We start from the raw sequence: 71,405 nt of genomic DNA, 5'->3' as shown, positions 1-71,405 counted from the left end.
GGGGGGAGTTGGACTCTATGGTTTTATTCAATGTTTAGCATACAGGGACCTGTTGAGCATGCAGAGTGGAGCAAGCGCGATGGGACCTCTGCGTGTGCAACAGGGGGCACACACCTGCAAAAGTAAATCCCAAAACGTCAATGGCAGCTGAGACCGCCCCCTCCCAAAGAAAACTCAAACTTTTGGCTTGGAATGTGAATGGGCTTGGCGCCAGCATCAAGAGACGACTGGTTCTCCAACATCTAAATAGACATTCCCCAGATATAGTTCTGACCGAAACGCATTTAGCTGGAAACGAATGCAAATTCTTTCAAAGATCAAACTACCGCACCGCGGTACACGCTGGCTTCTCCATGGGAGCGAGGGGAGTCCTCATCCTAATTCACAAAAGACTTCCGCTGGCGATCACCCATACCATACAAGACATAGGAGGCCGATTTGTATATATTCAAGCAACTCTTTGGAACCAAACGCTAGCACTCATGGCAGTATACTCCCGCCAGCCCTCCTCAATGACCTGCTAAATGAAATTTCCTCCATCATGGCAGCAAGACAGGCAGATACCTGGGTGCTGGGGGGAGACTTTAACGAGGTCATGGATAATACCCTGGACCGCACACACCTGAGAGCCAGGAACCCCTCCACCACGACCAAATTGGCTTCCTTTGCGTCAGCACTAGGCCTATGTGACGCATGGAGGGCCCTACATGCTGAGTCTCGACAATACTCTTTCCACTCAGGAGCCCATGCTTCGATGTCACGAATAGACTACTTCTTCCTGCCAAACCAAATCAGTCATAAAATAAGCAATGCTTCCTTCCTTCCACGGGGAATCTCCGACCACTCCCCATTGTTGCTAGAACTGGAAACGGAGAGACTGCGACCGCCTCCCTCGTGGAAGCTGAACTCCTATTACCTGGGCTTCCCGGAATTCCAAGAATTGCTTGAGACAACCACTGTCAACTACTTTGAACTTAATGCAGCTTCAGTTGATAATCCCAGTACATTATGGGAGGCGTACAAGCCGGTCCTACGTGGAGCAATCATATCTTGGACATCCCACAAGAAGAAGGAGCATTGAGAGAAACTTAACAAAATCGAAAGTGAAGTCATGTCCAAGGAGCTGGCGCACATCACCAGAGACACTCCGGAGACGAATAGAGACTTGGTGTTGGCACAGAAGAAGTTGCACAATCTTAGCCTAGACTGCGCCCAAAAAGCACATGCTGCCATGAAGGCGCGTGTTTATGAAACAGGAGACAAAGCGGGCAGAATGCTTGCGTGGCTAGAAAAGCGCGATGAAGGACAACAGAAGGTGAAGTGCATGTGAACTCTGAACACTAACCTTGTCCATACCGATGCTGAGATTGCGGACCGCTTTGCTGAATTCTATGAGGACCTATATAAACCCCCCGCCGACGCCATAAATAGCGCCTTACTAGCTGATATAGCCCTTCCAACTCTCACTACAGAGCAGGTCAGTACTTTAGACAGCAAAATAACTACTGACGAAATATCGACCGCCATTGCGCAACAGGCAAAACTCCGGGCCCGAATGGCTTCCCACTTGACATTTGGAAAAAGCTAAATCATCTAGATATCCCAGCCCACTTACTCGCCGTGTTTGAGCACTCCCTAAATCAAGGCGAGCTTCCACCAGATCTCCGCAAAGCCACCATTATAGTGATTCCCAAAAAAGATAAACCCCCAGAGGAATGTACCTCCTATCGCCCCATATCCCTCATCAATAGTGAAGCCAAAATACTAGCCAAAATACTAGCCAATAGATTGCAAGAAGTCATCACGTCATTAATCCACCCGGACCAATGTGGCTTTATGCCCCAAATGTCGACCAGAATGGATATTCGTAGACTGCACCTGGCGCTGGAGCGAGCACCAACCGTGCAGCAATCACTAGCTCACTGGCCGTAGACTTCGAAAAAGCTTTTGATTCAGTTCACTGGGAGGCATTATGGGCCATAATGCGTAGGATGCATTTCATGGAACCATTCATAAAATGGGTACAACTCCTATACAGTTGCAGAGGTTAAAGTAAATGGGTGGTCATCGCGCACTTTCAATTTAGGGAAGGGAACCAGACAGGGGTGCCCGCTGTCGGCGATGGTGGTTGCGCTAATTATAGAACCACTGGCAGTCCTCTTGCGAAACTCTACCACATGGTCTGGCTTCAGATGGGGGCCAAACTGGGAAGACAGAGTATCCCTATATGCAGACAACCTCCTGGTATATCTGGGCGACCCAGCGGCATCCTGCTCTGTGGTCACACAAATTCTAATAGAATATGGAACCTTTAGCGGACTAAAAGTAAACTGGTTCAAATCTGCTCCTGTTCCCGGTAAAGGGTGTGGACTGCATACCGGCGACAGGATCCCCATACATGGTTGAAAACACGCAGTTTCGATACCTGGGCATCCTAATCACCAATAGACTAGATAACTATGTTAAACTAAATCGCCACCCACTAGTTAAAAGATATGAGCAGGATGCAGCCCACTGGCATACACTACCAATGACATTGCTAGGCAGGGCGGCACTCTTCAAGATGTTGGCCTTACCCCGATTTCTATATGTCCTCCAAAACGCCCCTCTCCACATCCCCTCCGCAGAGTTTCACAGAATAGATGGCACAACACGCACACTCCTATGGGGTGGGAAACGCCCAAGAATTGTCCTCAAAACCCTACAACGCTCGGTTTGGGAGGGAGGAATAGGACTTCCGAACATACAGATCTACTATTGGGCGACCCAGATGGCAACAGTCAACGACATATTGCACGGAGACCCGCTAACCCCTCATATAAGAGCTGAACTAACTGTGAGGCATGGAATGTCTCCGATTGAAAGCCTTTATTGTAAACAGACCTGCTCATCAGAATGCACGATAGCATCGCACATAGCCCGTATATGGAGAGAAGTACACAAACACCTAGGCTGGGACAATAAAATGACCCCAGTCCAGCCTATCTGGAACAATGCTCACCTCCCAAACTTATGCAATCTTCCGAAGTGGCCAAACTGGGCTACAGCTGGGATACAGCTAATTCAGCAGATAATAGTGAACGATCGACTGATTCAGTTTCTCGAGCTTGTTGCAGTACACAACCTCCCTGAGTCTGAGCATTATCACTACGGACAGTTACAGCACGCACTCACTATGCACAGAGCCCAGCTGATACATATGCCGGAATGCACACCCATAGAAAGGAATGTAGTTATTGACAGTGTAACTAAAAAAGTCACATCCACCATGTACAACGCTATTTCCTCATTTGCCACGAAGGAACTTCTGTCTCTGAAGACAAAATGGGAAAGCGATGTTGGCCCTATAGAACCTGAAGACTGGATTACGACTCTAATGTACCCTAGAGAATGTGCAATCTCTGCTTGGATCAGACTGGTTCAACTCAAGATACTTCATAGGATTTATTACCCCCGAATAGCCCTGTATAATTGGAACAGAGCGACCGACCCCAGATGCCTATGCTGCAAACAGGAGGAGGGAACCTTCTATCACATTCTCTGGCAGTGCACACGTATTCAACGCTTCTGGCATAAATGCAGCACGAGGCTCTCCAAGGTCTTATGTCGCTCATTCCCGACAGACCCTAAACTCTTCCTCTTGGGCATTGACAGCACAGTGGAACTGTCACGCTTTGAAAAACTTCTTGTCTCGACTGTCACGGGAATTGCCAAAAGGAATATTGCGCAGTTGTGGGGCTCTGAAAACACCCCGAAATATGATCACTGGGTAACTGATGTAGATACTGTCATCCTAATGGAACGCCGAGTCTATCAAGCTAGAGGCTGCCCAGGCAAAGCAGACAAGATCTGGGGAAAATGGGAACAGACATTATAACACTGTTGTACTATGATTATTGTATACCATCATGTATTCCTGTTTAACTGTGTGTGCCAATACCAACCCTTGGGGCGTCCCGAGTAATACCAGGACTTGCAAATGCTCGCTGTAACCACTGCCAATGTGCCTTGTGGCGTGTGTGTCCCTCTGGTTGCTTACATTCCAACTTGCTCAATTATGTCCTTACGCGCTGCTCTTCCACCTGTATGCAAACCTTTACGGTTGTAGTTAGTAAACTGTTGTATTATTGCACAAAATGTAATAAAATGTGTTATCAAAAAATACAATGCCGAAGGATGTTATCAGTTTTATGGAGGAGGTGTTCAGGAGAGCAGGATACCCAGTGGAGTTGTTGACAGACAATCGTGTCCAGTTTAAATCAAGAGAAATTAGTGATTATCTTATGGAACATGGAATACAACATAAACGGACTGCCATTTATCATCCCCAAACCAATGGGGTGACAGAACATTTTAATAAAGTGTTTAAAGACTGCATCAGATGGGCCTGGGTGAATGTTGAAGATCGGGGGGGTTGTGATGAGCAGAATGGTGGCACACAGATTTTATCCCCACACAACGGCAGGAGTGTCTCCTTTTTTTAATAAAACTTTATTTGTTCTTAGTACAGAGACCTTTACAAATAAAATAGAAAACAAGCTAAAATGAATGGAACACAGATAAAACATAATAAGAACCTCAGGCAAAATACCTGTCTCCTATAATGGATTTTCCAAACAAAATTTGCATCAAGAATAGGAACAATAAAAGCTACACAACCTCACCTAGAAATCATATATGTGCATATTAACAGACTCTATCAAGTTCCTTTACAATTACATTTACATTCACCAGATCGAACCAACGCAATGCCAAAACCAACTACACTGAACAACCTACCAACATCACGAAGAAAGACGAACCCGACCAGATACAACAAGCACACAACTGAAGCTATAACACCATACATCACCAAAGCAAGAAGAACCCCCAACCCACAACCACGTCCCCTGGAAGACGAACCAGATGAAAACAAAAACCCTAGATTAAACCTAGAAGAACTACTCGAGAACGCAAGATCCATGTCAAAACATTCTGCAGAGATCTTCGACCTACTCGACGACAACGGCATCGACATCCTCTTCATCACAGAAACTTGGCTGGGCGACAACTACAAAATCACACTCCAAAGCTGCCTTCCAGCAAACTTTAAATGCCTTCAAATTAACAGGAAAAATAAAAAAGGAGGAGGCATCGCAATAGCCTTTAAAGAACAGCTGAAAATAAGAACAGACAAACCTCTCAACATCCCCAACTGCGAGTCCATGGTCATACACCTAACGGCTAGCCCAAAAACCAACATCACATTCATCCTGGTGTACAGACCCCCAACTTATGATGCATCCTTCGTCGACAACTTCATAGAAGCCATAACCAACATAGCAATCAACCACGAACACCTAATCATACTGGGGGACTTCAACATCTGGTTCGAAGACAGTCATGCCAACTCCCAAAACTCACTGATTGAACAACTCGCCACCATGAAACTACGACAACTAGTAAAAGGGGCAACTCATTCGGCAGGACACACCCTGGACGCAATATTCGCAGAGGAAAAACTCATCACCACGGCACCGCCAATACAAATACTGTGGAGCGACCATCTCATCATCCCATTCGTAATCACTCTGCCTACTCAAGTCTACATCCAACCTCGCAAACTCACAGCCACCACAAAAAGAAACTGGAAAGACGTCAAAAAAGGCAACCTATTCGAACAACTGGAGTTAACCAAGCCCTTAACAACAGAACTAGACCTAGCTGACCTAGACGGGAAAGCTGAGATATTACACAAATGGATTGCAGATACAATTGACAAGATGGCCCCAGAAAAACCATTCACACCATCAAAAAAGAGAGCAATGGCAAAATGGTTTACCCCACTACTAAGCACCATGAAAAAAGAAAACAAAAAGATGGAAATGGAATGGAGGAAAGATTACAACCCAGACAACAAAACAATGTTCCAGAAGCAAATTCGCGCATACAAGAAGGAAATTCAAAAGGCAAAGAGAAGGCATTTTGATGACAGAATTACAAATGCCACCAACACACAAAAAGAAATGTTCCGTATCATTAAAGAAATGAGAAACCCACCAGGCTGTGACAACACCCCAACCCCCTCGGAGAAACTATGCAACAATCTTGCAGACCACTTCAAAAAGAAAATCAACGACATCCGACAAACCATCCAACAGAGACCAACTAGCAGCGACATACAACCAAACGAACCCAAATCAGAACCGCAGCACAAACTCAATAACTACCCCGAAATATCAGCAGAGGCATTCGCAATGCTGGTAAAACACAGCAAGAAAGCGGGTTCACCGATGGATCCCTCTCCCCCGGACATCTACAAATCAATCCTCGCACAAGGAACACCAGCAGAATACTTCAGAAACCTTCTAAATCTATCACTGGCAACAGGAACAGTACCAAGGATCTTCAAATCGGCTTTCATCAAACCACTTCTGAAAAACACAAGCGGGGACGTAGACGACCTCTCCAACTACAGACCAATCTCCAACATCCCCTACCCAGCCAAACTCCTCGAAACCTACGTATACAAACTAACCCAAGAATAGGCTGAAGAACACCACCTGCTAGACCAAGCTCAAGTCGGCTTCAGACCCACAAGAGGTACAGAAACAGCACTACTATCCATCTGGGATGACCTAAAAACAAACGCAGACTCCGACACAACATCTGCCCTTATCCTGCTCGACCTCTCTGCAGCCTTTGACACAGTTAGCCATGACACCCTAACCAAAAGACTAGCAGACATAGGCATAACAGACACAGCGCTACGCTGGACTAAATCATTCCTAGCAGACAGAACTGAAACCGTCTGGATCAAACCATTCAAATCTACCCCACGAGTCAACGACTGTGGAGTACCACAAGGATCCTCACTATCACCACTGTACTTCAACATCTATCAAACCCCAGTAATCAGAATCTTCAAGAAACACAACATCAAATGCTACAACTACGCAGACGACACTCAAATCATCTACAAGATCGAAGACACCCAAGCCGATCATTCAAACTTAACCGACTGTCTAAAAGAAGTCTTCAACTGGATGAATGCCAACAACCTGAAAATCAACCCAGGTAAAACCGAAATCATGATCATATCCAAAAACCAACAAAAGGAAACCGCCATCCCGTGGCCAACGGAAATGGGATCTGCACCATCACCATCTAAGGTAGTAAAAAATCTGGGAGTCCTGATGGACAACACCCTAACCTTAGAACCGCAAATAAACGCAACAGTCAAGAAATGCTTCTTCCTCCTCCACACGGCAAGAAAAATACTACCTTTCCTCTCCTTCACACACAAAACACTCACCATCGTCGGCCTCATCATGTCAAGCATCGACTATGCAAACAGCCTCTACCTCGGTATACCGGAATACCTACTGAAGAAGCTACAAAGGATCCAAAACACAGCAGCCAGACTACTCCTCAAACTATCCAGAAGAGACCACATCACCCCGGCCCTAAAAACACTACACTGGCTCCCAGTAAAACAGCGCATCATCTTCAAAACAATGTGCATAACGCACAGGGCAATCAGCGGACAAGGAGCAGAATTCCTACAAAAGAAAATAACAATCTACAAGCCAACGAGACCGCTCAGGTCAACCAATGAAATCCGACTGGAACAAAAACCTTACATCAAGAAGAAACTCGGAGGAACCGCTTTCTACCACCTAGCCGCGAAAACCTGGAACAGCATCCCAAAAATAATAAGGAACACCAAAGATCACCTCAAATTCAGAAAATTACTAAAAACCTGGCTCTTCAAAACCAGAGACTAAAACCGAAACAACAATAAGACAAATGACTCAACAAAAAGGACCTTGACACAGGGGTCCACCTGCGAGACCCAGGGAGACGGAGGCAACGACTCCAGCCAACCCTCACCATCCCCCATCACCCGTACAGCCACAACTAGGTACCACGAGCTGTGGAACGGACAAGACACAACTAATCACCACACAAACGGAAGTATGGACACTAGCAGCTGCGCTAGTCATGTGGGGGGGTGAGGAGCATGCAAAGTTATTAAGGGAGCGGGCGGAGGGGACAGCTAAATCCTCAAACGGCCTCGAATGGAGAAAAAAAAAAAAAAAACGAGCACATACCTCCTGAGGCACAGGGTGTACAAGCATCCCGTCGTGTAAGATTACACGAGCCCAACCGGCTCAATCCAGGATAGAGATGCCAACTAACCAATACCACTAACAACTTCCTTCTCTGCATACACCTCTCAAACTCCAAACCAAACACAACCACAAACCTCCAGCACAGCAAACCGCACGAACTTCACTACACTGCAACAACAAAACAAAAACACACATAGACTCGCACATCAGCACACGACGACTACCGGCCGCATACACCCCAGGCCCAGCCGACGGAACCACCGGGCTGAGGCTGCCAACAGCACATCACTGCAATCTTGCACTTTTCCAGCCTCCACCCACTAACCCACCCCTCCCTCCCTCTTTCAGAGCCGCCAGAGCGCCAGGGGACCACTCCGGTGGTGATAGTGCGCGGTACAAATGACCTTTAACATTAACATTAACATTAACCAATCTTGTTGTTTTGAGTATGGAAGTCTCAGTGGCTCCCCACATGCATTTTAACCAAATCCAATGTCTGGCTATGATGGAAGTTGCTTGTAGAAATGATTTCATTACTTTACAACGATCATTTTCAAAATAAATACAAAAGATAAAGAGATGTTTTAACGTTTTTTGAGTTAAGTTGCAAAATCTACATATCTCTGTGCAACAATCTGATTTGTCTTTATGCCAATATTTCATTCTGACCCTTGTATGAAGCAGATCTAAGCGAAACAGCATATATGTTCTGCGTACTTGTGAACAGGGACACAATGATATATACGCAAGGCGTGGAGATTGCTTATGGCAGAATTTGGAGTATTCTGAATATGAGGAATATCTCTGTATCTGTGAGCAACCATCCGCCCAATCGAGTTCGAAAAAATGTTTCTTGACTTTTTCTTGAAACAGGTCTAGATCCTCAACAGACATATTAATTTTTTCCAAAAGAGAAAGCATGCGCCCTTTGTACTGAACCATAGACGGGGGACTGTTGCTAACTAGCATATGATTTAACCTGGTGTACAACGAATTTTTAGGAGGGAACATCATTTTGGCAAAGTTGGAAAGAAGTCGCCTATTGTATTTAGCTGAGAGAGAGTTCAGGCCTAATTCATGCCTAAGAATTGCATTTGGCATCGACGCTGGAAGACCCAGAGTATATTTCCACATAGTCCCTTGAAGTTGATCTAATAAAGGGCCTAAATCATATAAAAAAAAGTTCCACTCCATACAGTAGAATCGCCTCAACTTTTTTCTGATAGAATTCCAGTACAGGGATTAGCGAAAACTTAAAAATTTTGTAATGCAGGATTTTCATTTGACTCTTTAAAGGAAGTAGTTTTACCATAAGAAGTTCTTTCATTCTTCTATAGGATATATTATTCGTCAAAATTAGTCCTAAATAAGGTAGGTTTATGGAAACTGCTATGGACGAAGCCTCAATTGTCCACTGAAAATGCCGAACTTTTTTCTTATTGCAAAATACAATGATGTTGGATTTTTGAGGATTTACAGTTAAATTGTTGGTGTTGCAGTATTGGGAAAAGCTTTCCAACTTCATTTGAAGGCCTGCTTGAGTTCGATCAAATAGCAGGATATCATCTGCGTAAGCTAGCCACGAGATGGTAAGAGACCCTATGCGCACTGCGAAAGATTTGTCAGAGTTCCTTATCTCATCTATGTCGGCTAAGTATAGGTTGAAAAGGATGGCAGCAAGATTACAGCCTTGCTTAACTCCAGTCTAACTAGGAATAGCCTCAGTGAGTGATCCTGCACAGTTGATTCGTGCTTTGAAGTTTGTATTAAAATAAAGCATTTCTATTAGAGTGATCAAATACTGAGGGAAGTTTGCTTCACACATTTTCTGCCATAGTTTACCTCTTATAATGCAGTCAAAGGCTGCCTTTAGATCTAATGATGCGACAAAGATTGGACTATTGGGAGGAATCTTAGCATAAGAAATAATATGTGCCAGAATAAAGGCATTAAGGGGGATACCCGTGCCTTTTCTAAAACCTACTTGTGAAGGGCTTAAACAGTCATTATCACAAGAGAATATTTCCAGCTCTTGCAAGATGAGAGAAGCAAAAATGTTTGCTGCTACGTCAATAATAGCTACAGGTCTATAGTTGTTAGGATCCTCAATAGACCCCTTTTTGTGTAATGGAATAATAATTGACGTAAGCCAAGAGTTCAGAATCATTCTTGAGTGAAAGATTTCTTTGAACATGGTGTTAAAAATTGAAGACCAAAACAGCGGGTCGTCTTTGATCAAACATGGGGGCAAGCCAAGCCGTCTGGGCCTGCACATTTAGATCCCTTCAATTAATGGATTGCATGGAGTATATCTGTAATATGCCAAGGACAACAGTTTGGAAGTAGGTGACACTCGGGGGGATGTTCAAATGATCTAAATTCTGCTGGAAGAGCAAACTTAGAGCAAGAAAAAGAAGTCCACGTTGAGCTGTCAATTCCTGATTCAAATTCACAAATTTCTTCCCGATCTAATGATCTAATAATGCTCCAAATATCTTTTATCTTACAATTACATAATAAATTAACAATTCTTTGATTTTGCTTTACTTTATTCAAGGTACGTAACTGGCTCAAAGCACATTTATAGTTAAATATGTTTTTTTTTTCATCGTTATATACTCTGAGTTGACAATGTTCAACCTGGACTTCTTCGCTTCTCGGAGGGCAACATTTTGTTTTCTTTTGAGAGAGGCAATTTCGTGAGAATTTTTTGCTAACTCATTTTTCATTGTATTTTGAGCGCAACCCATCTGATTCATTTGTAATAGATGTTATGCAATCATATGTAGATTCCATTTTAAGATTACATCCTTACCATGACAGTTTTTCCCATTGCTCTTCCAGAGATCTCTGTTTACTAGGGCAGTACATTTTCTCCATGTAGACGAAGCCCAGTTCATTGAGATTCTAGGTCTGTTACTCTGTATTAATGCTAGATGGGACTAAGGGAATTGAGATTTTGAATAATTAACTATCGAAGTTGAAATCATTAAGTGATCACCCAACGTGGTATCTAAGATCATCCCTGCTAAACACCTTGAAGAAAACATATGGTCAATCCATGATTGCGAATTCCCACGTGTCCTTGTAAAGTTCATATGATTGCATGCAGGTTGTAACAGATGAACATCCCAACATTTTAGAAAATCCCTCCATATGTTTCACTTTTGAAGAGCAATCTGAGAATGCGTTGAGCTGTGGGCCACACTGCTACTATTAGACCAAAAAGCTGCATTAAAATCCCCTCCTATAAGGATTTCAGCACACAGTGATTTAGAGTAAGCCTCATTAAGCATATCATTAAATATTTCGCAAGCTCTTTCAATTGGGTATTGATAAGAATTCCAATACAGCGAAATTATAAATACATTTTCACTGTATAAGGATTCAAATGTGATGTCCACCAATAGTAAGAGGTCCGATTCGTATACATTCTTAATTGTGAACTTCATTTTGGTATCAATCAAAATAGCCAACCCACCTGAGGGTCTACCTACCAAACCTCTTGTTGCAGGATGTACACAAGAGACAAAACCATGTAATTCAATGTTAGCTACGGCCATCGTTTCTTGAACCAACAATATATGTGGAAGGGAATCTAGATTTGACTTATTTCTCCGCTTCATTAAATTAGTGAAGCCACAACAATTCCACAAGGCGACCTTAAGGTCATGAATTTATGAAGGGGCTGGCGGGAAGGTAGTCTTAGCAGCTGTTTTGATTAATGGTTCAAGCCATTTGAGACCATTTAGTGCATTTGCAAGCGCTGATAGTTGTTGCATCATGTTTTTAGTAGGATCGTTGTGGCCAGTTGAATTTTCTGTGTTATTGCTTACCGAATTAACAGGAGGAGGTTGGAATTCTAAGAAGTCCATTGCCTCATTGATCTTTGTGAGGACAAGCATCTCAAGTCCGAGTATCTCTAGATCACTTTGGTGTTCCCATATCAATTTCGCAATTATTGGTGAAAACATTTTAGACAACATACGATTATTGTTCTCATTCGGAAGCCTAATCGACTCAATATCATTTGTCACCAGGCTTCGAAGGGATAGAATCTTAAAGAGAGCATTCATTAAGAAAGAGCGATTAATTCGAACAGCACCATTAATCTTAGTATCGCTCTTCCATCCAATGATGTTTTTCATGTCATTTGGAATAGAGTGAAAATTAGGGGGGACATGCTGGACGGCCTCCACAGGAGAAGGATCTAGCTCCTTTCCATCATTAATTTCGACCGTATTCGATTCTGTCAGGCTCAAAGAAGTTTCTTGTGGTAAATTTCGTATTTTAAGCTCTTCTTGGACACTATTTGAGAGCAATAAATTCGATGAAGGTCCCATGACCTCCTCTAAGGATATTTGCGGGAGGATCCAATATATCTCTGGCCTAGCGCACACCTCTTAGTTATTTCAAGATGTTGATGATAAATTAGTTGGGTGCCAGGGAGAAAAACAACCTTGACACTGGGTTATGTTAACCTATGTAAAACCAACAGATGTCCACACTCTTGTGGAACTCTCCCGTCCCCTGCACACCCAATCAATTGTGAAAACAATCAATAATTTAACAATTGTAACAATTTGTTTTTGAAAAATGTTTGTGAAAAACAATTTAAGACAATGATTATGTTAAAAAATAACCATCAATTTAATGTTGCTATCAAATACAAGATACACATTTGCATATTGATTCATTAGATGTTTATCATCTATACTGATGCAATTTCAACTTTACTTATTAAGCGTGGACATACACATTTATCTGTCACAATCAATTTAGGTGCAATATTCTTCGTTGGCACACAGTATGTTTAACACATTTTCTATTGATCGTAGAGAGCATTAACATATATTACTCGACGCGTTTCGGGGTTGGTTTTGTCCCCTTCTTCAAGAGTGGTTTGCCCTCTTTCTATTCCTCCTTTTGTTCTTCACCTATAATATATAATTCAATATTCAGTACAACATTCAGTTTTCATCTTAATTGGTCTTTGTCATGTTCTTTTTGTTGACCATATCTATAATAATAATCACCTGGATGTTTGTTTGTTTGTTTGTTTGTTTGTTTATTTATTTATATAGCGCTCTTGACCCGGGGGTATATATGCGCTTTGAACATCAGGTTACAGGTAAAAGACAATAGTACAGTATTGATAGGGCATAGATAATAGTATTCAAACAATATACATAAAATTGGACAATCGGAGTGCATACATATGTGGTAGGACAGTTATTTGTTGGTTAACCAGGAAATGACCTTAGTTCTGAAGGGTTGGAAAGTAGGTGTAGATTTAATATCCAGTGGGATGGAATTCCAGATTTGTGTTGCCAAAGTTGGGAAGCTGGATCCTCCAGCTCTTTTGAGGGAGTATTTGGGAACTGTTAGTTGTAATGAGTTGGACGATCTGGTGGTTCTAGTGTTCTGTCTTAGTGTAAATTTGTTCGAGAGGTAGGGTGGGGCAAGATGATTGAGGGCTTTGTAAGTAAGGCATAAGGTTTTCAAGTCAATTTTCTGTTGGATGGACAACCATTTGCAGGCAGTTCTGGTGGCGGAGATGTGTTCCCTTCTAGGAATATTGAGGGCGGCACGGAGTGCGTTATTTTGTAAAACTTGCAATTTATTGATTACTGTTTTGTTGGCACCTACATAGAGGCTATTACAGTAATCCAGTTTAGATTGAATGAGTGCTCTGGCTAGGATGAGACAGTTGCTAGGGGAGATCAGTGGTCTGCAGGCCCTGATTAGTTTACCGGTGTAGGCAGTGGCTGAGGCGGTCATGTTGATTTGTTTAGCTAGGTTGATGTTCGTGTCTAGGTAGAAACCGAGGGTTTTTACGCTCTTGGCAGTGGGTATGGTGTTACCGTCAATAGTGAAGCTAGTGTAGCCGGGACAGAGTTTACTGATAGTGTTCGGTGAGCCGACAAGAAGCAATTCAGTCTTGTCATCATTCAGGCATAGGCCATGTGTGGCCATCCATGCCTGAATGATGAAAAGACTTCATTGATCCATTTGGCGTCCTTGTTGTAGTTGCCTGATAGGGTGAGGAGTATCTGGGTGTCATCTGCGTAGTTAGTATAGGTGACACCCAGATTGTCTAGCTTGTCGAATAAGGGCTTGGTGAAAATATTGTAAAGGGTAGGTGAGACACAGGATCCTTGTGGGACACCGCAGGTGATGGGGATGGGGTCAGCCGCTGCTAGGGGGGAGAAGACCCGCATGGTTCTGTTGTCCAGGAAAGATTGGATCCATGTGACTGCAGAGTGGGAGAAGTGTGCTGCCAGAGACAAATGGTTGCACAGGATTTTATGGTCGACCAGGTCAAAGGCAGCGGAGAGGTCAAGGAGTAGAAGGATGGCAGCCTTGTTTTTGTCTTTGAGTTCGTCTATCTGGCATTTGAGATCAACAAGGGCCGTTTCTGTCCCGTGTTGTGGTCGAAAGCCAGATTGGCGAGTTCCTAGTAGGTGATTGGCCTCAAGGTAGTCCTGGATTTGTAAATAAGCCACTCTATCCAAGATTTTTAGTAGGAATGGGACGGTGGTAATGGGTCTGTAGTTCGTGGGGATGTCAGGGTTGAGAGTAGTTTTTTTTAGTAGCGGTAGGACCCAGGACTGTTTCAGATTGCTGGGGACCATGTTGTTGGCGAAGGACAGGTTTATTAATTTGGTGACAAATGGGGAGAGATCCCTAGCTGCATCTTTTATGATCTGTGCAGGGCAGCTGTCCCCCTTGCAATTCGATGGTTTAAGGGATGCTATAATTTTCTGAACCTCCAATATGGATACCTTTTGATGGTGAAGCCTGAACTAGTGGCAGTAGGTGGAGGGGGCGTGGGGAAGGAGGTGGGATCGAGAGTGAGTTGTTGTCGTTTGTTGTTGATTTTAGTTTGGAGCCCTGAGATTTTGTTAGCTAGGGCATTCTGGATCCCTGTGCCCCAGGGTTTATCCTTAGTGCAAGAGTCAGTGGGGGTAATGGGGTTTTCTAATTCCTTTAGTATGTTAAAGAGCTCCTTAGTACTGGAGCTTGCTTGGGAGATCCTAGTGTTGAGAGATTCTTTCTTGGCCCGTATAATCTCATTTTTGTAGAGGGTGGAGATGTTGGTGAGATTGGTTCTGTTATTTATAGAAGGCACTGATTTCCAGAGTGCTTCAAGTTTGTTTTTTTGTTGACGCAGGGTTTTCAGCTCCGGGGTGAACCATGTGTTCAGGTGCGCTTTGGGTATTCCTTTGCGCAGTTTCAGTGGGGCAATGATGTCAATGGCTTTGGCCATGGACTCATTGTAGGCGTTGACCAGTTGGTTCAAGTCCGTTGTGGCGGGTAGTGCGTTTAAAGTAGGGATCACCAGAGGTATTAGGGCTTCCGCTGTGATATTGCTCTTTTTCCTAGTAGGGCAGGCAGGTGCATTATAGGCCTTTTATGTGCTGAGTTGCTGGTAAGAATGTCAAACGGGAGGAGGTGGTGGTCAGTCCAGATAAGTTGTGTGGGATCTTTCGTAGTAATGTTGCAGTTAAGGGTAGTTATCCAGTCAAGGATTCTGCCTTTCGAGTGGGTGGGTTTGGAGCAAAGTTGTTGGAGGCCATGCTCCTCTAATGCCATGGCCAGGGCAGTGGCTGGGGTGTCTAGGGGGTCGTTAAACCCAAGGTTAAAGTCTCCGAGTATAATCAATTGTGCTGATGGTTTGGAGCTTTCAGCAACTAGTGAAGTGATGTCTTCCTCAAATGAGCCAGGAGGGCCCGGGGGTCGGTAAATTAAGTGCAGCGTAATAGTACTTTTAGGGGAGGTTTGAAATTTGACTGTAATGTGTTCACAGGATTTGAGTGGGGGAGCAGAGGATAGTCTGATGTCAAGCGTGGACTTAAAGATGATAGCTACGCCGCCACCTCGAGCGTTCGGTCTATCTGCTCTAAGGATGGTGTAGTTATCAGGTATGGCAAGGGTAAGAGATGGACCTGCAGCATCGTGCAGCCATGTTTCGGTTACCGCAAGGAAGTCCAGGTTGTTTGTTAGAATAATGTCAGCGACTTCTGAGGCATGGGCGACTAATGATCTGACATTTAGGAGAGCTCCTTTAAGACTGGGATGGATAGTGTTGATGGGTGTTACAGTGTGAGGGTTGATCTTATTGAGTGATTTGGTAGGGCCTTTGCTAGGTCTGTGGTGGGTTCTGGCGCCAAGTCTAGAATTCCGATCGGAGGGGATGAGGGTAGTGTTACGGGAGTTGGTTGGGTTAGCTAATGTAGAGGTGTTGTAGTCAATGGTAGGGCAAGATGCTCTCGTGTTGATGGGGTTCTGCTTATAGACAGCTAGGTGTGTGTTAGCTGCGACATGCGGAACGTGTGCATGTCTATGGGTGGGAAGGGCGGACTTGGTATCCGGGGGGAAGGCTGGTGTGGTGGGCAGGAATGGTGTAGGGCAGGTGATCGGGTGGTGTCTTGGGCAGGCGGGTCTGACTAAACCATTATTATAGGCTAGGTAACTGTTGCCAGTGCAGGGTATGTTACTTTGCATGACACAGAAAGGGAACATGATCGCAGTCAGGCAGAGTAGCATGCTGGGACTAAGGTAATGTACAGGGGAGTGGCGTGAAGGGGGCATAGGCGTTATAGGTAGGGCACAACACAATGCGAATGAGGTCTAGGCGACCATAGGGCACAACACAATGCAAGTGGGGTCTGGGCGACCATAGGGCACAACACAATGCAAGTGGGGTCTAGGCGACCATAGGGCACAACACAATGCGAATGAGGTCTGGGCGACCATAGGGCACAACACAATGCAAGTGGGGTCTAGGCGACCATAGGGCACAACACAATGCAAGTGGGGTCTGGGCGACCATAGGGCACAACACAATGCAAGTGGGGTCTGGGCGACCATAGGGCACAACACAATGCAAGTGGGGTCTGGGCGACCATAGGGCACAACACAATGCAAGTGGGGTCTGGGCGACCATAGGGCACAACACAATGCAAGTGGGGTCTGGGCGACCATAGGGCACAACACAATGCAAGTGGGGTCTGGGCGACCATAGGGCACAACACAGTTGCAGTGGTACGTTAGCGACCATAGGCGGCGGCGTTGGAAGCATGAGCGTATGTAGCAAACAGTTAAAGAAACCGAGTTCAAATGTTTATGGGTGCGGAGTAGCAGAGGGCATACCAGAAAGCACAATAGTATAGACTGAGGGTATTCCCACTACTCACAAAAGATTAAAGGTCCATGGCCCCTGGCTCCTGATGCTCCCAACAGGCTCTCAACAGGCCTTTGTATGGCCTTCGTAGGGCCGCCGGCGCATCCGCCTGCCGGCGGATGTAATGGGCGGGATAAGCGAGGCTTAGCCTCGATGTGGCGCCGCGATGCGCCCGGCATGCGGGGGTCAGGCAGGAAGTTGGACAAGGCCAGGCAGGCCTTCGTTGCAGCTTACCAGCTGTTATGGCGTTGCAGCGATGGGGAAAGGGCTCCTGCCCTCTTCCCTTGGATGGGGCGATGTAGTGAGGCCCAACAGGCTCTCAACAGGCCTTTGTATGGCCTTCGTAGGGCCGCCGGCGCATCCGCCTGCCGGCGGATGTAATGGGCGGGATAAGCGAGGCTTAGCCTCGATGTGGCGCCGCGATGCGCCCGGCATGCGGGGGTCAGGCAGGAAGTTGGACAAGGCCAGGCAGGCCTTCGTTGCAGCTTACCAGCTGTTATGGCGTTGCAGCGATGGGGAAAGGGCTCCTGCCCTCTTCCCTTGGATGGGGCGATGTAGTGAGGCCCAACAGGCTCTCAACAGGCCTTTGTATGGCCTTCGTAGGGCCGCCGGCGCATCCGCCTCAATGTCAAATCTCCTATCTTGATACTGATGGCGGTCTTTTCAAAGAATAACCAAAAATTTGTGTTTAGAGCATCGTTGGTATGCAACCTGTAGAAATAATAGAAAAACGGTAGAGAAAAACTAAATTAAAATCGGAGAATGAGTCCTGAATTCTAGTTTAAAAAGTTCTTATCATGCAACATGTGCATCAAAATTTACCTGCCGTATCTTCATCTGTGGTACCACACAGTAAGTTGGTTAGTGTCACTGTTGGACCGCCAAGGAATTCCCATGGGGGAGAAGTAATTTGGTTGGATGATTTTCCAAGATGTACCTGTAAAACACATGTACATGTGTTGTAATCGATGGTCAAAGTATAGCCATCTAGAGCCTAAATTAAACCATGGATGATAGTTAGAAAATGGTCTATGAATGCTTCTATGGAAGCAGTGGGTCTATGTTGTCTAGCACGGTCACATCCCATGTTAAACGGGTCAGTCAATAGAATAGCTAATATTCACCTGGTGTCTATCTGCTAACATATATAGACATAGTATGTATGCTCGAGGCATCTGTCTTACCTTTCTCTACGAATGGACGTTCCAGGATTAGGTGCGGCTTTTTGCATAGCTCCTCGCAAGTAACACTCAAAAATGGATGCTGTTTATATAATGATGTTATCACGTACGAGCGTGGTGACGTCATTGTGTTTACACCGTCAGCGTGTGACGTGAAAATCGTCAGGCCTACTCATGTAAACACGGTCTGTTGATGCGCGTACTAGTTAAATGTAAGTATTCGTGAGTTGATAAATCAATTCCTCACTAACTAAGCCCAATGTGTGATTATCATATTGATTTCTAGAGGTAGGTGTTGAAAAACACACCTGGATCTGCCTACAATTAGCAGAGCTAGGCGTTTGGCGTCGTGTATGTGCGAGTCCCATGGGGGGAGTGATATTGACCATCCATGTACTTATTACTCCAAACAGAACATGCTCACATTCTCCATTATGTTATCCTTGAACCTTATTAGATAATTCTCATGGGTGAAAACATCTCTATATGAGTTATCATCACAGAAGCTTTGTGTACCCCAAGTGTGTGAGTTGGGTTCAAATCTTTTGACTTGTGTGCAAGCTTATTCATTGGATATCACCCTGGCCCCTTATCTATAAGAATGCAGCTAGACAATAGTCTTTGTTCATCCCGTTGGGAGTTAGGCTGTTCAATTTTTCTATCCAGAAGATCTCCCTCTGGTTCATGCGCCTGGCATGATTAGCCCCTCTTTGACCTTTCTTTACAATCTCCAAGATCACCACTTTTAGTTGGGCAATATTGTGTTTCTTTTGGGCAAAGTGTCTGGCTACTGCGGAGTGTGTGTTATTGGTTCTTATGTTGTTTTTGTGCTCATTCCAGCGCTCCTTGGCTTTCCTTTGTGTCTGTCCGACATAGTGGATGCCACATGGGCAACTTAAACCGTAAATAACAGATTTTGTGTCACATGTTGCGAAATCCTTTAGGGGGATTTTCTGTCCGTTGGATGGGTGTCTCACATAACTCCCCTTCATTATGTTGTTACAATTACCACAACTCAGGTAGGCATCAGTGCCTGTTTTCTTCTTTGTGAGTGTGCGCTGCCTCTCAGCTTCGGGTCTTTCGGCTTTCACTAGATTGTCCCTAAAGTTCTGGCCTCTCTTGTAGGCAATAATTGGTGGTTCTGGAAATAGTCTCTTTAATTGGGGATCCAAGTTAATTATCCTCCAAATCTTTTTAATCATCCTTGTTATGTGGTGGCTCTGTGCTGAGTATCTCAGTGCATAGAGAAATGGGATTTCTTTTGATTTATTCTTAGGTGTACGAAGATCCTTTCTTTCCAAGTTATGTGTTTTCTCCTCTGCTTTCTTGATGATGGTTTCGGGGTAACCTCTTTCTTTGTACCTTTCTGCCATGCATAGATTCTCATCCTTAAGGGTGTCTGGGGTTGAAATAATCCTTTTCAATCGAAGAAATTGACTGTAAGGCAAATTGTTCTTCAAATGTTCTGGATGATGACTCATAAAATGTAGTGTATTATTGACATTGGTGGGTTTGTGGTAGATATTTGTGATGATTCCTCCTTGTCCGTTCTGTAATTCCACATCCAAAAAGTGTAATTTCTGGCTTCCCACTTCCATTGTGAATTTAATTCGTTCATGGCCTTCATTGATGTATAGTAAGAATTCTTTCAATTCAGCGCGTTCTCCTCTCCAGATGACAAAAACATCATCGATATATCTCTTCCAGGTGACGATTTTGTCACTATATTTCATTGGTTTTAATATCCATTTCTTCTCCAGATGGTACATGAATAGGTTGGCATAGACGGGGGGCCATGGCTGACCCCATTGAGGTCCCTGATGCTTGCAGATAGAATTGAGTTTTATATCTGAAGTAATTGTTGACTAATATGATCTTGCTTAACTCCAGTATAAAGGTCTTGTTGGCTTCGCATTCATTTTGTAGTAGAGACCATTCAAGCGCTTCCAAACCGTCTTGATGCGGAATGCATGTATACAGGCTTTGTACATCAAATGAAACTAATAAATCGTCAACATTAATGTTTGTTAAGGTGTCCAGATGATTAAGGAAGTCTGTGGTGTCTTTTAGGTACGTAGATGTTGTTTGTACTATAGGTTGCAGAGCTTTGTCCACATAGATTGCTAAAGGGTTAAAGATGCTATCCGTCCCTGCTACTATTGGTCTGAGGGGTGGGTTCATCAGATTTTTGTGTATTTTAGGCAACCCGTACAAAATCGGGGTGATAGGGTGTTCATTAGTCAGGAATTGCTTGGTGTTGTTGGATATCCATCCTAGATCTTCAGCTTTATCAAGTATTGTTTCGATGATGTCAGAAATTTGTCGAACAGGGTCTTGTTCAATTTTTATGTATGTGTTGTCTGATAAAAGTTCCAAGATCTTTTCCTCATAATAAGTAGTGTCCATAACCACAATGGCTCCTCCTTTGTCCGCTGGTTTAAGAGTTAGAGTTCTATCGTCAGCTAGATTTTTTATGATTTCATTCTGCCTTCTCCTGGTGTTGTAGTTTCTGGACCTGGTGAAATTAACCCTATTCAGGTCCTTCATCATCTGTTCTTCAAACATTTTGATGGTTATGTTATTGACCTGAGGGTCAAAGTGACTCTTCGGTTTAATTTCTAAATACTCATGTGGTTCTTGAGCAATGTCTGCTCCCATTTGTGAGTCGAAAAAGACCTTTAATCGCATTTTTCGTGCTAGTCTGTGTAGGTTAATTTTTTCTTCCAGAAGATTGGAGTTCTGAGTCGGTATGAATAGTAAGCCTAAATTCAGTGTATCAATTTGGTCTTTGGTTAGTTGTTTGGATGAGAAATTAACAACTAGTTGTTTGGTTTGTTTCGTGGTCTTAGGTTTCTTATTGCCTATTTCTAAAAAATCAGATGGAATTGGAAGTGTTTTAGATGTTGTTGCTTCTTGTGATGTATGTATCGTTGGTCCTGTCCCTCTGTTCTCTGAATTGATGACTTCGTCTCCACTTGTAGGTATTTCGCTACTTGAACCATTTGCTTCTTGATCTGGTGTTGGAGCTTTCCTATTCTGATGTGGTCTTCTTTTCGGTGCTGCCTTATTTTGTGCGTAATATTCCTGCCAGGAGTAAACTATATCCTGTAGGTAGTCCAGGGTATCTCTCCTGAACTTTCGAACTTTGCGTTGTTCTATGTCCTTTTTGTAGTCTTCTAGTGTTTTGTTCACTTCCTCTATGATGGTTGTTAGCTCCTCCTTATTTTTGAATTTGGAAAGCTGTTCTGTCAGGTCCTCTATTTCTTTGTCAAGTGTGTTGACTGACTTCAATAATTCTTCAATAGTCAATAGTATAAGATCTAACGAACATTTGTTTAAGATCTGCTCCCATTTCTTAACAAAATCTGGGTCCTCTTTGCACTATCATCCATGGTTTAATTTAGGCTCTAGATGGCTATACTTTGACCATCGATTACAACACATGTACATGTGTTTTACAGGTACATCTTGGAAAATCATCCAACCAAATTACTTCTCCCCATGGGAATTCCTTGGCGGTTCAACAGTGACACTAACAAATTTACTGTGTGGTACCACAGATGAAGATACGGCAGGTACATTTTGATGCACATGTTGCATGATAAGAACTTTTTTAACTAGAATTCAGGGCTCATTCTCCGATTTTAATTTAGTTTTTCTCTACCGTTTTTCTATTATTTCTACAGGTTGCATACCAACCATGCTCTAAATACAACTTTTTGGTTATTCTTTGAAAAGACCCCCATCAGTATCAAGATAGGAGATTTGACATTGAACATCCAGGTGATTATTATTATAGATATGGTCAACAAAAAGAACATGACAGAGACCAATTAAGATGAAAACTGAATGTTGTACTGATTATTGAATTATATATTATAGGTGAAGAACAAAAGGAGGAATAGAAAGAGGGCAAACAACTCTTGAAGAAGGGGACAAAACCAACCCCGAAACGCGTTGAGTAATATATGTTAACGCTTAATAAGTAAAGTTGAAATCGCATCAGTATAGATGATAAACATCTAATGAATCAATATGCAAATGTGTAGCTTGTATTCGATAGCAACATTAAATTGATGGTTATTTTGTAACATAATCATTGTCTTAAATTGTTTTTCACAAACATTTTTCAAAAACAAATTGTTACATTGTTAAATTATTGATTGTTTTCACAATTGATTGGGTGTGCAGGGGACGGGAGAGTTCCACAAGAGTGTGGACATCTGTTGGTTTTACATATTTTCGGGAGGATCGACACTAGTTGTACTGGCATAGTGTGATTGTTTCCATGTGCTGGCAGCTGTGTCTGCTTGTTGTTGTGATCAACCCCCTCAGCAATACAATTGGAGCGTTGTTCCAAAAGAGGGGCAAGCTTTTTAGCCATATCAGGCGCTGCTTTAGGCATCTGAGGTTTCTCCTCGGAAGTCTGCGGAGAAGCCAATAACTCCACACTTCCTTGTTTTTCTTTAATTTTTTTATTTCTCAAGAAACCATCAGTTTTTTTCAGTGTAATGTCTGTGAAGAAGGCTGTTAGATGTAGTTGAGCCCTCAAAGGAACACTTCTAGTTGAGTCTACTTGCATTGAAGAATTTACTTTCTTATTGGTGTTAGCCAAAACCTGGTTCATCAGATGAGGATCAGATTTTATTTTTTCCATGTGTTTAATCGTTTTTTCCTGGTCGATTGCAGAGCTGATCTGTAAAGCTTTTTTGCTTTCTTCATTCAGCTCGCTCAGATTCAGGATTTGTTCAGAGGGGGTCACATTTTGAGAATTTTTGCCAGTTTTTACTTTAAGCGTACTGGCAGAAATGGTTTCAGAGGAAGTCTCTTTTGCTGCTTTCTCTAATCGAGAAGGGCCCATTTTATTTTTATGCCTTCTTTTTATGGCTTTCAAATGTTTTTTTTTCGCTTTTCTTGATGTAAAATAGAAGTTCTCTTTAGGGATCACTTCATCTTGTTGTGGTACTTGACATTTATTTTTTTCAATAAGGTTTATCAATATTGTTAGACTGTCTGGCGTCTCCATTGTCGTATTCGCAATGGGAACAGCTGTTTCTGCAGTCGCAAGCATTTCCAAGATTTTATCTTTTGAGTTCATCTGCACAAGAATTTGTTCGACCTGTAACAGTCTGTCATGTTGGATTTTAGTGACCTCCGAATAATCTATTGTCTCATGCAGAGGATTACTTGTATTTTCTATTGGTGTTTCTTCTTTACGCTTTAATTATTTGAGCAAAGGTCACTGGTATTCCTTTTAACAGAAGGGGATGATCCATTGTTTGGGAACCCACATGTATTTTTTCTACGTGCGAAATGGTGTTTAACAACTCTTTTTTTACAATTGCAGCTGCTCTTACATGACAATCTAGGTGATATTTGTGACACACTTCCTGTGCTAAAATATAACCTTCAATTTTCGCTAATTGTGAGTTGTTCGTAGTCAAGTCCTTTTTTATCTCCTGTAATAGAAGATGCGAATATTCGTGGCCTCGATCCAAAAGGTTAAGTATTCTTGTAAATATCGGCAGGTCTTTGATGTTGTGGTCTAGGAGTTCTTCCTCGAGGTTTTCTTGGGACAGCAGCACGTCAGGAAGATTAGAGAAATTGAATATTGGGATGGATGCATTCAAATTCATTTGAGTATGAATTGGATTTTTTTTTTCCAACTTCTTTTTATTATTTTCATCAAAATGCACGTAAAAAACACAACCAAGCAAGAACAAAGAACATGGATAACCCCCCCCTCACAACCCCTTCCACAGCACCATTAGCCCATTTCCCCCGGTCCTTTCCCTTCCCACCCTTTAACCGTGAATGTCCAATAGCTTGAGTCTTTGAGGGCACCATTGTTCCCTGAATTCCCCTTTCAAATAAGCCAGTGTCTCTCCCCACTCCGTTGAGAAGTTCTCCAACTTGTTATTGGCTGCATACATAGCCCATTCCATCGAGACAATGTCCCACATTTTCCTCAGCCAATCTTGTTCTGTCGGGATCAAGGGAGACTTCCATCTCTGTGCGATGAGAGCCATCGCCGCCAAAGTAAAGATCACTTTCGCCTTGGTGCTGCCTTGCCTCTCCCCCACCCCTCCCCGTCCACTCTTCCCCGAGAGTATCTCCCGGGGATCCTGGCTGACGCACTCCCCCACAGCCTGGGTTTGAGCCCGTGTAAGATCACTCCAGAAGGGCCGGATTAAGGAGCAGTCCCACCAAATGTGAGCCGTAGTGCCTTCTTCCCCACAACCTCTCCAGCACTTCCCCGAGATAGACGGATATATCTCATGTAAACGGGCCAGTGTGTAATGCCAGCTATATAAATACTTATACCAAGTCTCCTGCAATTGGGCTGCTTTTGCCACCTTCGGGATCTGTCTCCACAATCTCTCCCAGCCCTCATGACCCAAACTGATTCCCAATAGCCATTCCCAGTTTTCCATGTATGGCCAGGAGGGTTCTGAGGCGGTGAGCTCTAATTGCTTATAGAGGTCGGATATTAGCCCTCTTGATCCCTCATGCGTTAGCAGGAAGCGTTCAAATTGGGTCAAGTCCCGGGTCACAGACTTTCTCACCTCTACCGACATTATCCAGTGCCGAATTTGGAAGTAACGGAGCCTCTCCCTCTCGCCCACCCCGAACTCCCGCTTACGGATTTTTTGCTTTTAATTCAGGTGCAAATTTCGCAGTAGGCGAGCTAGTAGAAGGAAACTGAGGTTTTTGTGCAAGTTGATGTTCTTTTTGCTCAAAATCAAATGCAGGACATGTCAATTCCTTTGTACTGTATTTATGAAAATGCACATGTTCTCTGCACATCCCATATGTTGAGACAGGAGTTGAAGGATCAAGAGATAGACGTACTCTCTTGTCAAGATCGGCCATGATTATGGGGGCGAGCATAGAGATGTCTGCTCCTGGAGAAGCTTTATTTTTATGTATTTCTGCTGTCATTTTTTGTTCCCGATTTGGGTTTTCATCAGCCGCAAATGGGTCATTTGTGATATCTTCATTTGCTTTTTTTTAGGGAACATATTTCTTTTGTGGTTGGATTAAGATCACTTATTTCTGGAGCTAAGCTCTTCTCATTGGTGGGTACACTTTCCTCTGAATGAGAAGACATGGATAGAAAAGATGGTTTCCCATTAAGTGAAAGAGAAGGGCTATTCTTTTTTTGTTATTGACATTTTTTGGGGATTAAAGTGTGGGTTGTGCTTTGGAAGAACAGTCCTTTCTTTTTTTACCATTCCTAAGGATGGATTCCATCGAGCACACTCGATAGAACTCGCTCAAAAGGTGAAAAAGTAGGAATGGATATATTAAGAAGCACCTTCAATAGAGTGTCTGTGGATTGGATAAGAGAATGGTTTTAAATGCACATTCCTTTGGAAAATATAGCTTAATCTTACCTGCTTTACCGAACTACGAACCAAGCCCCTGCACGCTTATGAGAGAACACCCAAGACGCTTCTCAGCTAGTTGTCTTTAATTCTAAATCTTAGAACCATATACCCAGCGCCCGCGCCGTGAACAGTAAACAGTAAGTACTTCATGGGTGCGCGCGCGGGTGTACTGTTTGAACTGAATATATCCTGGCTAGAGGGGGATGGGACAGCAATGGGGTGGCAACAACAATAGGCAAGACCTACAATAAATTAGAAAAAGGACTGTGTTAGCGTTAGTGTACAAAAGTTAAATGTCCTGCGATTTACAATTCAAATACGATGCACAACGTGCCCAACGAACAGTCACCTTTTTTGTTTTAATAGGCCAGGCAGGGTGGTGTAACAAGAAAGGACGTCCTCCGGTCAACGACGGCTCTGCAATGTAACAGTAGTGAAATGCTTCAGTAGTGAAATGCTTGGCAGCTTCAGCGCGATGCAGCAACCCGACGTGCCAGTAAACAGTACTTTAAGTACTTCGCGGGTGCGCTGTTTGAACTGAATATATCCTGGCTAGAGGGGGCGTGGACATCAAGGGGGTGGCAACAAAAATAGGCAAGATCTACAATAAATTAGAAAAGGGACTGTGTTAGCGTTAGTGCACAAAAGTGAAATGTCCTGCGATTTACAATTCAAATACGATGCACAACGTGCACAAGAGCACAATGTGCCCAACGAACAGTCACCTTTTTTGTTTTAATAGGCCAGGCAGGGTGGTGTAACAAGAAAGGACGTCCTCCGGTCAGTGATGGCTCCGCAATGTAAAGGCAGTCAAATGCTTGGCGGCTTCAGTGCGATGCAGCAACCCGATGTGCCAGTAAACAGTACTTTAAGTACTTCACGGGTGTGCGCGCAGGTGCGCTGTTTGAACTGAATATATCCTGGCTATAGGGGGCGTGGACAGCAAGAGGGTGGCAACAATAGGCAAGACCTACAATAAATTAGAAAAAGGACTGTGTTAGCGCAAGTGTACAAAAGTTAAATGTCCTGCGATTTAAAATTCAAATACGATGCACAACGAACAGTCACCTTTTTTGTTTTAATAGGCCAGACAGGGTGGTGTAACAAGAAAGGACGTCCTCCGGTCAGCGATGGCTCCGCAATGTCTCGGCGGCTTCAGCGCGATGCAGCAACCCGACGTGCCAGTAAACAGTACTTTAAGTACTTCACTGGTGCGCGTGCGCTGTTTGAACTGAATACATCCTGGCTAGAGGGGGCGTGGCAACAACAATAGGCAAGACCTTTTTTGTTTTAATAGGCCAGGCAGGGTGGTGTAACAAGAAAGGGCATCCTCCGGTCAGCGACGGCTCTGCAATGTAAAGGCAGTCAAATGCTCGGCGGCTTCAGCGCGATGCAGCAACCCGACGTGCCAGTAAACAGTACTTTAAGTACTTCACGGGTGCGTATCTCCTTTCGAGTTATGTAGAGGGAGGAAACCCAATTATAAATGATGTCCCCCGTGGATGAGAAGAGCAAGATGGATGTGGGAAAGTGTGCAGCAGATGAAAGAGCGAGAGAGAAGCAAGTGAGGAATAAACAGAGGTATGATGAGAAGAAAATCAGTCAGAGAAAGCAAAGTGAAGCAAGGTGTTTGTGTCAGAATCAAACTACCAAGTCCGTTAAGACAGGGATCAATGCGGTTGTCCCACCATGTAAGGTTTTGAGAGTATTACACAATTCAGTAAAGACTGAAGATGGCAGGATTTGGAACATGAATAGAGTGGTAAAAGTGGATGTGAGAAATGCCAGTTTGGAGAGAGAATCCAAAGAGTGAGAGAGCAGGTAGATTGAGGTGGATCTGCCAGTAGAAAGCATAGTGAGTATGCCATCAAGGATTACGACAACAGACCACTCAAATTGACAAATAGACCTGAGTGATTTAAAGATTTTGTGTTATATTAATAGGAGGGAGGTGTGTAGTTTACTGGCAGGCAAGTGGCTAATGACGTGCTGTCCTAGAGGTGAAAGAATGTGAGTTCCAGCATGTGGACTCAAGAAGTAGAATGTAGGAGAGTCAGTTGAAAGAGACTGAGGTGGACAGACTGATGCTGAGCTGCTGGTGGGATACATAAGAAGTTCTTGAGAAATAAACTCACTGAAAACGTCATTCCGGCTCACTTGAATACTTCAGTGTGGGCACCAGGGCATAAGAAAACATTGCCTGGCAAATGCCTTTCTAATACCTACGCACAAGCAAAAACGGTTACCTTTACCAATACTTGTTTTAGCAGGACTTCAGTGCAAGGACAGATACTTCTTATACAAGTGGCTGAAGGCCAGTAGTGTGTTTATAGCTTCTATTAAGCAATTTCCTCTCCAAGACTGTTTTGAAATAGCACTGGCAGGCACTTAGAGCACAGTTTGATCTTAATGCTAATAGAGCTTGCTGAAAGAGATCTCTGGAGGCGATGACGGGCAGTTAGTGGGTGGAAATGACCATAAGTAGGATACATAGTTAATGGGAATGTAAATAACAAACTGACCACAAAAGTGATGGGTGGAAAGTTTCGAATGAATCTAAACCACTGGCAATTGCTCTGGGCAACCTTCCACACCACTGTTTTTTAGCCCGTCTGCGCCATTGCAAAAGGGGACCAGCCATGTGCAAATCAGTCAGCAGCTGCCGCCACCGAAGGTAGCAGCCCAGCCCGAACTGCTAGGCCAGGTCCCCTCTGAACAGAAAACCAAGCAACCCCAGACATGTTTCAGCCTTGTTGGACCTCCTCAGTGAGGGTCAGCCTGGTTCCCTGTGGCGCAGCGAGCAAGGGACCCACGTCTGGGCATACCCTCTCTCACAAGGAGAAACAAACTGACCACAAATGTGATGGGTGGAAGGTTTCGAATGACTCTAAACCACAGGCAATTGCTCTAGGCAACCTTCCACACCACCGTTTTTTAGCCCATCTGCGCCATTGCAAAAGGGGACCAGCCATGTGCAAATCAGTCAGCAGCTGCCGCCACCGAAGGTAGCAGCCCAGCCTGAACTGCTAGGCCAGGTCCCCTCTGCACAGAAAACCAAGCAATCCCAGACATGTTTCGGCCTTGTTGGACCTCCTCAGTGAGGTGCAGCTTGATTCCCTGTGGCGCAGCGAGCAAGGGACCCACGTCTGGGCATACCCTCTCTCACAAGGAGAAACAAACTGACCACAAAAGTGATGGGTGGAAGGTTTCGAATGAATCTAAACCACTGGCAATTGCTCTGGGCAACCTTCCACACCACCGTTTTTTAGCCTGTCTGTGCCATTGCAAAAGGGGACCAGCCATGTGCAAATCAGTCAGCAGCTGCCGCCACCGAAGGTAGCAGCCCAGCCTGAACTGCTAGGCCAGGTCCTCTCTGCACAGAAAACCAAGCAACCCCAGGCATGTTTCGGCCTTGTTGGACCTCCTCAGTGAGGTGCAGCCTGGTTCCCTGTGGCGCAGCGAGCAATGGACCGACGTCTGGGCATACCCTCTCTCACAAGGAGAAACAAACTGACCACAAAAGTGATGGGTGGAAGGTTTCGAATGAATCTAAACCACTGGCAATTGCTCTGGGCAACCTTCCACCACCGTTTAGATTCATTTGAAACCTTCCACCCATCACTTTTGTGGTCAGTTTGTTTCTCCTTGTGAGAGAGGGTATGCCCAGACGTGGGTCCCTTGCTCGCTGCGCCACAGGGAACCATGCTGCACCTCTTTGAGGAGGTCCAACAAGGCCGAAACATGTCTGGGGTTGCTTGGTTTTCTGTGCGGAGGGGACCTGGCCTAGCAGTTCGGGCTGGGCTGCTACCTTCGGTGGCGGCAGCTGCTGACTGATTTGCACATGGCTGGTCCCCTTTTGCAATGGCGCAGACGGGCTAAAAAACGGTGGTGTGGAAGGTCGCCTAGAGCAATTGCCAGTGGTTTAGAGTCATTCGAAACCTTCCACCCATCACTTTTGTGGTCGGTTTGTTTCTCCTTGTGAGAGAGGGTATGCCCAGACGTGGGTCCCTTGCTCGCTGCGCCACAGGGAACCAGGCTGCACCTCACTGAGGAGGTCCAACAAAGCCGAAACATGTCTGGGGTTGCTTGGTTTTCTGTGCAGAGGGGACCTGGCCTAGCAGTTCGGGCTGGGCTGCTACCTTCGGTGGCGGCAGCTGCTGACTGATTTGCACATGGCTGGTCCCCTTTTCCAATGGGGCAGACGGGCTAAAAAACGGTGGTGTGGAAGGTTGCCTAGAGCAATTACCAGTGGTTTAGATTAATTTGAAACCTTCCACCCATCACTTTTGTGGTCAGTTTGTTTCTCCTTGTGAGAGAGGGTATGCCCAGACGTGGGTCCCTTGCTCGCTGCGCCACAGGGAACCATGCTGCACCTCGTTGAGGAGGTCCAACAAGGCCGAAACATGTCTGGGGTTGCTTGGTTTTCTGTGCGGAGGGGACCTGGCCTAGCTGTTCGGGCTGGGCTGCTACCTTCGTGGCGGCAGCTGCTGACTGATTTGCACATGGCTGGTCCCCTTTTGCAATGGCGCAGACGGGCTAAAAAGCGGTGGTGTGGAAGGTTGCCCAGAGCAATTGCCAGTGGTTTAGATTCATTTGAAACCTTCCACCCATCACTTTTGTGGTCAGTCAAGGTAAATAACAAAACACCCACAAGCTGTATGTCCCTCCTCACATCCAATCTCCCGCCTAGCTGTACTCCAAATCAATAGAAGAGCTGTAGCAAAATCAATGAAATTACCTGTAATTTCACCCAAATCCCATTGAGTCCTATGGACTTCAAAAAATTGGGATTTACACTGCCTTCTCCTATTGGTAATCCGGTGGTAAATCTGTCGGACCAAATGGCGGTAACGGTAATTTCCTTTGGCGGTATTCCAGCAGATTTACCACAGGAATAGCACTAAACTTGTAATGAGGCCCTCTGTCCTTTTAGTGAGTATTGTGTTTATGTTTATTGTGTTTATATAGCGCTTTACGCCAAAGCGCTTTACATTATAACAAGGATACAATAAAAACAGAAGCAATTACAAAATATGAATCAAACGAGTAAAACAGCAAGTAGAACAATTTGCCAGTGATGATAAACAAGGGAAGAGGGGTGGAGAAGGATAAGGAAGTGGGAAACAGGAAGTGGAATAATCTGAGGGCGAGAGAAGAGGAGAGAGGACTTAAGAGGAAGGGAGCAGGGAGTGAGAGGTAAGAAGAGGAGGGTAAAAAAGGAGGGGAGAGGGGAAGGTGGAAGGAGGGGATAAGAGTATCAGGAAGGAGTGGAGAAGAAGAGATTTCAAGGAGACACGAAAGAAGGAATAGGTGGGGATGGAACGGATAGAGAGAGGAAGAAAGTTCCAGTGGAGGGGGGCTAGGAGCTGAAAGGAGCGAAAACGAGAGGAGGCGCATCGGGACGGGGCAACAGAGAGAAGGAAGAGGTCTGCAGATCGGAGAGAGCGGGAGAGAGTGTACAATGAGATGAGAAAGGAGAGATATGGCGGAGCAAGATCGTGAAGAGATTTAAAGACAAGACAGAGGAAGTAGAATTTGAGTTGGGAATGAAAGGAAAGCCAGCCAAGATGAGAGAGCGAGGAGATGGAGTCGTGAGGAGAGAGAAGACAGAGTATACGAATGGCAGAGTGGTAGAGGGATTTGAGGGGGGCAAGATGGGGAGCAGGGAGTCCAAAGAGGAGAGAAGAGCAGTAGAAAAGACGAGAGAAGATAAGGGAGGAGATTAAAAGTTTAGTGGCGTGGAAGGTGAGAGAGGAGCGTGCTTTGTGAATATTGAAAAGGTGGTAGCGACATGCGTGGGAAGTAAGAGAAATATGGTGGGTGAAGGAGAGGGAGGAGTCAAAGTAAATGCCTAGATTATGAGCATGGGCAGAGAGAGGAAGATTAGAGGGGGGAAATGAATAAAAGGAGGGGGAGAAGGAGGAGGAAGAGTGTTGGAGGGGAAGAATAAGACCTCAGTCTTGTCTGTATTGAGAGATTGTGGGATGACATCCAGTTTTTAATAACAGTAAGACAAGAAGAGAGTTTAAGATGGAGGTCGGGAGTGAAGGAAGAAAATGAGAGAAAAAGCTGGGTGTCATCGGCGTAGAAGTGGTGAGAAATACCGAAGGAAGAGATGATAGGGGCAAGAAGGGAGGTGTAAAGAGAGAATAGAAAAGGGCCAAGGACAGAGCCTTGGGGTACACCATAGTCCAAGGGAAAAGTATAGGAGGTACAACCACCCCAGGAGACGCTAAAAGAGCGGTGGGAAAGGCAAGAAGAGAGCCAGTTGAAGACAGAGCCTTTGAAACCAAAAGAGGAAAGAGTGTTGAGAAGTAAGGGGTGATCGACGGTGTCAAAGGCAGCAGAGAGATCAAGGAGGATGAGGACTGAGAATTGCTTAGAGTAGCGAGCAGTGAGGAGGGAGTTGAGAACCTGAGTGAGAGCAGTCTCAGAGGAGAGTTTAGGGCGAAAGCCAGATTGAAAGGGGGGAAGGAGAGAAAAGTTAGCGACAAACGCAGAGAGCTGAGAATAGACTATGCGTTCCAAGTAATTTAGAAAGAAATGGAAGAAGAGAGATTGGACGGAAGTTGCATACAAGATGGGGATTGGCTGAAGGTTTCTTCAGAATAGGGATGATAGTAGCATGCTTGAAGGCAGAGGAGAAAGTCGCAGAATAGAGACAGATATTGAAGAAGGAGGTACGGCAAGGAATGAGAAGAGGGTAGATCTTAAGAATAAGGAGGGTAGGGAGTGGATCAGAAGGGGCAGCAGTGGGATGAGATTTGGACAGGAGAAGGGAAACATCAGAAGGACTAACAGAAGAGAAGTCAGTCATACAAGTAGGGGGTGTTGGGGGAAAATGGGGGGAATGTAGCAAAAAGAGGAGAAAGTTATGTTTTGGCGAAGAGGGAGAATCTTGGAGGAGAAGAAGCCAGAGAAATCAGAAGGGGATAGGGGAGATGTGGTTGAGGTGTCAGGAGCAGGTGGGGAGAGGAGACGGGAGAGGGTTTGAAAGATACAACGAGGAGGAGAGGCTTCTGAGTGTAGAAGGTTAAAATAGTAGGAATGTTTAGCCGAGTTGAGGCTGGAGTCATATAGAGAGTGGTAGGAGAAGTAGGATGTCTGGTTAGATAGAGGGGAATTTGAGCCAGCGACGCTCGAGGCGCCGTAGGAGACGACGCATGGACAAGAGGTGGGAGGAAAGCCAAGGCTGAGAAGGCTTACGTGTGGAGCGGAAGGATGAGAGGATACAATTGGTCAAGACTGGAAGAGATTGAGGAAAACAGAGAGGATAGGGCTTCATTAGCCGAGGGAGAAGAAAAGTCAGAGAGAGGGGGGAAGAGAGGAGGAGCAAGTATCATGAAAGAGAGAAGGGCTAAAGTTACGGAGATCTCGTAGAGAAAAGGATGTGGAGGAGGGTGAGGGAGTGGGTTGAGGGAGAGCAGGAGTAAGGGAGAAGGAGAGTAAGGCATGGTTAGAGAGATAGTTGGGTAGAGTAGCGATGGAGGAGGAGTAGGTAGAGTTGAAGATAAGATCAAGAGTGGAGCCAGAAGAATGAGTAGGAGGAGAAGGGAGAGGAGATAGGAGATAGGAGTCAAGGATGGAGAAAAGAGGGGAAGGATAAGGAGGAGAGGGGAGGTGAAGATTGAAATCGCCAAGTACAGTGAGAGGAGAGGGTGAGGGGGAAATAAGAGAGAGGAGGTGGTCAAGGTCTTCGTAAAAGGAGGAAAGGGGGACAGGGGGTCTATACATAATTAGAAAAGAGATAGGGTGAGGGGAAGTAAAAGATTTGTAGAGGTATTCAAAGGAAGGGAAGGTTGGGAGAGGTACAGAGGAGGTAGAGGAAAGGTATTTAGCGTGGAAGGAGTCCAATGCCTCCGCCACGATCAGAGGAACGAGAGACATGAGAAAAGGAGGAGGAAGATGTTGTGAGAGAGGCAGGAACAGTAGAGTTGTGAAGGGGGATCCAGGTTTCAGTTATACAGAGGAAGTGAAGGTTATTGTGGAATGTGGATCCGGCTGTGGGTACACGGCCAACCTCACAGGTGCTGGGGAGCTCAGCACCCTTGCCGGGGTCACCCGGTCTTATAATTCTTGCAGGGCGGGACCCTGCTAGGCCATAGGAATATGGCCTGGGCGCAGCCTGGATGCCGGTAGCATCCTAGATGGAGGGTGCAAGGGCTGGACCCAGGGCACCAGGCGGATCTGGGGGGGCAGACCAGCAGAGACCTACAGGACTGTGATCGCACAGTGTAGGCCTGCAAGCACAAAGTGAGAGAGAAGACAACAGATTCAGTCTTGGAGTCTGCAACCGTTCTTTGTCACTACCTGCAGGGGATCCTTTTATTAGCTTGGGCGCCATGATTGTACTAAAAGGGCAATACACTGGGGTGGGTAACACACAACACCCCCTATATTAAAAGGGCAATACACTTGGGAGGATCAGACATAACAGTGGGTGGGTGGAGCTATTCAAATTATGCACATTTCTGGAGTACTCGTCATGGGAGTGGCAACGCACAAGTGGCCATCAAGCCAATTGTGAAAAGTTGGCATCTCTATGCAATCATGACTCCCAGGCAGATAGTTCCTTCGCTGAAAGTGGCCTTGCACTCTTTCCCGGATATTCTTTCTTGAGGGGACACGTCACCACACGGAGTCGGCGCAGTAAGGTCCATTGAAAATACTAAAATCCGCGAGCTATCCATTAAAACATTGACCATGAACAGGCTGTCCAATGGGCAAAGGTTTTCTCCCTCTGGATTTGGCCAGAGTGTCATGTTTAGAGGCCACATGCCCCTACGGTAGAGACTAGTTCCCATCCGAGAAAAGGACCATAGCAACGGCCCGCCCCCTTGTTGTCACGTGACCTCTGATGTCATTCGTGTCCTTTCCGGAGCAGAGAAGCGGTTCCGGAGCACGTTCAGTAAGTGGGCTGGGGCTGAGCGGGAATTTTGAACGCTCTGGCTGCCGCCGGTGCAAGTGCAACCGGACCCTGCCAGCCTTTGGCTAGCAGCGTTTGGGGTTGGCATTTCAACACGGTAGCGACTAGTTCCCATCCGAGAAAAGGACCATAGCAACGGCCCGCCCCCTCATTGTCACGTGACCTCTGATGTCATTCGTGTGCTTTCCGGAGCAGAGAAGCGGTTCTGGAGCACGTTCAGTAAGCGGGCTGGGGCTGAGCGGGAATTTTGAACGCTCTGGCTGCCGCCGGTGCAAGTGCAACCGGACCCTGCCAGCCTTTGGCTAGCAGCGTTTGGGGTTGGCATTTCAACACCGGGAACATTTCTAGGAGGCCCTGGAGCGTCCTGAGCGGCAAGGCTCTGGCTGCCAGGCTGCAGGAACAGCAGCAACCCGTGTGCTTTTGGCTGGCTGTAAATTGGAATTTTCATCCGGATACCGTGAACGTTCCTGCAAGACACCCGATTTAGACGGGGGAGCAGGAAATTACATTTACTTTAAAAATCATGCTCAGCTATTCAACATGAAAGGTATGGAGGGCTAAGAAAAGGAATAGGGAGACAGTGTATGCTTGTGTTTAACTGATCAACGGGGGTTAATAGAGTGATTTAATGTTTTATGAGGATGTGATTATTAGGATGCGTGGTTTTAGAGGGGGTTGGCTGGGGCTATCTGCGTGTGATTCGGGATGGCACACAGGCATCTGTTGCAAGGGGGAAGGGGCATCTTGCTATTTGGAAGAAGGATCAGGCATTATGTTATTGGACTAGAGGGAGGGATTGGGCATCTTGCTGGGGTCTGAATGGTTGGATTGGGGCATGCTGGTGTAGGTCTGGTGGGATGAGCCACTTTTGCGTGGCTCTGGAGAAAGGGGGCACATTGGTGTGGGTCTGGAGGGATGGATAGGACATAGTGGTGTGGGTCTGGGTGAGGGATAGGGACAGTGGTGTGGGTTGGGGTACATTGGTGTGGGTCTGGGGAGGGATGGAGGACATGGGTGTGTTTCTGGAGGGAGAGATGGGGCACAGTGGGTCTGGAGGGTGGCATGGGTCATCTAGGTGTGGGTTGGGAAGTGGAAAGGGGCATCCTGGTGTGGCTCTGGAGGGAGGTGGTGGGGCACATTGGTGTGGCTCTGGAGGGAAGTGGTGGGGCACATTGGTGTGGATCTGGGTGGAGGGATGGTGCACATGGGTGTGTTTCTGGAGGGAGAGATGGGGCACAGTGTGTCTGGAGGGTGGCATGGGTCATCTAGGTGTGGGTTGGGAATTGGGACGGGCATCTTGGTGTGGCTCTGGAGGGAGGTGGTGGGGGCACATTGGTGTGGATCTGGGTGGAGGGATGGTGCACATGGGTGTGTTTCTGAAGGGAGAGATGGGGCACAGTGTGTCTGGAGGGTGGCATGGGTCATCTAGGTATGGGTTGGGAAGTGGGACGGGGCATTTTGGTGTGGCTCTGGAGGGAGGTGGTGGGGGCACATTGGTGTGGCTCTGGCGGGAGGTGGTGGGGCACATTGGTGTGGATCTTGGTGGAGGGATGTTGCACATGGCTGTGTTTCTGGAGGGAGAGATGGGGCACAGCGGGTCTGGTGGGTAGCATGGGTCATCTAGGTGTGGGTTAGAAAGTTGGACGGGGCATCTTGGTGTGGCTCTGGAGGGAGGTGGTGGGGCACATTGGTGTGGCTCTGGGGGGAGGTGGATGGGGCACATGGGCGTGTTTCTGGAGGGAGAGATGGGGCACAGTGTGTCTGGAGGGTGGCATGGGTCATCTAGGTGTGGATTGGGAAGTGGGACGGGGCATTTTGGTGTGGCTCTGGTGGGAGGTGGTGGGGGCACATTGGTGTGGCTCTGGAGGGAGGTGGTGGGGCACATTGGTGTGGATCTTGGCAGAAGGATGGTGCACATGGGTGTGTTTCTGGAGGGAGAGATGGGGCACAGTGGGTCTGGAGGGTGGCATGGGTCATCTAGGTGTGTGTTGGGAAGTGGGACGGGGTATTTTGGTGTGGCTCTGGAGGGAGGTGGTGGGGGCACATTGGTGTGGCTCTCGAGGGAGGTGGTCGGGTACATTGGTGTGGATCTTGGCGGAGGGATGGTGCACATGGGTGTGTTTCTGGAGGGAGAGATGGGGCACAGTGGGTCTAGTGGGTAGCATGGGTCATCTAGGTGTGGGTTAGGAAGTTGGACGGGGCACATTGGTGTGGCTCTGGAGGGAGGTGGTGGGGCACATTGGTGTGGCTCTGGAGGGAGGTGGATGGGGCACATGGGCGTGTTTCTGGAGGGAGAGATGGGGCACAGTGGATCTGGAGGGTGGCATGGGTCATCTAGGTGTGGGTTGGGAAGTGGAACGGGGCATTTTGGTGTGGCTCTGGAGGGAGGTGGTGGGGGCACATCGGTGTGGCTCTGGAGGGAGGTGATGGGGCACATTGGTGTGGATCTTGGCGGAGGGATGGTGCACATGGGTGTGTTTCTGGAGGGAGAGATGGGGAACGGTGTGTCTGGAGGGTGGCATGGGTCATCTAGGTGTGGGTTGGGAAGTGGAACGGGGCATTTGGGTGTGGCTCTGGAGGGAGGTGGTGGGGGCACATTGGTGTGGCTCTGGGGGGAGGTGGATGGGGCACATGGGCGTGTTTCTGGAGGGAGAGATGGGGCAAAGTGTGTCTGGAGGGTGGCATGGTTCATCTAGGTGTGGATTGGGAAGTGGGACGGGGCATTTTGGTGTGGCTCTGGAGGGAGGTGGTGGGGGCACATTGGTGTGGCTCTGGAGGGAGGTGGTGGGGCACATTGGTGTGGATCTTGGCAGAAGGATGGTGCACATGGGTGTGTTTCTGGAGGGAGAGATGGGGCACAGTGGGTCTGGAGGGTGGCATGGGTCATCTAGGTGTGGGTTGGGAAGTGGGACGGGGTATTTTGGTGTGGCTCTGGAGGGAGGTGGTGGGGGCACATTGGTGTGGCTCTCGAGGGAGGTGGTCGGGCACATTGGTGTGGATCTTGGCGGAGGGATGGTGCACATGGGTGTGTTTCTGGAGGGAGAGATGGGGCACAGTGGGTCTGGTGGGTAGCATGGGTCATCTAGGTGTGGGTTAGGAAGTTGGACGGGGCACATTGGTGTGGCTCTGGAGGGAGGTGGTGGGGCACATTGGTGAGGCTCTGGAGGGAGGTGGATGGGGCACATGGGCGTGTTTCTGGAGGGAGAGATGGGGCACAGTGGATCTGGAGGGTGGCATGGGTCATCTAGGTGTGGGTTGGGAAGTGGAACGGGGCATTTTGGTGTGGCTCTGGAGGGAGGTGGTGGGGGCACATCGGTGTGGCTCTGGAGGGAGGTGATGGGGCACATTGGTGTGGATCTTGGCGGAGGGATGGTGCACATGGGTGTGTTTCTGGAGGGAGAGATGGGGGAACGGTGTGTCTGGAGGGTGGCATGGGTCATCTAGGTGTGGGTTGGGAAGTGGAATGGGGCATTTTGGTGCGGCTCTGGAGGGAGGTGGTGGGGGCACATTGGTGTGGCTCTGGAGGGAGGTGGTGGGGCACATTGGTGTGGATCTTGGCGGAAGGATTGTGCACATGGGTATGTTTCTGGAGGGAGAGATGGGGAACAGTGGGTCTGGTGGGTAGCATGGGTCATCTAGGTGTGGGTTAGGAAGTTGGACGGGGCATCTTGGTGTGGCTCTGTAGGGAGGTCGTGGGGGCACATGGGTGTGTTTCTGGAGGGAGAGATGGGGCACAGCGGGTCTGGAGGGTGGCATGGGTCATCTAGGTGTGGGTTGCGAAGTTGGATGGGGCATCTTGGTGTGGCTCTGGGGGGAGGTGGTGGGGGCACATTGGCATGGATCTGGGCGGGGGGATGGTGCACATGCGTGTTTCTGGAGGGAGAGATGGGGCACAGTGGGTCTGGAGGGTGGCATGGGTCATCTAGGTGTGTGTTGGGAAGTGGGATGGGGCATCATGGTGTGGCTCTGGAGGGAGGTGGTGGGGGCACATTGGTGTGGATGTGGAGGGAGGTGGTGGGGGCACATTGGTGTGGATCTGGGTGGAGGGATGGTACACATGGGTGTGTTTCTGGAGGGAGAGATGGGGCACAGTGGGTCTGGACGGTGGCATGGGTCATCTAGGTGTGGGTTGGGAAGTGGAACAGGGCATTTTGGTGTAGCTCTGGGGGGAGGTGGTGGGGGCACATTGGTGTGGCTCTGGAGGGAGGTGGTGGGGCACATTGGTGTGGATCTTGGCGGAAGGATTGTGCACATGGGTATGTTTCTGGAGGGAGAGATGGGGAACAGTGGGTCTGGTGGGTAGCATGGGTCATCTAGGTGTGGGTTAGGAAGTTGGACGGGGCATCTTGGTGTGGCTCTGGAGGGAGGTGGTGGGGGCACATGGGTGTGTTTCTGGAGGGAGAGATGGGGCACAGCGGGTCTGGAGGGTGGCATGGGTCATTTAGGTGTGGGTTGCGAAGTTGGATGGGGCATCTTGGTGTGGCTCTGGGAGGAGGTGGTGGGGGCACATTGGCGTGGATCTGGGCAGAGGGATGGTGCACATGCGTGTTTCTGGAGGGAGAGATGGGGCACAGTGGGTCTGGAGGGTGGCATGGGTCATCTAGGTGTGTGTTGGGAAGTGGGATGGGGCATTTTGGTGTGGCTCTGGAGGGAGGTGGTGGGGGCACATTGGTGTGGATCTGGAGGGAGGTGGTGGGGGCACATTGGTGTGGATCTGGGTGGAGGGATGGTACACATGGGTGTGTTTCTGGAGGGAGAGATGGGGCACAGTGGGTCTGGACGGTGGCATGGGTCATCTAGGTGTGGGTTGGGAAGTGGGAGGGGGCATTTTGGTGTGGCTCTGGAGGGAGGTGGTGGGGGCACATTGGTGTGGCTCTGGAGGGAGGTGGTGGGGCACATTGGTGTGGATCTTGGCAGAGGGATGGTGCACATGGGTTTGTTTCTGGAGGGAGAGATGGGGCACAGTGGGTCTGGTGGGTAGCAGGGGTCATCTAGGTGTGGGTTAGGAAGTTGGACGGGGCATCTTGGTGTGGCTCTGGAGGGAGGTGGTGGGGGCACATTTGTGTGGATCTGGGTGGAGGGATGGTGCACATGGGTGTGTTTCTGAAGGGAGAGATGGGGCACAGTGTGTCTGGAGGGTGGCATGGGTCATCTAGGTATGGGTTGGGAAGTGGGACGGGGCATTTTGGTGTGGCTCTGGAGGGCGGTGGTGGGGGCACATTGGTGTGGCTCTGGCGGGAGGTGGTGGGGCACATTGGTGTGGATCTTGGCAGAGGGATGTTGCACATGGGTGTGTTTCTGGAGGGAGAGATGGGGCACAGCGGGTCTGGTGGGTAGCATGGGTCATCTAGGTGTGGGTTAGGAAGTTGGACGGGGCATCTTGGTGTGGCTCTGGAGAGAGGTGGTGGGGCACATTGGTGTGGCTCTGGGGGGAGGTGGATGGGGCACATGGGCGTGTTTCTGGAGGGAGAGGTGGGGCACAGTGTGTCTGGAGGGTGGCATGGGTCATCTAGGTGTGGATTGGGAAGTGGGACGGGGCATTTTGGTGTGGCTCTGGAGGGAGGTGGTGGGGGCACATTGGTGTGGCTCTGGAGGGAGGTGGTGGGGCACATTGGTGTGGATCTTGGCGGAAGGATGGTACACATGGGTGTGTTTCTGGAGGGAGAGATGGGGCACAGTGGGTCTGGTGGGTAGCATGGGTCATCTAGGTGTGGGTTAGGATGTTGGGCGGGGCATCTTGGTGTGGCTCTGGAGGGAGGTGGTGGGGCACATGGGTTTGTTTCTGGAGGGAGAGATGGGGCATAGTGTGTCTGGAGGGTGGCATGGGTCATCTAGGTGTGGGTTAGGAAGTTGGACGGGGCATCTTGGTGTGGCTCTGGAGGGAGGTGGTGGGGGCACATGGGTGTGTTTCTGGAGGGAGAGATGGGGCACAGCGGGTCTGGAGGGTGGCATGGGTCATTTAGGTGTGGGTTGCGAAGTTGGATGGGGCATCTTGGTGTGGCTCTGGGAGGAGGTGGTGGGGGCACATTGGCGTGGATCTGGGCAGAGGGATGGTGCACATGCGTGTTTCTGGAGGGAGAGATGGGGCACAGTGGGTCTGGAGGGTGGCATGGGTCATCTAGGTGTGTGTTGGGAAGTGGGATGGGGCATTTTGGTGTGGCACTGGAGGGAGGTGGTGGGGGCACATTGGTGTGGATCTGGAGGGAGGTGGTGGGGGCACATTGGTGTGGATCTGGGTGGAGGGATGGTACACATGGGTGTGTTTCTGGAGGGAGAGATGGGGCACAGTGGGTCTGGACGGTGGCATGGGTCATCTAAGTGTGGGTTGGGAAGTGGGAGGGGGCATTTTGGTGTGGCTCTGGAGGGAGGTGGTGGGAGCACATTGGTGTGGCTCTGGAGGGAGGTGGTGGGGCACATTGGTGTGGATCTTGGCAGAGGGATGGTGCACATGGGTTTGTTTCTGGAGGGAGAGATGGGGCACAGTGGGTCTGGTGGGTAGCAGGGGTCATCTAGGTGTGGGTTAGGAAGTTGGACGGGGCATCTTGGTGTGGCTCTGGAGGGAGGTGGTGGGGGCACATTTGTGTGGATCTGGGTGGAGGGATGGTGCACATGGGTGTGTTTCTGAAGGGAGAGATGGGGCACAGTGTGTCTGGAGGGTGGCATGGGTCATCTAGGTATGGGTTGGGAAGTGGGACGGGGCATTTTGGTGTGGCTCTGGAGGGAGGTGGTGGGGGCACATTGGTGTGGCTCTGGCGGGAGGTGGTGGGGCACATTGGTGTGGATCTTGGCAGAGGGATGTTGCACATGGGTGTGTTTCTGGAGGGAGAGATGGGGCACAGCGGGTCTGGTGGGTAGCATGGGTCATCTAGGTGTGGGTTAGGAAGTTGGACGGGGCATCTTGGTGTGGCTCTGGAGAGAGGTGGTGGGGCACATTGGTGTGGCTCTGGGGGGAGGTGGATGGGGCACATGGGCGTGTTTCTGGAGGGAGAGATGGGGCACAGTGTGTCTGGAGGGTGGCATGGGTCATCTAGGTGTGGATTGGGAAGTGGGACGGGGCATTTTGGTGTGGCTCTGGAGGGAGGTGGTGGGGGCACATTGGTGTGGCTCTGGAGGGAGGTGGTGGGGCACATTGGTGTGGATCTTGGCGGAAGGATGGTACACATGGGTGTGTTTCTGGAGGGAGAGATGGGGCACAGTGGGTCTGGTGGGTAGCATGGGTCATCTAGGTGTGGGTTAGGATGTTGGGCGGGGCATCTTGGTGTGGCTCTGGAGGGAGGTGGTGGGGCACATGGGTTTGTTTCTGGAGGGAGAGATGGGGCATAGTGTGTCTGGAGGGTGGCATGGGTCATCTAGGTGTGGTTTGGGAAGTGGGACGGGGTATTTTGGTGTGGCTCTGGAGGGAGGTGGTGGGGGCACATTGGTGTGGCTCTCGAGGGAGGTGGTCGGGCACATTGGTGTGGATCTTGGCGGAGGGATGGTGCACATGGGTGTGTTTCTGGAGGGAGAGATGGGGCACAGTGGGTCTGGTGGGTAGCATGGGTCATCTAGGTGTGGGTTAGGAAGTTGGACGGGGCACATTGGTGTGGCTCTGAAGGGAGGTGGTGGGGCACATTGGTGTGGCTCTGGAGGGAGGTGGATGGGGCACATGGGCGTGTTTCTGGAGGGAGAGATGGGGCACAGTGGATCTGGAGGGTGGCATGGGTCATCTAGGTGTGGGTTGGGAAGTGGAACGGGGCATTTTGGTGTGGCTCTGGAGGGAGGTGGTGGGGGCACATCGGTGTGACTCTGGAGGGAGGTGATGGGGCACATTGGTGTGGATCTTGGCGGAGGGATGGTGCACATGGGTGTGTTTCTGGAGGGAGAGATGGGGGAACAGTGTGTCTGGAGGGTGGCATGGGTCATCTAGGTGTGGGTTGGGAAGTGGAACGGGGCATTTTGGTGTGGCTCTGGAGGGAGGTGGTGGGGGCACATTGGTGTGGCTCTGGAGGGAGGTGGTGGGGCACATTGGTGTGGATCTTGGCGGAAGCATTGTGCACATGGGTATGTTTCTGGAGGGAGAGATGGGGAACAGTGGGTCTGGTGGGTAGCATGGGTCATCTAGGAGTGGGTTAGGAAGTTGGACGGGACATCTTGGTGTGGCTCTGGAGGGAGGTGGTGGGGGCACATGGGTGTGTTTCTGGAGAGAGAGATGGGGCACAGCGGGTCTGGAGGGTGGCATGGGTCATCTAGGTGTGGGTTGCGAAGTTGGATGGGGCATCTTGGTGTGGCTCTGGGGGGAGGTGGTGGGGGCACATTGGCATGGATCTGGGAAGAGGGATGGTGCACATGCGTGTTTCTGGAGGGAGAGATGGGGCACAGTGGGTCTGGAGGGTGGCATGGGTCATCTAGGTGTGTGTTGGGAAGTGGGATGGGGCATCTTGGTGTGGCTCTGGAGGGAGGTGGTGGGGGCACATTGGTGTGGATCTGGAGGGAGGTGGTGGGGGCACATTGGTGTGGATCTGGGTGGAGGGATGGTACACATGGGTGTGTTTCTGGAGGGAGAGATGGGGCACAGTGGGTCTGGACGGTGGCATGGGTCATCTAGGTGTGGGTTGGGAAGTGGGAGGGGGCATTTTGGTGTGGCTCTGGAGGGAGGTGGTGGGGGCACATTGGTGTGGCTCTGGAGGGAGGTGGTGGGGCACATTGGTGTGGATCTTGGCAGAGGGATGGTGCACATGGGTTTGTTTCTGGAGGGAGAGATGGGGCACAGTGGGTCTGGTCGGTAGCAGGGGTCATCTAGGTGTGGGTTAGGAAGTTGGACGGGGCATCTTGGTGTGGCTCTGGAGGGAGGTGGTGGGGGCACATTTGTGTGGATCTGGGTGGAGGGATGGTGCACATGGGTGTGTTTCTGAAGGGAGAGATGGGGCACAGTGTGTCTGGAGGGTGGCATGGGTCATCTAGGTATGGGTTGGGAAGTGGGACGGGGCATTTTGGTGTGGCTCTGGAGGGAGGTGGTGGGGGCACATTGGTGTGGCTCTGGCGGGAGGTGGTGGGGTACATTGGTGTGGATCTTGGCAGAGGGATGTTGCACATGGGTGTGTTTCTGGAGGGAGAGATGGGGCACAGCGGGTCTGGTGGGTAGCATGGGTCATCTAGGTGTGGGTTAGGAAGTTGGACGGGGCATCTTGGTGTGGCTCTGGAGAGAGGTGGTGGGGCACATTGGTGTGGCTCTGGGGGGAGGTGGATGGGGCACATGGGCGTGTTTCTGGAGGGAGAGATGGGGCACAGTGTGTCTGGAGGGTGGCATGGGTCATCTAGGTGTGGATTGGGAAGTGGGACGGGGCATTTTGGTGTGGCTCTGGAGGGAGGTGGTGGGGGCACATTGGTGTGGCTCTGGAGGGAGGTGGTGGGGCACATTGGTGTGGATCTTGGCGGAAGGATGGTACACATGGGTGTGTTTCTGGAGGGAGAGATGGGGCACAGTGGGTCTGGTGGGTAGCATGGGTCATCTAGGTGTGGGTTAGGATGTTGGGCGGGGCATCTTGGTGTGGCTCTGGAGGGAGGTGGTGGGGCACATGGGTTTGTTTCTGGAGGGAGAGATGGGGCATAGTGTGTCTGGAGGGTGGCATGGGTCATCTAGGTGTGGTTTGGGAAGTGGGACGGGGTATTTTGGTGTGGCTCTGGAGGGAGGTGGTGGGGGCACATTGGTGTGGCTCTCGAGGGAGGTGGTCGGGCACATTGTTGTGGATCTTGGCGGAGGGATGGTGCACATGGGTGTGTTTCTGGAGGGAGAGATGGGGCACAGTGGGTCTGGTGGGTAGCATGGGTCATCTAGGTGTGGGTTAGGAAGTTGGACGGGGCACATTGGTGTGGCTCTGAAGGGAGGTGGTGGGGCACATTGGTGTGGCTCTGGAGGGAGGTGGATGGGGCACATGGGCGTGTTTCTGGAGGGAGAGATGGGGCACAGTGGATCTGGAGGGTGGCATGGGTCATCTAGGTGTGGGTTGGGAAGTGGAACGGGGCATTTTGGTGTGGCTCTGGAGGGAGGTGGTGGGGGCACATCGGTGTGACTCTGGAGGGAGGTGATGGGGCACATTGGTGTGGATCTTGGCGGAGGGATGGTGCACATGGGTGTGTTTCTGGAGGGAGAGATGGGGGAACAGTGTGTCTGGAGGGTGGCATGGGTCATCTAGGTGTGGGTTGGGAAGTGGAACGGGGCATTTTGGTGTGGCTCTGGAGGGAGGTGGTGGGGGCACATTGGTGTGGCTCTGGAGGGAGGTGGTGGGGCACATTGGTGTGGATCTTGGCGGAAGCATTGTGCACATGGGTATGTTTCTGGAGGGAGAGATGGGGAACAGTGGGTCTCGTGGGTAGCATGGGTCATCTAGGTGTGGGTTAGGAAGTTGGACGGGGCATCTTGGTGTGGCTCTGGGGGGAGGTGGTGGGGGCACATTGGCATGGATCTGGGAAGAGGGATGGTGCACATGCGTGTTTCTGGAGGGAGAGATGGGGCACAGTGGGTCTGGAGGGTGGCATGGGTCATCTAGGTGTGTGTTGGGAAGTGGGATGGGGCATCTTGGTGTGGCTCTGGAGGGAGGTGGTGGGGGCACATTGGTGTGGATCTGGAGGGAGGTGGTGGGGGCACATTGGTGTGGATCTGGGTGGAGGGATGGTACACATGGGTGTGTTTCTGGAGGGAGAGATGGGGCACAGTGGGTCCGGACGGTGGCATGGGTCATCTAGGTGTGGGTTGGGAAGTGGAACGGGGCATTTTGGTGTGGCTCTTCGGTGAGGTGGTGGGGGCACATTGGTGTGGCTCTGGAGGGAGGTGGTGGGGCACATTGGTGTGGATCTTGGCGGAAGGATTGTGCACATGGGTATGTTTCTGGAGGGAGAGATGGGGCACAGCGGGTCTGGAGGGTGGCATGGGTCATCTAGGAGTGGGTTGCGAAGTTGGATGGGCATCTTGGTGTGGCTCTGGGGGGAGGTGGTGGGGGCACATTGGCGTGGATCTGGGCGGAGGGATGGTGCACATGCGTGTTTCTGGAGGGAGAGATGGGGCACAGTGGGTCTGGAGGGTGGCATGGGTCATCTAGGTGTGTGTTGGGAAGTGGGATGGGGCATCTTGGTGTGGCTCTGGAGGGAAGTGGTCGGGGCACATTGGTGTGGATCTGGAGGGAGGTGGTGGGGGCACATTGGTGTGGATCTGGGTGGAGGGATGGTACACATGGGTGTGTTTCTGGAGGGAGAGATGGGGCACAGTGGGTCTGGACGGTGGCATGGGTCATCTAGGTGTGGGTTGGGAAGTGGGACGAGGTATTTTGGTGTGGCTCTGGAGGGAGGTGGTGGGGGCACATTGGTGTGGCTCTCGAGGGAGGTGGTCGGGCACATTGGTGTGGATCTTGGCGGAGGGATGGTGCACATGGGTGGGTTTCTGGAGGGAGAGATGGGGCACACTGGGTCTGGTGGGTAGCATGGGTCATCTAGGTGTGGGTTAGGAAGTTGGACGGGGCACATTGGTGTGGCTCTGGAGGGAGGTGGTGGGGCACATTGGTGTGGCTCTGGAGGGAGGTGGATGGGGCACATGGGCGTGTTTCTGGAGGGAGAGATGGGGCACAGTGGATCTGGAGGGTGGCATGGGTCATCTAGGTGTGGGTTGGGAAGTGGAACGGGCATTTTGGTGTGGCTCTGGAGGGAGGTGGTGGGGGCACATCGGTGTGGCTCTGGAGGGAGGTGATGGGGCACATTGGTGTGGATCTTGGCGGAGGGATGGTGCACATGGGTGTGTTTCTGGAGGGAGAGATGGGGGAACAGTGTGTCTGGAGGGTGGCATGGGTCATCTAGGTGTGGGTTGGGAAGTGGAACGGGGCATTTTGGTGTGGCTCTGGAGGGAGGTGGTGGGGGCACATTGGTGTGGCTCTGGAGGGAGGTGGTGGGGCACATTGGTGTGGATCTTGGCGGAAGGATTGTGCACATGGGTATGTTTCTGGAGGGAGAGATGGGGAACAGTGGGTCTGGTGGGTAGCATGGGTGATCTAGGTATGGGTTAGGAAGTTGGACGGGGCATCTTGGTGTGGCTCTGGAGGGAGGTGGTGGGGGCACATGGGTGTGTTTCTGGATGGAGAGATGGGGCACAGCGGGTCCTGAGGGTGGCATGGGTCATCTAGGTGTGGGTTGCGAAGTTGGATGGGGCATCTTGGTGTGGCTCTGGGGGGAGGTGGTGGGGGCACATTGGCGTGGATCTGGGCAGAGGGATGGTGCACATGCGTGTTTCTGGAGGGAGAAATGGGGCACAGTGGGTCTGGAGGGTGGCATGGGTCATCTAGGTGTGTGTTGGGAAGTGGGATGGGGCATCTTGGTGTGGCCCTGGATGGAGGTGGTGGGGGCACATTGGTGTGGATCTGGAGGGAGGTGGTGGGGGGACATTGGTGTGGATCTGGGTGGAGGGATTGTGCACATGGGTGTGTTTCTGAAGTGAGAGATGGGGCACAGTGTGTCTGGAGGGTGGCATGGGTCATCTAGGTATGGGTTGGGAAGTGGGACGGGGCATTTTGGTGTGGCTCTGGAGGGAGGTGGTGGGGGCACATTGGTGTGGCTCTGGCGGGAGGTGGTGGGGCACATTGGTGTGGATCTTGGCAGAGGGATGTTGCACATGGGTGTGTTTCTGGAGGGAGAGATGGGGCACAGCGGGTCTGGTGGGTAGCATGGGTCATCTAGGTGTGGGTTAGGAAGTTGGACGGGGCATCTTGGTGTGGCTCTGGAGGGAGGTGGTGGGGCACATTGGTGTGGCTCTGGGGGGAGGTGGATGGGGCACATGGGCGTGTTTCTGGAGGGAGAGATGGGGCACAGTGTGTCTGGAGGGTGGCATGGGTCATCTAGGTGTGGATTGGGAAGTGGGACGGGGCATTTTGGTGTGGCTCTGGAGGGAGGTGGTGGAGGCACATTGGTGTGGCTCTGGAGGGAGGTGGTGGGGCACATTGGTGTGGATCTTGGCAGAAGGATGGTGCACATGGGTGTGTTTCTGGAGGGAGAGATGGGGCACAGTGGGTCTGGTGGGTAGCATGGGTCATCTAGGTGTGGGTTAGGATGTTGGGCGGGGCATCTTGGTGTGGCTCTGGAGGGAGGTGGTGGGGCACATGGGTTTGTTTCTGGAGGGAGAGATGGGGCACAGTGTGTCTGGAGGGTGGCATGGGTCATCTAGGTGTGGGTTGGGAAGTGGGACGGGGTATTTTTGTGTGGCTCTGGAGGGAGGTGGTGGGGGCACATTGGTGTGGCTCTCGAGGGAGGTGGTCGGGCACATTGGTGTGGATCTTGGCAGAGGGATGGTGCACATGGGTGTGTTTCTGGAGGGAGAGATGGGGCACAGTGGGTCTGGTGGGTAGCATGGGTCATCTAGGTGTGGGTTAGGAAGTTGGACGGGGCACATTGGTGTGGCTCTGGAGGGAGGTGGTGGGGCACATTGGTGTGGCTCTGGAGGGAGGTGGATGGGGCACATGGGCGTGTTTCTGGAGGGAGAGATGGGGCACAGTGGATCTGGAGGGTGGCATGGGTCATCTAGGTGTGGGTTGGGAAGTGGAACGGGGCATTTTGGTGTGGCTCTGGAGGGAGATGGTGGGGGCACATCAGTGTGGCTCTGGAGGGAGGTGATGGGGCACATTGGTGTGGATCTTGGCGGAGGGATGGTGCACATGGGTGTGTTTCTGGAGGGAGAGATGGGGGAACAGTGTTTCTGTAGGGTGGCATGGGTCATCTATGTGTGGGTTGGGAAGTGGAACGGGGCATTTTGATGTGGCTTTGGAGGGAGGCGGTGGGGGCACATTGGTGTGGCTCTGGAGGGAGGTGGTGGGGCACATTGGTGTGGATCTTGGCGGAAGGATTGTGCACATGGTTATGTTTCTGGAGGGAGAGATGGGGAACAGTGGGTCTGGTGGGTAGCATGGGTGATCTATGAGTGGGTTAGGAAGTTGGACGGGGCATCTTGGTGTGGCTCTGGAGGGAGGTGGTGGGGGCACATGGGTGTGTTTCTGGAGGGAGAGATGGGGCACAGCGGGTCTGGAGGGTGGCATGGGTCATCTAGGTGTGGGTTGCGAAGTTGGATGGGGCATCTTGGTGTGGCTCTGGGGGGAGGTGGTGGGGGCTTATTGGCGTGGATCTGGGCAGAGTGATGGTGCACATGCGTGTTTCTGGAGGGAGAGATGGGGCACAGTGGGTCTGGAGCGTGGCATGGGTCATCTAGGTGTGTGTTGGGAAGTGGGATGGGGCATCTTGGTGTAGCTCTGGAGGGAGGTGGTGGGGGCACATTGGTGTGGATCTGGAGGGAGGTGGTGGGGGCACATTGGTGTGGATCTGGGTGGAGGGATGGTACACATGGGTGTGTTTCTGGAGGGAGAGATGGGGCACAGTGGGTCTGGACGGTGGCATGGGTCATCTAGGTGTGGGTTGGGAAGTGGGACGGGCATCTTGGTGTGGCTCTGGAGGGAGGTGGTCGGGTCCCATTGGTGTGTCTCTGGAGGGAGGTGGTGGGGGCACATTGGTGTGTTTCTGGAGGGAGGTGGTGGGGCACATTGGTATGGCTCTGGAGGGAGGTGGATGGGGCACATGGGCGTTTTTCTGGAGGGAGAGATGGGGCACAGTGGGTCTGGAGGGTGGCATGGGTCATCTAGGTGTGGGTTGGGAAGTTGGACTGGGCATCTTGGTGTGGCTCTGTAGGGAGGTGTTGGGGGCACATTGGTGTGGGTTTGATGGAAGGGATGGGGACATTGGTCTGGGGAGGGATGACCGCATATTGGTGTGAGTCTGGAAGGAGGGGACGGGGCACATTGGTGTGGGTCTGGGCGGATGGGGGCATACTAGGATGGGTGGTTTTAGAGGGGGTTGGCTGGGGCTATCTGCATGTGATTCAGGATCGGCACATGGGCATCTGATGCAAGGGGCATCTTGCTATGTGGAGGGAGGATGGTGCATTATGGTATTGGTCTAGAGGGAGGGATGGGGCATCTTGGTGTGGTTCTGAGAGGAAGGGATGGTGCACATGGGTGTGGGTCTGTAGGGAGGGATGGGGACATTGCTTTGGGTATGAAGGGAGGCACAGGACACATTGATGTGCATCTGGAGGGAGGGATGGGGCACATTGGTGTGGGTCTGGAGGGAAGGATTGGGGCTTATTGGTCGGAGGACAGATAGGGGCATCTTTCTGTGTGGAGGGTGCATGGGCCATCATGGTATGTGTCTTGAGGAAGGGATTGTGCATCGTGGAGTCTGGATCGGAGGGGCATTGTTGATATGGAATGGGCATATGATGGGGGCATGTCAGGGAATGGTGGAGCATGTGGGTCAGGGCTGGAGCGCTCTGGTGGGAAGGAAGGGGGCATCTGGGTGTGAATGGAGGGATGGGGTATGTTTGTCTGGAGAGAAGGATGTTGGTTTATTGGAGTGGTGGGAGCATGTGTGTGTCGAAGGGATGGGGTAATCGGGTGTGGGTATAGAGAGAGGGCGAATGGCGCCATCTGAGTGTGGAGGTAGAGATGAAGCATATGGGTGTGGCTCTGAGGGGTGGAGCATCTTGGTGTAGGTATGGAGGGACGGATGTTGGTGTCTTTGTGGGTTCGGATGGAGGGATGGTGGCATGTAGGTCAGGAGGGAGGTGGCATTTGAATCTGGAATGTGTTTGGAAGGAGAAATGGGGCATTTGAGTGTGAATGGTTTCTGCTTGTGGGTGGGGGCATAAAGGATCATTAACAGCGGAGCAGCGGGAGGGAGAGCCGTGCGCCCGACCTCGGTTGCATCCCAGACGTGCACACCCACAGCCCGGGGCACCTCTCGCAGAGCGGTCCGGTGCGCGTGGTCAACCAGCCCCTCTCCTCATTGAGCCCGCATCTGCGCTGGCCGGGGGGCGCACACTCCTCTCTCTGACCTGCCAGTGGCTGGGCATTGGTGGGGACACCCCGGTCACCAGGGAAGCCCTGACTGGGGGCAGCCGGGAGCCGAGGGAAACCTGACTGCTCTCGAGGGGTGCCTCCCCAGGCAGACAGGCACCCGGGCAAGCCAGGCATGAGCCATGGTGCAGCTGGCTCACTTGAAGGTGGGCGCCAAGGTTCCAGCCGCCCACATCTGTGTGTGAGCAATGGCCGGGCCCGCTGGCACAGTGGATGACCTTCCCTCTTGCCCAGGTACCTGGAGCTGGGTCCTATGCGGCCGGGCTGGGGTTTGAAGACTCTAGTGGTCCCACCCGACCCCCTGTCTGTGCTGTCTCTGGCCTGCCTCGTTGTCCATCTCCCAGCCCCCCTCCCAAAAGGGAAGTGGAAGGGGTCAGGGAAGGATGAGTGGATCGGGCCATGTGGGCAGGTGGCAGAGCGGCCTACCTCCATCCCCCTGGGAAGCGCTGTGCTGCTGCAGCTGGCGGTCAGGCTGAGCACCTGGATTATTATTTTTTATTTTTTTTAAACCACAATGGTTTCGGCCGAGCTAGACAGGGAGCTGGGCTGTCCTGCCACAACCAGCGCTGCCTCCCCCAACCTCTCCTGCACCGGCAGGGTCAGGCCGACGTCTAGGACAAAAAAAGTTGCCTGTGGCTCTTGGCGGTGGATCACTCGACTCGTGCATCGATGAAGAACGCAGCTAGCTGCGAGAATTAGTGTGAATTGCAGGACACATTGATCAACACTTTGAACGCACCATGTGGCCCTGGGTTTTTCCCGGGGCTACGCCTGTCTGAAGGTCGCTTGTACATCAATCGCCCCGGGGTTCACTCCCAGGGGCGTGGCTGGGGCTGTCGCAGGGACCCCATTCCATTCATCCCCCTAAGGTCAGACCCCGATCAGCACTGTCGCTGGATCCTTGGATCTGGCGCGCAAGCTCATTGCCGATGCGTCCTGGTTTCCCCAGTTTCCCCACCTCATGCTGGTTTCGGGAGGGCCGGGTGGCCGACGCGCCCCGGATGTGGTGGCGGTGGCAGCAGGCTTTAAAAAAGCCTGGCGCACCTTCACCCTACCCCGGGGCACCTGGCCGTGCTGTGTGTGGCTGCCTTTGGTGTCCCACGGCTGCCGGCGCAGGATGACCATGGAGCACGGACCTCGTGACCATGTGGGCTTTGGTCACAGATTGGAACAGAATACACTCGCCTGCGCCAAGGGCTGGGGCAACCCCCCATACGGGCCCGAGGCCAGCTGCCCTGAGCTTTGTGCTCCCCGACCACGGCCTCAGATCAGACATGGTGACCTGCTGAATTTAAGCATATTACTAAGCAGAGGAAAAGGAACTAACCAAGATTCCCTCAGTAACGGCCAGTGAAAAGGGAAGAGCCCAGCGCCGAATCCCCATTCAGCAGCAGGCGTGGGAAATGTGGCGTACAGAAGACCGACACCCCGGCATCACTCAGGGGGCTCAAGTCCTTCTGATCGAGTCTCCCCACGCGGATGGTGTTAGGCCGATAGCGGCCTGTTGCACACCGGGATTAGGTCTTCTTGGAGTCAGGTTACTTGGGAATGCAGCCCAAAGCGTATGGTAAACTCTGTCTAAGGCTAAATACGGGCGCGAGACTGGTGACCAACAAGTACCGTAAGGGAAAGTTGAAGAGAGTTCAAGAGGGTGTGAAACGGTTGAGCGGTAAACTGGTGGGGTCTGTGCAGTCCACCCACAGGATTCAACACGGCAGGCAGGTTGGTCACCTGGAACGGTGGAGGCCCTTGCGGGTCTGCGGCCCGGGCACATCCAGCCCCAGCAGGGTGCATTTGGGAAGGCCCCAGGGGGCAGGTGGCTCTCTGCTCCAGCAGAGTGTTACAGCCCCGTGAGCAGTTTTGCTGTGTCCACGGGGCTGAGGGAGATAGACCACCACCGGGCCCTTACCCGGCAACTGTCCTGGCCCCTCTTGGGGGTTGCTAGAGTGGCCACGGGAGACAGGGCTCCCGATGTGACTGTGGTGGACTGCCCTCAATACACCCCAACCACGTCATGCTGCCGGGCGGGGAGGCCCACAAAGGGTGCCAGGGGTCGGTTAACCACCCGACCTGTCTGGAAACACTGACGAAGAATATAATGCCTGCCCGAGTCAGAGGGATGAATGAAACCCTGTGATGTAATGATGTTGAGGGCCGGTGCCCGGCGATTGCAGTGGCATCCTGTCACGATGGGCTCTCCACCGACCCGTCTCCCCCGCTCTGTCAGAGATGATGCATGAGCGTGTGTGATAGGACCCAAAAGATGGTGAACTCGGCCTGGTGGAGGTCCGTAGCGGTCCTGATGTGTAAATCGGTCATCCGACCTGGGTATAGGGGCAAAAGACTAATCGAATGATATAGTAGCTGGTTCTCTCCGAAGTTTCACATAAGATAGCTGGCGCACGGAAACCCCAGTTTTATCTAGCAAAGCGAATGCTTAGAGGTCTTGGGGCCAAAATTATCTCAACCTGCTCTCAAGCTTTAAATGGGTATGAAGCCCGGCTTGCTGGCGTGGAGCCGGGTATTGTATGAAAGTGCTCAGTGGGCAACTTTTGGTAAGCAGAACAGGCGCTGCGGGATGAACCGCACCAGGGGTTAAGGCGCATGATGCAGATGCTCATCAGTCCCCAGAAACGGTGTTGGTTGATACAGACAGCAGGATGGTGGCCAGGGTAGTCGGAATCCGCTAAGGAGTGTGTAACAACTCACCTGTCGAATCAACTAGCCCTGAAAATGGATGGCCCTGGAGCATCAGGCCCATACCAGGCCGGCGTTGAGAGCCGCGGGGGCTAAGTCAGGCGAGTAGGAGGGCTGCTGCAGTACGCACAGAAGCCCGGGGCGAGGGCCCGAGTGGAGCCGCCGCAGGTGCAGATCTTGGTTGTAGTAGCAAATATTAAAACGAGAACTTTGAAGAATAAAGTGGAGAAGGGTTCCATGTGAACAGAAGTTGAACATGGGTCAGTCAGTCCTAAGGGATGGGTGAGCGCCGTTCGGAAGGGATGGGCTACGGCCTCCATTGCCCTCAGCCGATCGACAGGAAGTCGGGTTCAGATCCCCAAATCCAGAGTGGCAGGGACGGGCGCCCTTGCGGCGTCCAGTGCGGCAATGCAAATGATCCCAGAGAAGCAGGCGGGAGCCGCACAGAGTTTTTTTTTTTGGAAAAACAATTTTTATTTTATATAACACACAATTCTTGGGACTTCCATCATCAGATTCAGCGTCAGAGTGTTACAATCAGCATTGTCCAGTCTCATGAAACTCCCTCCCCCCTAACTTGAGCCAATATGTCCATGTCATCATCCTGTGATTTTTCAGGCGGGTTTATCGTCGTCTCTTTATCCGTTTTATCATCGCTCTGATCAGACTGGGGGGGCCACTCATGGTAGCCACCAGCTGCCTCCATTCAATTAGGGGTCCTACTTCCACCTCCCCTCCCCTCCAAACCGTGTCCCACCAAACAGCCGTTTCTGCCTCTGCCCATTTTAAGAGGTCAGCCCACCACAACTCTATCTTCGGCCTCTGGGCTGCCTTCCAGCACATTGCTATCCTTCGTTTGGCCAGGACATATGCTAGATCTTTCATTTTGCTTATGTGCCTTACGTTACGTGGCCTAGGGAATCCCCCCAGCATGCATGCCCAGGCCGACTCCACCTCCAGTGTAATACCGCTTCCTGCTAAGCGTGTCCCCACCTCAGGGCAGGCCCAAAACATGTGGAGTAGCCCAGCCTCCTCCACCCCACACCTAGGGCATTTCTTAGTCGTATGGCCACCAAACCTAGCGATCTTACTGGGGGTGAGCTATGCTCTATGTGTGACATATAGTTGGATCTGCTGGAGCCTTGCGTTCCGGGACACTTTTTTATGATATCTTTGGGCTCTTTTCCAGAGCCCATCCAACATGGGCTCTCCCACCTCATCCTCCCAAAGTTGTCTGTTGGGTCAAGTCCTTCCCCACCTTGGACCCCAACAGCTCGTATATGCAGGAAATCTCATGCCCACCCTCTGAAGTATCATATATAGCCTCCATGGTGGCATCCGGTTGTCCGGTGAGCACCTCTGTTGGCCACTTCACTCGTACTCTCTTGACAATTCTGGTGTAAGTTATGTACTGCCCTTTATGCACCCCAGTATCTTCGATCAGGTTCGGGTACTCTAATGCCTCCCCTTCCAGCCATATGTCTCCCAGGGTGGCCAGGCCCACTGGTTCCCAGTACTTGCGGACCCCTTGTATCAGCTGGGGATCCTCTCCACATAGTGCTGCAAGCGGCACCTGCATAGAGTACGGAACCAGGTGTCCCGCAATCTGCCACGTTCTGTGCCATATCTGCCATCCCAGTACCAGCAGCCCCGCCATCCCCTGGACCCTCGACTTGGACAGCCACACCACTTCTTTGTGAAAGAAGGGGAGCAGTTCCCTGCACAGCAGCCTGGTTTCTGCCGTCTCCTCGCCAGACAGCCATCTTGCTACATACTGCAGCTGCCCTGCCAGATAGTATAGCTCAAAATTTGGCAGGTTGATCCCTCCCCTATCACACGAGTTCTGTAGTTTCCAGAGGGCCACCCTGTTCCTGGAGTTGCCCCAGATGAAGCTCCTACACAGGCTATGGAGGCTAGCGAAAAAGCGCCTCGGGATCCCATGCGGGATGTTAACAAAGAAATGCAAAAGTCTTGGCAAAACTACAATTTTTAGCAGAGCAGCCCTCTCCACCATAGCCAGGGGTAACCTGGACCAGAATCCCATGCTGTTCTTAATTCCTTCTACTGCTTTAACCGTGTTGCGTGCATGTTCTTCTGCCATATGGTATATGTCAATTCCGAGATATCGGAACGACTTTGTGTGCCAGGGTAATCGGCAACACTGGCAGACTCCTGGGCAAGACAAGCATGTATCTCCCCAGAGGGAACACGCTAGACTTTTTGGGGTTAACCGCTATGCCAGAGAGAACGACAAATTGCTCCATCATGTCTAGAATATATTGCATGTTCTCTTCTGAGTAGCGTAAATATAACAGTATGTTGTCCGCATATAAAGAAACAACTTGCATGCCATCCACAGTGCGAATACCTATCTCCTCGTATTGCTGTCTCAGGCAGGTGGCCAATGGCTCCAGTGCCCATATGTATAACATGGGCGACCACAGGCAGCCCTGTCTAGTGCCTCTGCTTAGTTACCATTTGTCTGAAATGATAGCACCCGTTTTGACCCTGGCGATCGGAGAGCTGTATAACATTGTCACCCACCTGAGGTACCCCGGTCCCATTCCATAGCCCTTAAAGGTCGCGATCAACTAGGGCCTTTTCACTGGCTCGAAGGCCTTGACCGCATCTAGTGAAACTATTGCCAGTTCACCTGGGTCATTTTTTGTCTGGTCAAGGATGTGATGCAGTCTTCTGAGATTATCAGTTATGTTTCTGACATAGCCCGTTTGGTCGGCGTGTATCAGTTTACCAATGACAGCATTAAGCCTATTTGCCAGTACAGCAGTGAGGATTTTACTGACCTGATTGAGCATCGATAAGGGCCTGTACGACCCACAATCAGTGATAGGCTTGCCCGGCTTCAGAAGCGGGATAATCACCGCCTCTCGCAGGGTCTCTCGTAGCCTGCCTTGCTCATACGACTAGTTAAGCATGGCCATCAGCGGGGGAAGCAACTCTTGTTCATAGGTTTTTATAAAATTCACTTGGAAGCCCATCGGACCTGGGGGCCTTACAGGTGGGCAAGTAGCGAACCACTAGTTTGAGTTCTTCCATCGTAATAGGGGCATCTACGTCTGCGCGTTCTGCCTCATCTAAGGTGGGTAGGCCCATGTCCTCCAATCGTACCTGAATTTCATGGTCTCTAGGGCCACCTGGGTCCTCATAAAGATGTTTATAGAATCTCAGGAACTCCTCATTCACCCCCTCCTGGGTATTCTGAGTCCACCCTCCCTTGCCTTTAATTTCCCTGATCACCGTTCGCGGCGTCTCACTCTTGTATAGCCAGGCCAGCAACCTGCCGGCTTATCTCCCCCGCGTGCTGTCTCTCCACGGATTTCTTATAGCTTAGTTTACATAACCTGTCCCAGCAGTCCCCACTGGCCTGTTGTAATTGCCTTATCCTGTCTATGTCCTCATCAGCGGTGCCTTCCGTACGCATCCTGCCCTCCAACTCCTCCTCAATTCCCTTCCACTCTGCTCTATGCCCCCCTGGAGCCCCCTAGACTTCGAAATGGCAACCCCCCGCAAAAACACCTTAAACGCCTCCCAAACAGTTCCCATAGAGCTTACACTACCAGTATTTATCTCAAAGTACTCAGTGATCGCCTCTCTTAAATCCTCCCTGAATCCCGGGTCCTGCAGAGCCTCGGCTCTGAGTTTCCAAGTGGGAATCCGTGTCCTGGGAGGTTGATGCTGCCACTCCAGGACCAGGGGGAGTGGTCCAAAAGCACCCTAGCTTTGTATTCCGCACCTTCCATCTCTCCTGCCAACTCTGTGCAGGCGAACACATAGTCTAATCTAGTGTGAAGGGCGTGTGGTGCTGTATAGTGCGAGTATTGTTTATCCACTGGATGCAACTGCCTCCAGACATCCACTAGGTCGAAGTCCCTCGGGAGGGCCTGCAGCACCTTTGCTGCTGGGGTTGGTTTATCTATCTTACTATTCGATCTGTCAACATTAGGGTTAAGTACACAGTTAAAATCACCTCCCCAAATAATCCCACCACCCAGCAGAGGGCCGACTCTACCGTACAGGGTCCTAAAGTAAGCCGCTGTGTCCTGGTTAGGGGCATATAAATTTACAATACACACTTCTCAGTTTTCCAATATACCCTTCACAACAGTCAATCTGCCATCTGGGTCACCCGTGACCTGAAGCAGCTGAAATTGCACCTGCGGCGCCACCCAGATGATAACTCCTCTAGCGTAGGCCGAGTATGTGGTTCCCACCAGGCACCCCCTCCACTTCTTCTTAACCACCTCCAATTTCTCCCTAGTGAGGTGGGTCTCTTGCAATAATGCTATGTCGGTCCTCATCCTTTTCAGATACATCATCACCTTGTTATGTTTCAGATTGCTGTTGAGGCCCCTGACATTCCAGGTACCCACTGTAAGGCACCCTGGCGCCATCACCATGATATCCCGCCTCTTAAGGGTCACATTTTGGCTCAATACCCTTTCCCTCCCATCAAACTTCCCTCCAACCCCCTTCCCAACTCCCCATCCCCCAACTTCAAACCACTGCACACCCCTCTCACCCTCCCACCTCCCCCACTTTGTCTACCCCAACCCCAACAAGTGCCCAGCTCCATCCCTGGATCTCGGGCCCCCCTGCGTTTGGTTCTGCCCTAAAAGGCCCCAGCCCAGAACCCAGCAGGGTTTCACCGAACTACCAGTGACCTAACTAAACTATTCGCCATGGGGGTGTGAGGTCATGCTCCATATAGCTCCTATATCTATATCAAGGTTTCCAGTGCCACTGTCTCATATTTTAATTGTAGCTCTGAACACACTCCTCTGCCGGTATATGCAATGCTATATTCAAGTCCCATTGTCATGAGCTGCAGCACCTAGGGCGCTTTTCCGACGCATGTTACTTATCTCCACCTTCTGCTCCCTGGATGTCCGGTTCCTGGGGACAGCTCTGCGCATCTAACCATCCCATGGCGTCCTCTGGGGTGTCAAAAAACAAGGTTCTGCTCTTGTAGAAAACCTTCAGTTTAGCTGGAAAAGCAGCATGTACCTATGGCCTGCATCCCGCAATCTTCTTTTCACGGACCCAAAGTTCATGCGGCTGCGCTGTACTTGCAAGGTATAATCCGGGTATGCCGTTATGTTCGCAGCACCTCTTTGTATCGTGCCGCCCTTCCGAAAGTGTTCAAGGATTTTTTCCCCGGTCCCGGTAGTTTAGGATCTTCGCTATCACCGGCCTGGGGGGGGGATAGGGTTCCCCGGTGGTGGCTTCCTCATCAGGGCCCTGTGTGCCCTCTCTACAGCGAACCCCTAGGACAGAGCTCACCCGGTTATCTCCTGTAATAGCATAGACTCGATGTATTCATAGGGTTAGTTCCCTCAGCTCCTTCCGACAATGGGAATATTGTTCCTTCGGGCGCGTCCCTCCGCCTCTTCCGACCTGCTCTCCAGATTGCCCACACGTTGTACCAAGGCGTGAAGTTCAGATTTATGGGCAGCACAGGCTGCTGTGTTCGGGGCCACCTCTTTTTCCAGGTCCTCCGTGCGCTCAGCCAACAATCGTACGTCTTGCCGGAGAAGATTTACGTCCTCCTGCACCGCTCCAACTTTGAGCTCAAGTACAGCTTTCAATTCACTGATTGCCAGGCCCAGTTTGGTCTCCAAGGCCACTTTCAGGTCTGCAATTGCCGCAAGTACCTCCTGGTTGCCCATAATGTCTGGGCCCCCAGCGGGGGTCCTGTCTTTCTTCCTGGCCCCTTCTGCACCTGGTGGTGTTTTGGCAAAATCGTCCAGTGTGGGCTGCTTGCCTTTCTGTCTGATGGGTTTGTTGGGTCAGGGTAAAGTGAGTCGGCCCCAAAACGTGCTGTCCTCTTTTACAACGTGCTAAGTTGCCCAAAATGTCTAGGCCCGGCCTGATCGTTTCAGGGGTGTCCTCCAGCGACCTCCCCTATTTCTAGAATCGACTGTGTCCTCCCATGTACCCATGTGGGTTCATTCAGCCTTCACAGGACTAAGGACCCTGCCCCAGTCGATCTAGCTCCCCGGGCTGTCTGCCTGGCGCTGGTGTGGCTCTGCGGGCTCCGGTGGCCACTCTTGCTGGTCCCCACTTTCATGGGGCAACCCCGTACACCTTCATCTGCAGTTACCTCTTGCGGCCACCTCGGGCACGTTGTCTCCGTCTCTTTGTTCCCACTTCAGGCGGCTGCAAGTCTCTGTGTTTCTGTCTAAGCCTGTCTGTGCCGCTCGGGTGGCTGGATCAGCATTCGTAAAACAATCATAGGCATGTCTTGTTCTTCGTTGTGCTATTGTGTTTACTAGCCTCCACAGGATGGTTTAGTGGAGTTTGTTGCAGGTTGGGTTGCCGATGTGTGCCTGCGCCTCTTCGTCTCACGGTGCGGCGCTGGGTTTATTGTGTCATGGGCATTTCAGCTTATCAGCTGTCTGTGAGCAGCAACAGTGCTCTTTTCTCTCCTCCCATCACCTCGTTAAAGGAGACGGACGCTCCCAGCGTCGCCTCCCTCTGATCGATCGGCTTGGTGCACAGCGTAGCGAGCAGCTCCCTGCGTCTATATACACGCGCGCATTGGCGCCATTTTGAATGCGCTATCCAAGCTCCGCATCGCAGCCCATTCAAAGAATTGCTTGGCAAAGTGATAGTTAGTTCAATATAAGTCAGTAGTGCTCTGGTCGCCACCGGTTCATTCTAGTTACTGGTTCCACATTCCACCATGCAATAGTTCCATGTTTGCAGGGTCAGCGCTCTGCATGACCCTGCCCTGTGCTGCAATTGCAAGATCAACTCCCTTGTCCCCGGTGGATGCGTGAACTTATAGACGTTGCAAAGGGTAATATAATTAAGCTGGCATCTGTTTTGCTAGGAGCTGCTATCGCATCTAATCATGGTCCCCCTGTGTGCCTCCGTCAGATCTCAGGCAACCCTTAGGCTGTGCTCGGCTTTATTATCAGTGAAACTTGATTGCATCCGTTTCAGGGTCTTCCTGTGTGGTACTCCGTATACTAAGCTGGCCCTGTACATCCGTGTTATTGCGTTACCTTCGGTCCGGATGGCCGCAACACGGAGCCTGCAGCCGTGGACACCATGCGCGACCCGAAAAGCTGCCCTGTCATAGGCCTGTCTAATGACCAAGTCTCCACTGCGGCTGCAAGCGAAACCGCCCATAATGCTTGGACGGCTCACACGCCGTCACTTCGCTACAGCTGCTAGTGGGCACGCCAGTGCCTCGTATGTGTTGCGCATACACTGCCGAGTATTGCAGTGTATATTGTACTGTCACTTATTCATGGGTGAGCAGCCTTGTAGTCTATCACGCATACACTCGGACTGCTTGGGGTTCCAGTCCCGTTTCGTCGCGCACCGGGCATGCGCTTTTCAATCACGGCACTGTTTGTTTGCCGTTTTACTCTGATGTCGGGCTTCTCCCCTGGGTCCCGCGCTGTGGCCACAGGGGGTCTTCACAGCTCTGCTCTACTTGCGGCCCCTTCTGGCAGACCCGATCTGAGCGCAGCTCTCTCTCCTACAACGGGCTGCTCGCGAGTCAGCTGTCCTCCACATCTCTTTGTTGTTGGCGGATCGCCATTTTAGATTCTTCACAAGCGCACCGCCACAAAATTCTTCCGGCTGATTTTGCTCGCATCACAGCGCTGATCCTCGCCATCTCGAGCTCCAGTTGGGCAGTGTCAGTTCATGAACTCGGGCAAACGATGTATTCAGACCAGGATGGTTTCAATGTGTCACAATTTCTCTGATCATTTCAGGATCATCAGGAGCCTCCTTGGAAACACGTCCTCCTACATGGCTCTGTAGCCACGCCCCCAGCCGCACAGAGAGTTCTTTTCTTTTCTTTGTGAGGGGCAGGGCACCCTGGAATGGGTTTGCCCCGAGAAAGGGGCCCGAGCTTTGCAAAGCGTCGCTGTTCCGGCGGCGTCCGGTGAGCTCCCGCTGGTCCTTAAAAATCTGGGTGAGATTTTGTAAATCTCGCGCCAGGCCGTACCCATATCCACAGCATGTCTCCAAGGCGGACAACCTCTGGCATGTCAGAACAATGTAGGTACGGGAAGTCAGCCTCTGGATGCGAGCCGGTCCCTTCCTGGGGATCACCCCAGCTGCAGTGTTCGCCAATCTTGTTCTTCCTCTGGGGGTTCAGGGCCGGCATTCTGCCTCGGCGACACCTAGCAGCTGACTTGGAACTGGTGCGGACCAGGGGAATCTGACTGTTTAATTAAAACAAAGCATTGCGAAGGACTGTGGAGGGTGTTGACGCAATGTGATTTCTGCCAAGTGCTCCTAATGTCAAAGTGAAGAAATTCAATGAAGCGTGGGTAAACGGATGGGGTAACTATGACCTTTAAGGTATCCACATGCCTCGTCATCTTTCTGAGATTCCCACTGTCCCTATCTACTATCTAGCGAAACCACAGCCAAGGGAACAAGCTTGGCAGAATCGTCGGGGAAAGAAGACCCGGTTGAGTTTGACTCTAGTCTGGCACTGTGAAGAGACATGAGGTAGGATAAGTGGGAGGCCCTCGGGCCGCTGGTGAAATACCACTACTCTTATTGTTTTTCCACTTACCCGGTGAGGCGGGGGGCGAGCCCCATGGGGCTCTCGCTTCTGGCTCCAAGCACCCGGCACCTGCAGGCACGACCCGCTCCGGGGACAGTGGCAGGTGGGGAGTTTGACTGGGGTGGTACACCCTGTCAAAGGATAACGCAGGTGTCCTAAGGCGAACTCAAGGAGGACAGAAACCTCCCGCGGAGCAGACGGGCAAAAGCTAGCTTGATCTCGATTTTTCAGTATGAATATAGACCGTGAAAGCAGGGCTTCATGAACCTGCTAACTTTTTGGGTTTCAAGCAGGAGGTATCAGAAAAGTTACCACAGGGATAACTGGCTTGTGGCGGCCAAGCCTTCATAGCGACGTCGCTTTTTGATCCTTCGATGTCGACTCTTCCTATCAATGTGAAACAGATTTCACCAAGCATCGGATTGTTTACCCACTAATAGGGAACGTGAGGTGGATTTAGACCGTTGTGAGACAGGTTAGTTTTACCCTACTGATGATGTGTTGTTGCAATAGTAATCCTGTTCAGTACGAGAGGAACCGCAGGTTCAGACATTTGGTGTGCATGCTTGGCTGAGGAGCCAATGGGGTGAAGCTATCATCTGTGGGATTATGACTGAACGCCTCTACGTCCAAAATCCCCCCCCTCCACCCCAGACCGTGATACTGCAGCGCTGTCGAGCATCAGTTAGCTTAGGACAGCCGGCCTTGGGGCCGGTGTGTAGAGCCGCTTGCCTCAGGACTTGAGTGTGGACAGAATGGGGGCCACCTCTCTCACCCATAGTGCACCGCATGTTTGTGGGAATCTGGTGCTAAATCATTCATCGACAACCTGATTCTGGTTCAGGGTTTCGTAAGTAGCAGAGCAGCTACGTCGCTGCGATCTATTGGAAGTCATCCTCTGAGCCAGGCTTTTGTTGCAAGGCGGCAGCACCGCCAAGGTTCTCCATCCTTCCTCCTGGGGCATGCGGGGTGCACAGGAAAATACCACCCACCATAGGGGCGCACCTGCGGGGGTGTGCGGGCTGGGCGGGGAGCACTCTTCTCACCTTTCCTGGTCAGCCCGGCAGACCAGATGGCGTTGGGCCAGGGCCTTCGAGGTGGTGCCTTAAGCCCCCGAACAGGGCAGGGGAAGAGAGGGTGCAGTCACCCCAGGGCGCGGGGTTGTAGCTAAAGCCTGTGCCCCTGGAAAGTGGGGTTGGGCAGGCCCGGCTGGCCACTGGACCACCTGGCCTGGTAGTGGGCCCAGGTGGCCCAAGTTGTGGCTGGTGGACCAGATGCCCGAGTTGCGGCTGACTCCTGCATTTGTCTCCGGTCGGGTTCCGTACACTTAATAGTCGGCGTGGAAGTGTTTCCCCGGCCCGAGAGCGCTGAGTTGGTGCCTTAAACCCAGGGCGGGGAAGAGAGGCAGCAGCTTAAGCACCCACCCCAGAGCACGCGGGGTGGTACCTTAAGCCTGTGCCCCTGGGCGGTGGGGGCAGGTACGGCCGCTGGGCCATCTGGCCCGGTGAGTAGGCCCAGATGGCCCGAGTTGTGGTTGCCACGGCTGACACCTGCATTTGTCTACGGTTGGGATGGAAGTGCCACCTTGCGGCCTTCAGGGCGGCCGTGGCGCAATTACCGGCTTTAGTTCAATGGCGTTCGTGGGTTGCTCCCGGTCCTCTGGCAAGTATCAACCAGTTGTGGTCAGGTCCAAGACGAGGTGCGTGTGTCAAGGGGCGCCCTGAGCGGGTCCCTTTCCTCCGCGTGGGGGTAAATGCTCTCGCAGTGGCCGGCCCTGAGTTCCACAGTGTTTGTGGGTTAGTCCTGGAGAGAAAGGCTCTAATGTTGTGAGAGCAGCTCAGGCCAGAGCTCCAGGGTGAAAGCCCTCGGACCCAGTGGTAGTCGCATCGCTCCCCACAGGGAAAAGCTCTAAAGGGGCCCTGCTAAAGCTCCAGGGTGGCTGGCGGCGGGGGTGTCCTGGCCTTGGGTGCCTGTCTCACGTCTGGGTTGACTGTCCGCAAGCCTGGTGGTGATCGTGGGGAGCCCTGTCCCTCTCTGGAGGGTAAAGCTCTAATGTGGTGGGCAAAGCTCTAAGGCGGCCCGGGCCAGAGCTCCACGGTGGCTGGGGCTGCTGCCCCCACTGGCCTTGGGTGCCAGCCTTGTGAGTGTGGGTGGAGTCCCCAAGCCTTGCGGTATTTGCGGGGAGCCCTGGAAGGGGAAGCTCTAAATGGGCCCTGCTAAAGCTCCAGGATGGCTGGGGGGCTGCTGGTCCCCCCCAAGCACCCAGCCTTGGGTACCTGTCTCACATGTGGGGCGACTGTCCCTCCCCAGAGAGATAAGATCCAGGGTGGATCAAAAACCTCTTATGTGGAGGGGGGGGGGGGGGAAATTCTAAGGTGGCCTTGCCAGAGCTCGAGGATGACGATTGGTGCTGGCCCATGCCTTTGGGCACCTGCCGGTGCCCTGTCCTTTGTCAGGTGGGGGGCCAAAGGCCCTTCCCATCCAGGCCCATTGGAATGCTTTGACCTACCAGATGGCCGCTCTCCGAGCCCGGCCATCTGGTTATTGGCCAGAGGAATGTCTGCAAGGACCAGGCGGCTTGGCTGCTCTGGAAGTTCTGATGGGCGTCAGTTTAAAATGTTTCTCCAGTTGGGTCTCTAAGGAGCCCGAGGCTTTTGCCGAGAGGTCCCGCTCTGTCACTCTGGGTACACAGATGACGAAACTTAGTCTCCTTCCTCCGGATTACTATAGACTGGGTGAGAGGGACCTGTCTGCGCTCCTCTTGGTTCTCGTTGCCCAACCCGGGCTCTATGGTGAAAACCCGGGCCAGCCGGGGGGAGTGCCCCACGCAATGCCCCAGCAGAGACTGGCCTGCTGGGGGTGCTCTTCCGAGCACTCCATGGGATCGATTTGGTGCACTTGGTCTGTCTAGGGTTGGACTGCTTGGCCATCCTCGGCTGTTTCAAGCAATTTGCTTCCACCCGCATTGGGACCGTGTCAAGGGTTTGCTTCCCTCGGGGAGGGCCCCCTCGTTTGGGCAGCTCTAGAGTGAAGGCTAAGCAGCCCGGCAGCTCCCCAGTGGTCAGATCAGACGGGTTCCCCTCGCAAGCCACGACGCGACCCCTCCTCCACCAAGCACGTTTCTCCAGCAGTTCGGAACACACGTTGGCTGCTGACCCCCTCTGTCGCCATACCAGTGGCAGCGTGCTGGCAAACCCCACTACCGGTTCAAGTTGTGCCTGGCCTCTCCCTCCCACCCACCCTGTGGCATGGCTGAGCAGGCCCGGCCGCCAGCGCCTGCGTGACCAACCTGTCCACCCGACACGCACACGTCTAGGGATGCTCTTTGGCGCTCGGGTCCTGCAGACAGCCCAAGAGGGTGCGCAGGTTGGCTCTGAGGCAGTCGCGCGGCTCCCCCCGTTAATACCCTCCATCAGGTGCGGCTACCTCATTGATCCTGCCAGTAGCATATGCGTGTCTGAAAGATTAAGCCATGCACGTGTAAGTACAAACGACTGGTACAGTGAAACTGCAAATGGCTCATTAAATCAGTTATGGTTCCATTGATCGTGCCATCTGTTACTTGGATAACTGGTAATTCTAGAGCTAATACATGCCGACGAGCGCGGACCTCCCGGGATGCATGCATTTATCAGACCAAGACCAATCCGGGCTCGCCCGGCCGCTTTGGTGACTCTAAATAACCTCAGGCCGATCGCACATCCATGTGACCGTGACGATGCATTCAGATCAACTTTCGATGGTACTTTGGTGACCACGGGCAATGGGGAATCGGCGTTTGATTCTGGAGAGGGAGCCTGAGAAACGGCTACCACATCAAGGAATGCAGCAGGCGCCGAAATGACCCAATCCCGACTCCGGGAGTTAGTGACGAAAAATAACAGTACAGGACTCTTTCGAGGCACTGTAATTGGAATGAGTACAATGTTTAAATCCTTTAACGAGTACCCATTGGAGGGCAAGTCTGGTGCCAGCAGCCACGGTAACTCCAGCTCCAATAGCATATATTAAAGTTGCTGCAGTTAAAAAGCTTGTAGTTGAATTTTGGGATTGAGCTGGCGGTCCGCCGTGAGGCGAGCTACCACTGCCTGTCCCAGCCCCTGCCTGAGCGTCCTGGGGGTCTGAAGCATTTACTTTGAAAAAAGTACAGTGTTCAAAGCAGGCTGGTCACCTTAATACTTAAGCTAGGAATAATGTAATAGGACACTGGTTCTATTTTGTTGTTTTTCGGAACTGGGGCCGTGATTAAGAGGGACGGCCGGGGGCATTCGTATTGTGCTGCTAGAGGTAACATCCTTGGACCAGCGCAAGACGAACCAAAGTGAAAGCATTCGCCAATAATGTTTTCATTAATCTACTGTTGTTTTTGGTTGTTGGTCTTCAGGTCTGCCACTCTGCCAAATTCCCCTAGGAGTGCTGTTAACTTCCCGAGGGAAGTGTCCATGTCTGTTAGCACGACTAGGAGGTCGTCGGCAAAGGCCATTGCCTTATGGCCTTCCCCACCGAATGTAATCTCTTTTATTCCCCTCTCCTGTCTAATTCTAGCTGGGAAGGGTTCGAGAAAGTTTGCGTACAGGAATGGTGACCTGGGCAGCCCTGCTTAGTAACCCTAGTGATCCTTATCGCCTGGGAGACATGCCTATTGATAGCCAGCCTGATAAGTGGTGCTCCATAGTTGACTTTGACCAGGTGGACAAGTCCCGGGCCAAACCCCATAACCATCATCGTAGCAAACAAGAATGACCATTTGACTCGGCCAAATGCCTTCTCTGCATCTAGTGCTAACACTCCCTGCCCTCAGGACTGCCCTGTTTGACTTCTCTATCAGGTGGGATATTCGCCTAATGTTGACAAACGTTTGTTGCCCCTTGACAAAGCCTGCTTGATCCGGGTGGATCAGGTCAGTGATTACTTTATCCATTCTCGATGTTAGAATTTTTTGTAAAGATTTTGGCATCAAGGTTTATTAGGGCAGTAGGGCGGTAGGCTACAGAGGGTTTGTTTCTTGTTTGGCTTAGGGAAGAGGATTACCTTGGCCTCCTCCATGGACTGGGAGATGCGGCCCGTATCGGAGAAGGAGTTGAACAGGGATGCCATTAACGGGACTAATGTGGTATGGAATGCTTTATAGAATGTGGCGGGGTACCCGTCGGGCCTAGGGCTTTATTTGGTTGTAGCGATTGGATCGCTGCACGCACCTCATCTTAGGTAATCGTCCATTCTAAAGCATCATGCTGGCTCTGTTCTAATCTTTTTAGCCAGCAAGATTTTAAGAAGGCCTTTTGGAGATCACTCTCCGGTGCCTCCGCAGAGTAGATGCTTGTATAGAACTCTGTGAACGCCTGAAGGATCTCTTCTGTACGTGTGGTTTCCTGTCCCTCCACCATCTGAATGTGGCGTATTGTACCTGCCGCCTCCTGCTTAACCTACCTGGCTAAGAGCCGGCCTGTCTTGTTTGCTGGAGGTAATACTTCTGCCTCAAGAATCGGAGCGATTTTACTGCTTGTTTAGCTAGAAGGATATTGATTTGCCCTTTGATATGCCTATACTCCCTCCTGATCATTACCCCCCTATCTGTCTCCGTTAACCCCTGTTCTAGGTCCACCTGGAGGGCCTTCTCCTGTTTGGCTCGAGATGCCTGCTTTGCTATGAGCACCCCCCGCATGGTTGCTTTAAAGGCGTCCCATACTACATGTTCCTGCACCTCCGGGGTCTTATTTTCCCCAAAGAAGTTGCGGATGGACTTGTGTATATCGTCGCAAATTACTGCATCAGCAGATGTCAGGGGAACCGCCACTTCCAGAGGCCCCCCCCCCATTGGATTTCTAGCTGCAGGGGAGTGTGGTCGGGCAGGGCTATGGTTTCCCTTTCTATGACCCGTACTTGGCAGAGCAGTGTCTCAATATGTAATCAATTCTTGAGAATGTTCGGTGCACATGTGAGTAGTATACCCCTTGGAGTCCCCTTTTAGTTCATGCCATGTATCTGCTAATGCTATTCTGTTATGCTAGCCTGTAGTTTACTAGATGGGCCTTCAGATGTGGGTGTCCGGTCTGCGCTTCTGTCCGTGGATGGGCGCCACGCCAAGTTAAAATCCCGTCAGTATTAGCTGGCTCGTTGTTAACTGGTTTAGCTTCTCCAAAACCCCCTGCAAGTATTCTTCCTGCCCTGAGTTGGGGGCGTACACTGTGGCGATTGTGAGAGGCCACCCCCCATTGTAGCTGGACGAAGAGGAATCTACCTTCCTTGTCGACTTTTGTGCCTATTATTTCGATGTCAGGTAGGTGTCTAAATGCTATGAGGACCCCTCAAGCTTTGCTCTTGTCGTTGGCCTACAGAACCTGGGGTTATCCTCAACTTCATTCTGTATCTGTCTTGCTTACGGATATCGGTCCCCTGGAGCGTCACAATGTTGGGCTTGGTATCCTGGAGGAGGTTCTCCAGTTTCTGTCTCTTTAGTCAGTGTGTTTAGTCCTCTAACATTGAGTTTTAGTATTTGGATCCCTGCCCATACCCCGTTACGTTCTGAGAGTAACCATGTCGAAACGATCCCCCTCCGGCTGGACTCGGCTCAACTTCCCCAAGCCGTAACGTCCTCCTAGGTTGCTTGATCTCGTTCACATTCCAGAGAATAACTGTGCGGGGAGAGCCATTCCTCTGCTCTCCCCTGTTTCCAAGATCCGACACCCTCTAACCCCCCGTCTCCCGGAGCCGACCCTTAGGCTGACATTCCCTGTGTAACCCCACCGGGTCTTAACCCTTGTCTCGTGATTTCTACCCACCCCCCTGCTGCTGTTAAGTGGACAGCCTATTCAGCCTGGGGCTTCAGTTGCTATCCCCCCCCGGACCCTGCAATTGTTTGTGTCTCGGCTCTGACCTCTCTACTCTTCTCCACTCCCATGGCTTCTCTTGGTGGCTTTCATGTTCTGGCCTCCTATTAGGTCCTCCCCCTGCATCCCCTTCTTCTTCAATATTCAGGATCTTGGGTCCCTCATCCAACGTAGTGATGTGGTGTTGGCACCCTTCTCACTTGAAGACCATTCCAAAGGGGAATGTCCACCTGGATCTTATCTGGGCTTTGGTAAGGGCTTTGGTCACCAGGCCCATTTGCCTCCTCATTGATAGTATGGATTTGGCCAGGTCCTGGAAAAGTTCTGACGGCGCTGTTCACTTTTATCAGGGTTGCTTTCCTTGCCGCTTGGAGGATCCATTTGTTTCGGTCGTATCGCTGTAAAGCCATCGCCACTTCTCTTGGCCTGGCCCCGGGTTCTTCTCGCTGCGGACCATCTATCTGAGAATTTCTCCCCCAGCCATGCCCAGCAAATCTTTGAACACATACTGCATTGTTTCCCTGAGGTCGGCATCGCTCACACATTCTGGCAGCCCCTTCACCCTGATGTTGGACCTTCCCGAGCGGTTCTCCAAGTCCTTGGCTTGGAGCTCCAGGTTGTGTCGCTACCGCCTGCAGCTTCGCTAATACATCTATCTTCCGGGTGTTTTAAGTGAGTTCTTGAATTGCGTTTCATTTGTATCAATTCAACTGTCGCCTTTGATTTCCTGCAGGGATTGTGCAAGTTCTGTGCGTATTAGGCTTAATTGTGTCTGACGGGTAGCAGTCATTTGGTCACTGAATGCCTTAAAGCACTGTTGCAGCCCCTTGCTTGTGACCTCTTGCCCCTGTGGTAGCGTCGGGGGCTCCTCCAACTGCTGCCTCTCTGTCACCCATGGATCCTCTTCCTCCGGGGCTTCCCCCTCATTTCTACATAGCTTTTGGAGGGTCCCTTCTGTTTTCTTGAGATCTTGGTCCTTGAGGGGCCTTTTTTAGCCTCCTTGGCCTTGTTTGCGCAACATTGCCTGCTGATGGCGAGTGCCTGCCTGCACCTTACTGTAGGGGGCTTCTTCCCAGGCCTCTGAGGTTCCTCTTGACCCCGGGGTATTGGCCAGTTGTTCTGTAGGAAGGGGATGCTTTTCTCTCCCTCCTGTGCGCAGCGGGGGTCTAGCTCCCCTTTAGAGCCTGGGTTGGTTGCCCCCTGGGGGCTGTGGGGCTAATACGCTCAAAGGTGAAAGTGGTTATGGTCGCAGTGTCACACTGGCCTGGAGCCCAGGAGCTTCTTGAATTTCTTCTCGGGGGGGCCCCCGTGCTCCCACCATTCCTGAGCCTCTAAGTATGCTCTTGAACCCATGGAGGTTCCTTCTCGGTTAATCTTGCATGGCAGGGTTAGTCTTCATAAGGGTGGGTGGTGGAGCGAAGCAGCGCTCTCCTGCAGAGTCAAATGCTGAGGGTTGGGGACACGTGCCGTCCCCATCCCTCGCCCCGGGTTCTTTCCCTGGCCGATAGCGGGGGGGATGCTGTAGGAGACTTAGTGCTGTCACCCTTCTATTACTGCAGTTTGCCTCTGATGTTGCTGAATGGTATGGGCATGGGCCTTTGCTGGGGTCCGGGTAAGCTGCGGGTCTCCTGCCATAGGGGGGGTCTCCTTCCAAGTGTAGGTTATGGTGCGCTGGGGCAGATGCTTTCATAAACCTCCATGTCCGTTGTTTGGGAGAGGAGCGTCTTGGGTGCGCCTGCTTCATGGCTGCCAACTCCCTTAATTATGCCTACTTACCCTGCGCCAGCTGGGGCGCATCACAGCTCATGGGGGCCCTGTGCCGCGTGGTTCGTGGAGGCCCTGCGCTGCGTGGAGCCGGGCTTGCTGTATGGGGCAGAGGCAGGCGCAGGATTTCAGGGGAATACTACCCGCTCCCTCTCATTTGTAGCTGGGTGTCAGGGCTGCGCCGGCTCTGCTGTATTGCCAGTGGATCCGCGGTGGTCCGCTCACACTCCCCAGTCTCGCCTATGTTGCCTTAGCTGAATGGGCACCCTGCGTCTTCTGCACCACCCGTGTGGGTTCTCTGATCTCCTCCGGGCTGACTGACAGTCCCCACACAGGCATCGCTGTTGGCGGTCTCAGGTCCACTAACTCTGCCCCCAAACGCTGCAGTTGAAGTTTTCTTGGGGACCGCTCGCTTCACGGGTCGTCCCCTTTGCTTTTGCTGCCGTGGGGTCTTGTAACGCAGCCTATTGCTCCTTTTTCGGATGGCCGGGGAGGAGCGCGCTCCTCACGGTGGGGTGGTCGCGGGGGCCCTTTTGGAATCTTCTTATGAAGCTTTTTGAACCTTCGTCTTCCCTTTCTTGAGTAATCTTTCTTCCACACTTCTCAATCCATTTTTCGTCCAGGATGTGGCACAGCGGGGTGCTGGTCTCCAACGCTGATGATGCGGCTTGGATGCACAACTCTGGCAGCGTCGGTGCTTATTACTAGACTTATCTGCCGCCTTTGATACCGTTGACCATGCCGCCTTGCTCGTCTGGGCCGGCCTTTCTGGTGCCGTACTTTCCTGGTTTTCTTTGCTTTCCACTAACCAAACAGTCAATTTCCATCCCCCCCTTTTCACTCT

The 71,405-nt window shown here is 51.0% G+C and overlaps 1 long non-coding RNA gene and 1 other non-coding gene across 2 annotated transcripts; one reads left to right on the top strand and one right to left on the bottom strand.

Annotated features, from left to right (window-relative positions):
• Nucleotides 1–24,134: 24,134 nt before the first annotated feature.
• On the bottom strand, nt 24,135–27,106 carry LOC138582933 (uncharacterized). Its single transcript, XR_011305111.1, has 3 exons — nt 26,942–27,106; nt 26,599–26,843; nt 24,135–26,474 (listed from the first exon to the last, which is right to left on the bottom strand). It is a non-coding gene; the product is annotated as an uncharacterized lncRNA (long non-coding RNA).
• A 24,241-nt stretch (nt 27,107–51,347) lies between these two features.
• LOC138464849 (5.8S ribosomal RNA) lies at nt 51,348–51,498 on the top strand. The gene has a single exon (XR_011267430.1). It is a non-coding gene; the product is annotated as a 5.8S ribosomal RNA (ribosomal RNA).
• Nucleotides 51,499–71,405: the final 19,907 nt, after the last annotated feature.

The sequence above is a fragment of the Ambystoma mexicanum genome, chromosome 1p (genome assembly GCF_040938575.1).
Source record: "Ambystoma mexicanum isolate Mex_15411 chromosome 1p, UKY_AmexF1_1, whole genome shotgun sequence".
Lineage (NCBI taxonomy): Eukaryota > Metazoa > Chordata > Amphibia > Caudata > Ambystomatidae > Ambystoma > Ambystoma mexicanum.
Note: the sequence above shows the minus strand (reverse complement) of the source record. Positions and strands in the feature narration are given on the sequence as shown.